A 72,089-nucleotide genomic window follows, 5' to 3' on the forward strand; every position below is an offset into this window, starting at 1 on the left:
CGGAGCATTTCTTACTCCCTATTTCCTTCGGGGTTTGGTTATATATTTAGCCAATTTTTCACTCAATCATACCTTTGGGTGTATTGCGAAGAATCTGGAAGCTCCAAGTATAGGTTTTTCTGTTTCTGGTTGAAGATCTTGTTGAGTTTTGGGGGAGATTTATCGGTATCGCTTCCTACTCCGCCATTACTCTGACCCATACTTGTTTTGATATTGAATATACACTGCTTTTTTCTGTGTAAAGTGAGATTGATGGCTCTTCTGCAGCAAGATATTTATCTGCATTTTAAAAACATTTAAAAAAGTCAGTTTCTTGGAAATCAAATTAATTATTTTATTTTAATTTCTAAGATGGAAATAATCTATTAGCATTCAACCAATTGAGTAAATTCAATACATTCATGAAGTAAGTGGAACAAACTCAATAATGGCTAGAGAGGGTCCTGGCTGGTAGCTCAGTCAGTTAGAGTGTTTTCTCAAGATGACAAGGTTGCAGGTTTGATCCCCAGTCCTGGAACATATGGAAAGCAACCAATGAATGCACAACTAAATGAAACCACAAATGCTCCTCTCTTTCACTTTCTCTTTCTGTGTCTCTAAAATCAATCAATAAATAATAAAGAAAAATAATGGCTGAAGGGAAGATGTCTGCTATTATTAAGAATCTTTCAGTTTAGGTAAAACATATCCAGAAAAAACATTTTATTAGTTTATGTTTTTTAAAATTTTTTTATTAAGTGAGAGGCACAGAGGCAGAAAGACAGACTCCTACATATGCCCCAAACAGGATCCACAACGCAAGCCCCATCTGGGGCTAATGCTTTGCCCATCTGGGGCCGCTGCTCCATTGCTTGGCAATCAAGCTATTTTAGTGCTTGAGGCAAGGCCACAAAGCCATCCTCAGTGCTCGGGCCAACTCACCCAAACCATTTGAACCATGGCTGTGGAAGGGGAAGAGAGAGAGAGAGAGAGAGAGAGAGAGAGAGAGAGAGAGAGAGAGAGAGAGGAATGGGGTGAAGAAGTGTACGGTCACTTCTGCTATGTGCCCTGACTGGGAATTGAATCTGGGACTTTAACACACTGGGCTGACACTCTACCACCGAGCCAACTGTTCAAGGCCTAGTTTATCATTTTTAGAAGCAATATTTGTTTCATAAAACAAAGAGTGACCATAACAATCAAAGTGAAAGTCAATTTGTAAAAATTGAATAACTTACATTTTGATTTTCTTTTGTAAGTAAATTCATACAAAAACTATAGTTTTTGTTTGCCTGATTTTTATGTAAACATGAATTAGCTGAGAAATAAGTAGTCATAAAAGTATTCAGATTTAGGTAAGCAGAGATCTTTTTCAAGAGAATTATTATAAAAGGTATGAAAGAAACTATTTCAATAGCAGGAGAGGACTTTTGCAATAAGAAACACTCTGATTATGAGATCTGTGAGTCTCAAGGACTAGGTTTTCTTTAATTAGGAGGACTAAGGAAAGCTAGACTCAACTTGTTGGTGGAAGTGGGATGGAGAAGATGGAAAGGTACAGCTGGCTTGATAGGACAGTAGACTAGAGTTCGTTTTACTCTGTATCAGTCTCCTCTAAGTGTGGGTGTTACATGCTGTTGAGTCATCTCTGACTCCTGAGGACCTTATGAATGAGTGATGTCCACAATGTCCTGTCTTTAACAACTCTGCTTAGCTCCTGTAGACTTATGAGTATGGCTTCATTTCAGAGTCAGTAGGGAGTTATTAAGGAGGTATTGTATGCTGGCTCAGGTTGTAGGTTTGATGAAAGTTCAGGAATCAGGGCAAAAGTGAAAATCAACCAAAATTTTGTTAAAAAGCATTTTGTTGTAATTGATCAGTAGGAACAAAATGGGTCAACTAATAGGTTTTTTTTAGTGAGAGGAGGGGAGGCAGAGAAAGACTCCTGTATGCACCCGGACTGGGATTCACCAGGCAAGGCCACTAAGGGGTGATGCTCTGCCCATCTGAGGTTATGCTTTGTTGCAACCAGAGCTATTTAAAAAAAATTTTTTTTTAGCACCTGAGGCAGAGGCCTTGGAGCCATCCTCAGTTCCCAGGGCCAACTCTCTGTAATCGAGCCTTGGCTGAGGAGAAGAAAAAGAAAGAGATTAGGGAGAAAGAAGTGAGAGAGGGGAGGGGTAGAGTTCTCTTGTGTGCCCTGATTGAGAATCAAACCTGGGATTTCCACACGCTAGACCCATGCTCTACTACTCTGGCCAGGGCTTAACTGGCCAGGGCTCAACAAATAGTTTTTGAGGGAAAGAATGAGAATGAGCATCTATGTCTGACCTTGTTAAAAGTAAATGAGAGGCATTATCTAAGTCATATGGGAAGGGTGGTTCTTTGCAGCAAGCCATTTCTTAGAACACAAAATAATACGGGCATCTTTTAACCATTGCTTTTCTTTATAGAAGCTCAGGTAACATTAATATTGTCAAAGTCAATGGCCAAATATAAATGGAATTGAGACAATGAAGTTTGAGAATTTGTGATATCCTGAATTAGCAATTAACTACACTATCTTATGAATAAGACAGTATTGCAAGTTTTTTCTTTTCCATCTGGAACCTTCTACTAAATGATTTATATGTGTTGGAAAAATAAAATTCAAAAAAAAAATTCCTGCTAACTCAGAAAAACCTATAAGTGCAAGAAAATATTTATTATTGAAGAAACATTTTACCAAAATGTGGTGCGCATGATAGGCAATCCACTAAGAGATTGCAAAGGTAGAAAGAAATCTCACTCTTTTCTATAACCAAGCAGGTATATAGCCCATTACTTGAGGAGTTTTCAAGTCCTCAGATCAGAAGACTTGACAGTACTATTTATCACACTCATAATTCATCCTAACTGGTAATTGGGGTGGCTATCTATATTTTAGCTTTATCCAAAAGAAAATAAAGTTCTCATATCTATGTGACATGAGGTAGTTTTACAATATGGAGCAGGATATCCTGGAGTTTGCCTCCTACTCTCTCAAAGAAACTGTGACACAGAGGCTCCGTCTCCTTGATGTTTAGATTTCAAATAGATGGTGCCCATAAACAAGGTGCCTGAGTCCTCAAGCTGTCAAGAAGCCTATTGAGCTTTTAAAAGATTTGCATATATTTCAAAAAGACAAAGGAAGGGTTTACAATTAGAAAATTTCTAAAGTAAATGTTCTAGGCAAAAGGAGTGTTGTCTCTTCTGTTTTCTTTCAACAGGGAGAATTAAATCTCTTATTTTTAACTGGTATTTGTCCTTACACCTGCAAATATTGATATATCTATGGTCATTTAAAAAAATCTTATATTTTGAACATTATTTAGTACATTGTAAAGAAGTTTTGTTAGGGCTATAAATTTAAAGTATATTATTTTAAAATGCATCCTTGATATTCTTAATAAATTAAAATAATCTATAGTCTTGTTTATCTCTGAAGTAACTATAACAATAATAATGATGATGATGATAGTGCTAATCATTGCCATGATTTTTTATCACTTTGCTAGGTGCTAGACACTGCACAGTGCTTTACCTACATTCTCTCTCTGATGTAAGAACCACTACAAAGATGTCTAATATGGATAAAAGGTCACAGAAAGATGTAAGTTACTTTCCCAAGGTCAATAGATAAGTAGCTGGTAAGTATAATACTGAGATTGAGAAAAAGGCAGTCTGAACCCTAGTGTCCATGCTTTTAACCATAATCTCTATCAACTGTCATAGATAATATGAATCTCATGGTAAAAGATATAGTGGAGTTTATTGATTTTTGATAAGAGCTATTGAGAACCTGTTCTGATAACCCAGAGACAACAGCAGAGTAGAAACCCAAAGACCTGGTCTAGCCCATGCCCCTAACCTTCATTTAAGAAACACTAACCATGGCAGCAGCTAAGGAAAGAGGGAGTTTGAAAATTGTTGTTTTTTTTCCTCAATTTTAAGAACTATGAATTCATGCTTTGTAAATGGAATCTAAGCAACTTATTTTGTACAACTACTTTACCATTAATGATGCAGACTTGCCCTGGCTGGGTTGCTCGGTAGGTTAGAGCATTGTCCTGAAGCACAGAAGGTTGCTGGTTCAATCCCTGGTCAGGACACATACAGGAACACATATCATTCCTGTTTCTCTCTCTCTCTCTCTCTCACTAAAATCAATCAATAAAATTTTTTAAAAAAATGATACAGAATTTACTTTAGAAAATCTGTGTTAGTAAATGGAGTAAAGGGTAGAAATTCCGGGATTTATTTATTTATTTGTTTGTTTATTTGTTTATATAATTTTTTTAAGTGAGAGGTGGGGAGGCAGAGAGACAGACTCCCACATGTGCCCTAACTGGGATTTACCTGACAAGCCCACTAGGGAGTGATGCTCTGTCCATCTGAGGCCATTGCTCTGTTGTTTGGCAACTGAACTATTTTAGCACCTGAAGTGAGACCATGGTGCCATCTACAGCGCCTGAGGCCAACTTGCTCGAATGAGCCATGGCTGCAGTGGGAAGAGAGGTGGATAGAGAAAGAGAGAGAGAGACAGAGAGAGTGAAAGAGGAGGAGTGGAGAAGTAGATGGTCACTTCTCCTGTGTGTCCTGACTGGGAATTGAATTTGTGACTTCCACACACTGGGCAGATGCTCTACCGCTGAGCCAACCAGCCAGGGCCAATCCTGGGATTTATTAATGAGATTGTTGTGCTTGCCTCACACTCCCTGGATAGAAATGAGCACTTGAATTGTATTAGCATGAAACAGAGAAAGCAGAAGTAAAGCTCCTTAGGGCCCCTAGCCCAGTGCCTCCTGACAATGACAAACTACTGGGAGAGTGTCTTGCAGCTTCTTCCCCCTGCTCCTAGTGAACAATATTAAGGGCAGAAGTCTACCTCCAGGATTTCTCTAGGAGAGCGGTTCATGTCTTTGTGTTCCTTTGCTCCTTTGGTGCCATTGAGTAGACAGAACTAGAGACTAAAGAAATTCGGTAGGATTTCCCCCACCACTCTCCTGAATACTGACAAAAGAAATAATATTTAAGAGGCTGACATTCTTATAGCCTTGTCTCTGAAATATTTCAATGTGAATGTCAAAGATTTTTGGATAAGGGAAGAGTCTTCACTCTTTCAGGAAATCACTTGGCTACTCAAATCTACTATAAATTGGGAAGCAGTCCCATAGACTCTCAACTGAATTCTGATAGTCATTCCAAGTAGCTATCAATCATTTTTTGGACTCCAAGTCCTTCTGTTACATTCTTGGCTCTTAAAGAGTCTTGTGATATTCATTTCAATGTGAACTGACTTGTAGAAAGCTCCACATATATAATTGTTCTTGCTACAACATCCCTTACTGTGCCACAGCCTGCGTAGAGTGAAGAATGGGGCACCGGATTTCTAGGCTTCAGGGTATCGTATATCCATACTGTAGAAGAAAGCATCTTTCCTCCTCACTTTGGGCTCAGAACTCTTAGTGGGACTCTGACTTGGATACATAATAGCATACTCACAGGAAAATAGCACATATATACATATAGCAAACTCATTGCTTAATGTTAGGTCTATAATAAATCAGAACTACAGCAACATCATTGTTATCTCTCTTTGATAGACTAGAAAATTGAGGTTTATAGGATTAAGGTGACTCCATGAAACATGGAAAAGTTAGTAAGTGGCAGAGTTAGTGAAGGTATGCTATTCTATGGACTTCTCTGCCTGCACTTTCTGACTCACTGCCCCAAAGTGGCTTAGACAGACACTAGAATTGTTGATGCATTCCCATGGCTGCAGACTTCAGACTTCCCCTGGGGTAGGAAACGTGGGCTACTTTTGTATTTCTTTCAATCAGGGGAATGCATGCACCAGATTCCGACCCAAATCCGAGCCACAGAATGGCAATTCTCAACCTTGTCCACCATCCTCCCACTCTCTGTCTCTTCCTTCATTTCCAGGCCTGCTTCAGAATTTCTTCCCTCCTGCACTCAATTCCTGTGTACTCAAGGCATTGAGTACAATTCCTGTGTAACCAAGGCATTTTCTTGGTTTCCACATTATGATGATCATTTTCTTTCATTGTTTTCTCTGACAGCTATTAAGGTGATCACTGAGGTCTACTAAACCACCCCTGCTGGTGGAGATGCCACAGTGTGGTTTGTGCAGACTGCTAGTACTGGGTGATAGGTGCTGATGTCCAGACCCATGTGTACTCTTTAGGCTGCTGAAGCCACGAGTATTGATTCTACCTGCTATGGAAGCTACCTGCTCATGGTCCTTAAATCCATATTAAGGCCTCGAATCACACAGAGAATGAACTACACCAGAAAAGTAGGAGGCTGATCCTATCTTATGACTTAGCACACAGGCTTATTACAGTATTAAACACAATATACATGTATAAGAAGAATTATGTTTTTTATATCTAATTTTAAGACCCAGAGAGGCAGTGAATTTTACCATAGTACTAGCACACTAGCATGTGCTACTGTGTTTCCTTGATGTGACTGAGTAGCAGCAAATACTTTTACTAAAAGGGAAATCTCTGTATTACTGTGAAAGTGTCACTGGTATGAATAATCTTATAAACTCAAGTATATAAGAATCGCAACTTTTCTTTAAATCAAATAAGTATAATTCTGAAACTCAGTATTTTAGGAGCCCCTTTTATTGCCTAGGACCAACCCAGATTTTTATGTAGAAATCAGAAAAAATATGCTAGTCTTCAACTCTTCAAGGCTTATACTGTTATTTTTGTCCAAGACCATATAGTCAATGGTAAGCAGATAACTAATATTTTGCTACCAAAATGGGGGACATAAAGTTTTCTTAGATGAGTCTGGGAGCTATGGTATCTTGAGGCTAATTTCTATAGATGTATTTACAACCTTTCCCTCTAAAGGTTTGGTAATTCCCTAGACATCAACAGGGCCAGAGGATTTTGGTCTTGACTACTTTGAGGACCTTCAGAAATTTATATTCTTCCAAATCTGGTTAGATATCCTGTTTCTCTTTCTGTTTCCATTTTTTTGAACCTATCTAAGCTACTCTTCTCCTGGCCTCTTTCTTTCTCCATCCCATCAGTGAGCTCAGGTCTACACAGGGGAGAACCTGAAATTGAAGGAGTCCTCACATCACTAAGATAAGAGAAAGACACACATACCCTCTTGAAGTATGGAGAAAATAAATGTATCTAAAACTTAGCTTATTCATTCTATTCTTTAGCTTTATAAACATTTCTGCCACTGAAGTCATATATGTGGAACAGGATATAAAATATAATTTTTTTCTGTTGACTTCAGTTGACTTTTTTTCCTTTTTGTTGCATTTGTTGAGGTGACACTGGTTAACAAAATTATATAGGTTTAGGTACACAATTTCACAACACATCATCTGTACACTGTAGTGTGTGTTTATCACCTCAAGTCAAGTCTCCTTCCAAGTGCCCATCAGTAGATGAGTAGATAAAAAAGTTATGGTACATGTATACAGTGGAATATTACTCTCCTGTAAAACAGAAGGAAATCTTCCCTTTTGTGACAGCATGGATGGACCTGGAGAGCGTTATGCTAAGTGAAATAAGCCAGGCAGAGAAAGAGAAATATGTACCGTATTTTTCACTCATATGTGGAATCTTATGAAAAAATAAACTAACAAGCAAAGTAGAGACAGACTCATAGATAGACAGCAGGTTGACAGCTGTTGGAGGTGGGGTGTTGGGGGGCGGGGTTGGGCAGATAAAGAGTTTGAGCAAAAAAAAAAAGAGAAAAACCTCATGTACATGGGCAACAGGACAACGGTGTAATGATTGTCAGGGGAGAGGGGTGAGGGGAGATGGAGGAAGGTGTAGGGGGAGAGATGGTGATGAATGATTGAATTTTTATCACAGCTAAAGAAATTAGATGTATCTATATAGGCTTTGCTAATATACAGGACACCTCATCTCCAGGAGCCTATTCAAAGAAGGATTTGGAATTTATTCTGGGGGTATTTTTCAATAGTCGAGAATATAGTAGCACTCAACTATTCACACCCTCCAACCTTCACTGCCAACTAAGCAAACCCATGGGAAAGACAGGGCTTACCAAAAGGGGAGTCTGGCTTTGGATTCTTCAGATGGCTTCTCGGTGGGCTGCAAAAACTTCTAGGCCCTGCCTGTGCTGCTGGCTAAGTGAGAACTTGAGAAAGATTGATATGTGTCCTCTAGCTCTTGATTGGCAAAGTCAAAAAGCAGCTGTTGATGGCAGAGTGAAATGAGAGCAACTGTTGCGACAGGCGGCGCACCTGGGTGAGTTTCCAAGGGGCCAGGCCGGCGCTGCAGAAGACAGGCGTGAGTAGGGTAGGCGTCAAATGTTGTTGAAGGTTTATTTTTAGAAATAATTTAATATTTGACAAAAATTTGCAGTCTAGCATAAAGAACTCTTTTCTTCCTTTCACAGAAATAAAAAAATTATTAACAATTTGCTACATTTGTTTTATCATTTTTGTTTTATCGTTTTTTTACTTTACTTTTTCTCTTCCTTTCTCTTTGTCTGTATGTAAATTTTACTTACCAAACTATTTGAAAGTTGAAAGCATAATATCCCTTACCCCTTATTGTTTATTCAGTGTTCATTTTTATGAACAAGGACATTTACGTGCATAACCACAAACCGATGATCAAAATCAGACATTTACAACTGGGTACGGAAAGAGAAGTGGGACAAGGGGAACACAAGGGCAGACTAGGCCCCTTCTTTGTTGCTCCTATTCCCCAAACCAGGCATCAGAATTGTGCCAGGGAGGGGAGAAGCTTTATTAGTATGAGAGATTAAAATTTGGAATTAGATTAATTATTCAAATAAAATTGAAGGAAAGACAGTGGGATCTGCCCTAAATATCATTAAAGATGTGGGAGGAAAATCCCACAGGTCATGTGTGAAAGCAGTAAGGAGTGAAAGATGACATTGTTTTTTTATTATAATTTATCAGTTCCTGCATGAACAATAAACTGGCTACACATACTTAAAAGAAATCAAACACTGCTTAAGTAAAGTAGAACTAAAAGTTCCCAATTCCTACTTTTTTCCTGCCCAGCCCTCTGGAAGGCTATGCTTTGCATGTTTGTGTTACTCTTCTGTTCTTATTTTTATCTTTCTCAGTATAAGACTTTATGCATGCATATAGACATGTATGTGTATACACACACGCATACACATCCTGTTCTGAAAGCTACTTTGTTCACTTAGCAATATACTTTGGACATCTTGCAACATGTCATAGGTTTTTCACATTATGAAGTACAAGGATCTGCCTCAATGCATAAACATACCACTCACTGTGTGGATGACTTATTTAACCAGTGGGCTATTAGTGCCAATTTGATTTTCATTATTAGCTATAATAAATAATCTACTTGATTATCTAAGATATATTTCTAGAAATGGACTTGTATCCAAAGTGTAGGCGTAAAGATTTTGTGACATACACCACCTCATTACCTTTACCAAAGTTTGTGTTAATGTACAGTCACACTAGCAATGAACAGAGAGTGCCTCCTGCCTCATACTGTTATCAACAATGTAGTGATTATTATGTGCCTGCCAAATACTTAGCCTTTTGCAAAGGGGCACACTTTGGCTTCGTTCAGTTATCATAATGAGAAATAATATGGTATCATAGTACACAATAGAATCTTCATCATCATTATTTTATTTTGCCAAGAGCTCTTCAAATGTAAAACCCAAGAATTAATTCTGAAGCAAACAAAATTATTCTAAAGCACTGCCAATGTTGAATATATTCACAGCTTTCCCAAATGCGATAGCTGGATCTGAAATTGTTTTCTGCATTAGTACAGTTTTGTTTCTGACTAAACATATGGATCACCGCAGAGCCCACTTCGACTGGGACTGGTTACTTTCGGTGTCATCTGTGTGAGTGGGATGTTAGCACATTATGCAAAACTGCATTAGGACAGCACTTCGTCTGATGCTGTGACAGTGCTCTGCTTTTCTTTTCCCTGTACATTGCCTCTCTAAAACCTAAAATTTAATAACAATACTGTTGGAGCAGCAAAACAGTGGCCTTTCATGGGGCTGAGCACTTAAGAGCATCTCAACTATGCTTTTGCACTCCATCTGCTTTGCTTCTAATGGCAAAAAATCATGTAATTTCTTTGCCTTATGAAGCTCTATTGTCTACAAATGGCATGTTTCTTGCTTATTTGAGCCAAAGTCATGTTTAAGTTTCCAAGGAGAGTGTGTTTTATAGAGAAGAAAAGTGAATCCGTGTGGGGCTGAGAAAGACCAGGCTTGCTTCTGCCATGAATAGCTCCCAGTAGCCCTCCTCTGTGGCGCTAAGAGAAGCAAGTGCCTCCGCTTTGGCAGTTAATTTAACCCTTTGTGCCTACCCAAGTCCATTTAGGCCATTTGCGATAGTGTACTTATATTTTTAAGGAAATATTACACCATTAGAGATTGAAAACTTCTCTAAAAGAGAGTAAAAATTCTTTCCCTTCAGGCTATGTGTTTCTAAAGCTGCAATTATAGAACATATATGGGCTGACTGTCTAAAGTTCCCACCAATATCGAAAAGATGAGTAATCTTTTTAAATAGCTCAGGAGTTTTGTGACAAAAACAGCTTATAAAATAAAGTGCATGAGTTCTTACCCACGTATCACCTTAGGGTGCTATTATCTAAAGTGAAAACTAGAAGTTGCAAACCAGTGACCAGTGGGTGATCTGGCCTAAGGGTGTTTCATTTGTCCAGCACAAGGCTAAAAAATATTAAGTGGTAGCCAGCATTAAAAAATATGGATTTTGGCCCTGGCAAGTTGACTCAGCAGTTGAGTGTCTGCCTGGTGCGTGGAAGTCCCAGGTTCAATTCTCAGTCAGTGCACATAGCAGAAGTGACCACCCGCTTTTCCACCTCTCATGCTCCTCTTTCTTTTTCTCCTTCTCTATCTCTCTTCCCCTCCTGCAGCCATGGCTTGAATGATTAGAGCAAGTTGGCCCAGGGTGCTGAGATGGCTCCATGGCTTTGCCTCAGGTGCTGAAATAGCTCAGTTGCCTAGCAACAAAGCAGTGGCTCCAGATTGGCAGAGCATCACCCTGTAGAGGGCTTGCCGTTTGGGTCCTGGTCAGGCTGATGCTAGAGACCGTCTCTCTGCCTCCTCACCTCTCACATAATTTAAAAAAATCTGAATTTTAAGTTTCTTTTGGAAAATGAATAGATCTAGTATTTATAGAGTGGTGTTACTACATAGTAGCAGTTCATTGGAATTTGAATAGCACTGCTCTTTCAGGACAGAGTACAGATTTGATTTATTTATATTATTGGCTTACTTCCTGTAGGCCCTTGAATTTACAACCTCTGGTAAAGTTCTGGGAATGTAGAATAAACAAACAAACAAACAAATACTTTTTTGAGAGGAAATAAAGCATGAGGGGTTTCTTTAAGACACCTCAATTTGTTGTACCCTCTCTGAAGTTTCCAGTGAGTAAATGAGTTGGTGCTCCAACACTTTGTACACACAAAATGAAGCACTTTTTATAATATGGTCCCTCACCTGCCTTCTGTCTGATTTCTCCCATAGACCTGAGGGACAGATACTAAATCCTGATTGTGATTGTATTGTCCCAGTGCCTAAGCATGGGACAAGCATGTAGGTGCTTGGAGAGCTGCTTTCTGAATGAATAAATGCTTAGATGGATGAATGAACAAGTGATCATTGAGGTATTCATGATAACTTGGGTTTTCTAACTGAGGGGCATAGAAGTAATTTAAGATGGATTTTTCTCAGCACTTGGCACTTTTGGGGCAGTGTGAATATAACTTTAATCAGTGCCGTTTGAAGCCTGAGCTGTATTAGAGCGATACTATTGACATGGAGCAGCTTTATGTTTCTCTGAATACTAGGAGTAACAATTCTTATTTGATTATCCTATTAGAGTTGACACAAAACACAACAAACATTCATTTCTGCCAAGTTTTTAATCATTACCTGACAAAAAAAGGTGAAATCATCAAAATATATTATTTCTGTCTTCCCTTTGGAAGAATAGCATGTTCGTTTTCTCTTATTGTAATTCCCTTTGACTACACAGTTCTGGTTTTAGTTAACACTTTATAAAAGACTATACAGCCTGACCTGTGGTGGCACAGTGGATAAGACAACGACCTGGAATGCTGAAGTCGCTGGTTCAAGACCCCTGGCTTGTCTGGTCAAGGCACGTATGGGAAACAACTGCTGGTTGCTGCTTCCCATCCCTCCCGTTCCCTGTCTTTCTCTCTCTCTTTAAAATCAATAAATTAAAATATATATATATATAAGTAAAAAAAAAAGACTATACAATCTTTCCAATATCACTTTGTCAAACTATATACACAAAATATTCACCATTTTGAAACAATTTTGATATATTTCTTCTTTAAACTAGAATTGTAACAGCTAGAAGATACCCTAGCCATTTAATCAGAGGGTAGGTATTTAAGTGACTGCAGTGAAAGGGAAGCTATTGAACATATGGTATCTGAGGGTGGTTATTCTAAGTGGAATTGCTGCATAAGAAAAGCAAAAGCAGTTCCCTGTATAAAAGAAACAAAGCAGACCTAATTCAGTCATATTAAGAACAGTTCTATTGTGAATGAGCTTCTAATCGTTTTATTACAGATCAGAAGTTACTTATAGATTTGTTTCTCATGCAGGGACTTTAATATTTCTGTCAATATTGTCTCATGCAGTTATCAATCACAATGACATATATTTTTTAGAAATTAAATCAAAATGTAGAAAATATATTGAATTCTATTTTTCATAAGCTTATATTATATATAGGAAATAGGCTTATTTCTGTGGGGGAAAATCATCAGAGAACTGATTAAAACATTATTTATAAGGAAAGGGTTAAATAAAGTATGGCTCTGAGAAATTCTGGTAGATTCTAGCTCCTTGAAGTAGTACCCACTACAAAAATACCAAAAGCTCCCTAAAACAAAATTTTGTCCGGAGAAGTAATGAATGTCCATTGTTCAATTTTTAATTACTTATCTCTGAAAGCATATTTTCAAATAGTATACTTAATCATGAAAAGACTACATATTTTATATATTAATTATTTAGATAGCTATTTTAACTAGATATTGTATTAGAAAAGAAACTTGGTCAAACAGAATTTATTTAGTGTTTCTTAACTATGAAAACCATGTTCTCCTCTGTGTGTGGAATCTTTAGGAAAGTTTTGTCTCCTTTTAAGAGATTTGATTTGCATTTCTCTAATAGCTAAAGAAGATGAGCATCTTTTCTTATATCTGTTGGCCATTTGTATTTCTTCCTGGGAGAAGTGTCTGTTCATGTCCTCTTCCCATTTTTTTATTGGATTGTTTGATTGTTGTTGAGTTTTATGAGTTCTTTGTATATTTTGGATATTAGGCCCTTATCTGAGCTGTTGTTTGAAAATATCATTTCCCATTTAGTTGGCTTTCTGTTTATTTTGTTATCAGTTTCTCTTGCTGAGCAAAAACTTCTTAGTCTGATGTAGTCCCATTCATTAATTTTTGCCTTCACTTCTCTTGCCATTGGAGTCAAATTCATAAAATGCTCTTTAAAACCCAGGTCCATGAGTTGAGTACCTATGTCTTCTTCTATTACTTAATTGTTTCAGGTCTTTTGTTTAGATCTTTGATCCATTTTGAGTTAATTTTAGTACAGGGGGACAAACTGTAGTCCAGTTTCATTCTTTTGCATGTGGCTTTCCAGTTTTCCCAGCACCATTTGTTGAAGAGGCTTTCTTTTCTCCATTGTGTGTTGTTGGCCCCTTTATCAAAAATTATTTGACTATATATATGTGGTTTTATTTCTGGGTTTTCTATTCTGTTCCATTGGTCTGAGTGTCTATTTTTCTGCCAATACCATGCTGTTTTGATTATCATGGCCCTATAATATAGTTTGAAGTCAGGTATTGTATTGCCCCCAGCTTCATTCTTTTTCTTTAGGATTGCTTTGGCTATTTGGGGTTTTTTATAGTTCCATATAAGTCTGATGATTTTTTGCTCCATTTCTTTAAAAAATGTCATAGGAATTTTGATGGGAATTGCATTAAATTTGTATATTGCTTTGGGTAATATGGCCATCTTGATTATATTTATTCTTCCTAACCTCACACCTGTTAGATTAGTTATTATTAAAAAGACAGGTAATAGCAAATGTTGGAGAGGCTGTGGAGAAAAAGGAACCCTCATACACTGTTGGTGGGAATGTAAAGTAGTACAACCATTATGGAAGAAAGTATGGTGGTTCCTCAAAAAATTGAAAATAGAACTACCTTATGACCCAGCAATCCCTCTACTGGGTATATACCCCCAAAACTCAGAAACATTGATACGTAAAGACACATGCAGCCCCATGTTCATTGCAGCATTGTTCACAGTGGCCAGGACATGGAAACAACCAAAAATCCCATCAACAGATGACTGGATAAAGAAGATGTAGCACATATACACCATGGAATACTACTCAGCCATAAGAAATGATGACATCAGATCATTTACAGCAAAATGGTGGGATCTTGAGAACATTATATGAAGTGAAATAAGTAAATCAGAAAAAACCAGGAACTGCATTATTCCATACGTAGGTGGGACATAAAAGTGAGACTAAGAAACATTGATAAGAGTGTGGTGGTTATGCGGGGAGGGGGTAGAGGGAGAGGGAAAGGGGGAGGGGGAGGGGCACAAAGAAAACTAGATAGAAGGTGACAGAGGACAATCTGACTTTGGGTGATGGGTATGCAACATAATTGAATGACAAGATAACCTGGAGTTGTTATCTTTGAATATATGTATCCTGATTTATTGATGTCACCCCATTAAAAAAATAAAATTATTAAAAAAACAAAAACAAAAACAAAAACAAAAAAACATTAAAAAAAGAGATTTGAAACTTCTTTCCCATTTTAGAATGAGAGCCTACCAACTTATACCTAAAGTATTGTTTTAATGTTTATTGTTTGACTATTTAGTGAAGGATTACAAAGGATATTCATCTAACTCTCCATTGGAAATGAATTTCCCATCATTTTTATGGTGACTTCTTATGGTATTAAAACATTATAAATGTATTGCTGAATCTGTGGAGTAGCAATTTCCCCATATAAATAAAATTTTGTGTTTCTTTAAAGAAGATTTTACAAATATATAACAAAGAGAAAGTCTGCCAAGGTAATCTTCTTAGACAAATCCTTGCTTGATATGGACCAGTGGAAAGGACAGTGGAGCAGCAGGCCACATGCAGCCTGCCAGGGTGTCTGTCCAGCCTGGGACTTCTCCTCAAAGAGTTGTTGTCAAGTCTGAGTCCCCACACTCTCAGATGTCACTGTAAAGTTATGTCCTGGCTCTCAGGAAGCCACTGCTTGTGGGAAAGAAAGGGTGTGACGCTGTCTTAGAAAGGTAGGGATATGTCTTCCTTTAGCCCATGTTTAGGGAGCAAAGCCCTGTGTTCTCTGAGGCTTCTGAATGACTCAGGGAAGCCCACATTTCTAAAATTGGAACTCAAAAGGACAATTTATTTACCTCGAGTTTCAAATGTATTGCTTGGCTCTGGCAGTGGGAACACTGGCGCAATTCAATGTTAAGTGGAGATTTTCTAAAGGCTGGTTGTGCGGACAAGACGGCAGTTCTTTAGTAGGCTCCGAGGCACTTGCCACTTGCCCCAAGTCCCCCTTCATTAAGCTGTTCTTACCTATAGAGCAACTTCACTGTCTTTTTGCTATTGAGTTATGGACTCAATTTTTCTGACATAAAAGAGATTGTCTGCATCTACAAAAACCCAATTTCTCCCACAACTCACCATAGATATCCCACACCCAAACGATATCAGTGTGTTCATTTTGAAAGAAAAATTAAGATACCAAATTGTTTTTATACTCTTAGGCTTGCAGTGACACAGTGATGCAGTTGTAAGAAATATGTATGTTTAGTTTAAATACATTACAGTAATCTTTCTTAGTTATGAGGATTACATTTTGGCATGTTGATTCTAAGACACTCTGCCAAACAGTTATATGAGCTTCTGAAGAAATAAATATAAAGAAACTGACTCTAAAATTTTCATTTCATATTCTTTAAAATTTTTTTCTCTCTCACTACTCAACTTCTATCATTTATCACCTCTCTTCTAGACTATCAGAATCACTTGACTGATTCTTTTGTTTGTGGATCCTTCTCTATCTGAAGCTCCAAATCATTTTGATAATGTTGTCAGATTAATTTTCAACACGTTATTTGTGTGCTGAAAACCCTTCAGTAGTTCCCAAATGTTTAGCAATAAAGTAGAAACTTTTATACCTATTAAAATACAAAGTTTTAAAAATTCATTCTTCTGCTAACAATCTTTGCTGGCTCTCTATTGCCCTTAGTATAAAGTACACATTTCGTAAAAATAGCTCTTCTAGCTTCTTATGCCTTGTCGCTGACTGCCACTATCCTCACCTCATGTTTCTCCATTCTCTTTACTATTGTACATCCAAGATGCCCTAGGTTCTGTTATACTTCTCTGACCTCCACAATTACCTATGGTTTACTTTAGGGTCTCGAGGAAATATAGAGAAGGCAATGTCAGTTCAGTCAAAGAGTTTTAATGTCAAAACTACCCCTAATCTGACTGCTTCTCTTCACCAATACCCTACTCTGAATCCTCATTATTTCTTATCCTCAATATGTACCTTCTATCTGATTTACTCATATTTGTTCCTTTACTTTTATTTATGTTTTTCAATCCCAAGCACTTGTCAAAGAACCTGTGTACTTGTCCATCACCGTGTTTCAAATGCTGCTGCTTCTATTTTATGTCTATCTATATGATTATTGTTTATATTTAAATTCAGTTATGCCTTTTTCAAGAAAACGTTCTTAATCTCCCTGAGTACATCAAGTGCCCTTTTTTATATTCTCTTCTAGCTCCATGTGCTTCTTCACAGCACTTTTCACAGTAACAGTTTGACGTATCTTTTTCTGAGTGTTTGGTTAATATCTATCTCCTCCATGATACTTTAAGCTCCATTAGATTAAGGGCTATGTCTATTTTTTCCCCTTAAAAAACCCAAGGAAACAAACAAACAAACAAAAACTACTCTGTCTCTAGTGTCGGTGTAGTGCTTGGTCAAAAATAGGTATACTCAGTAAATATTTTTATAATAAATATTGAGTGACAGATTAAAGTCATGCCTCAAGCTTACATAAAGGTATACATTTTGATCCAGACTTAAAACTCTTTCCCCCTATAATGAACATCAGAATAGATTTTACTGATGTTCAATTTCTCTAGAATATTTACTTCTTTCTGTTTTCTGAAAAAATACCAGAGCTAAGCTTCATTCTTTTATGCCCCACTGTCTTAACCTTTTTAGAGACAAGCTAGGTTTCTTGTGTGTTTGATTGCTTTTTAAAAAAATCAGGTTTCAAGTTACCAACTTTTATATGACAAGAATTTCATGTCAGCATTCCTAAAAAGTTATAAGCAATATGAGCATTGCTAAACAGTTCACTAGGAATAGAAGAAGAAAGGATATAACTACATTGCAGGTATCTGGGTATTCAAGTTATTCTGTCATAAATGGGTTAATGAAGAATGATGATTTAAATGTGTTTCTGCTTACTAGCTAGTCTATTCACTCTATTTTAATGTTGAGTCTATGATTTTAAATCTTATTTTAGGTCCCGAATTATATTTAAGCTCTGGGTCCTGTCACAGCCAATTTTCTTGGACTAATGTGTTCTACTCTGTCCTTTTCTCCTTCCTTATTTTGCTCTACATTCTTTAGCTCAAGATGAAAGTAGTACTAAGGGTACCTTTTCTGACAAAGTTGTTCTTTTACACTATAATCCTTGTTCAATATATAATGTTTTTTCCTTCAAACTTTCAGCCCTTTGTGGGTGAAACCATGATTTTTTTTTTCTGTATCCACAAATAATGCCTGGCGTATAAGAACTGCTAATTAGTATTTATTAAATGCAACAAAGTCCAAATAAGATATCAAAGAGATTGCACACCTAGACATGTCATAATCAAGCTATTAAAAGGAAAAGAGAAAAATTTAAAAGCAGCAACAGAAAAAATGGCTCATCAGTTATAAGGTATATTTAATAAGATAAACAGTTGACTCATCATCAGAATGATGGAGGCCAGAGGCAGTGGGATAACATACACAAAGTCCCAAGAGAAAAAGACTACCAACCAAAAATTCAATGGTAACAAAACTAACCATCAAAAATGAAAAAGAAATAAAAAATTCCCACAAAAAGAGAAAGAGAGAATTCATCACTAGATGACCTGCTCTATGAGCAATACTAAATGTAGTCAGTCCTTAAGATTTAAATGGAAGAACACTACACAATAACTTGAATCTAATTGTTATAAACTGAATGTTTGTGGCCTTCTAAAATTTATATGTTGAATTAGTACCCCCAACGTGATTGTGTAAGGAGGTTGGGCATGTGAGAAATAATTAGGTCATGAGGGTGTAGCCCACATAAATGGTATTTGTAACCTTATAAAAGAGACTCAAGAAAGCTTACTCACCTCTTTCTGCCATGTGAGGATACGAGAAGTATGAAATCTGCAACCGGGAAGAGGTTTCCTACCAAAGCCTGATCACAGTGGCACCCTGATCTTAAACTGCCAACCTCCAGAGTGATGAAAAATGAATTTCTGTTTATAAAGCACTCAGTCTATGGCATTTTGTTTTAACAATTTAAAGAGAATAAGACACTGATAATGGTAACCACATAGATGGATATAAAAGACAAAGCAAACATTTTGTTTTTGTTTCATAGATATGTTACCAAAAGAAACAAGTAACATAAAAAGAAATAGATAAATTGGGCTTCAGAAAATTTAAACACCTTTTTGCCGAAAATAATACCTTCAATAAAGTGAAAAGATATCACACAAAATGGGAGAAAATATTTAAAATATCATATCTCTGATAAGAGACTTAGAATAAAAATAATACCTAGAATGAAAATAAATGCTTACTCAACAATTAAAAATCAACCCAATTAATAAAGAAACAAATAATTTGGATAGATATTTCTCCAAAATAAATATGCAAATGTCTAATAATCACATAAGAAGATGCTTAACATCAAAACCCAAATGTAAGTCAAATTCACAATCGATATAACATTTAATTCACATAAGGATGGCTGAAATAAAAAGACAATATAATTTCAAGAAATTAACCCATAGGTCTATAGGCTCATTGCAGTTGTTATTATGATATTTACAACTCAAGATTTTTACTCTAATCTTATCCTCTACTCACAGTCTTCCCAATTATATTCCCCAACTTGTCAAACTAAGTAATAACCAATGTAGTTTGGAAGTCATCTCCATGCAGGTTTCTGGTCCTCAGTCCAGAACCAGGTCTTTTAATGGTGGTTCATCATCCTCTGGTGATATTAAGGATAATAACCTCAGTTTAGTTTCTGGTCAAGAGAATATGTCCTTATTCATTCACTGCTCTAGGCTCCCAGTCTCTCAAATCTTAGCTTAGGCAGTTTTCCCATATTCTCTTGGGAAAAGGCAAGTGGCCCCAATCTCACACTATTGGTTTCAAGAGTGAGCCTGACCCTGGTTCCTCATCTCATTTAGAACTCTTCTGTCTCTTAGTTATAGAATTCATTACTTTCTTAAGCTTCTTCTACTCCTTCTTTGCCCTCCCTGACCTCCAATGAATCTAGTAGGTTATTATACATATCTCTACTATATTAAATATGTTATAAATTAGGGGTAGAGAACCTCACCAGGAATCTCTAAAATGGTTGTCAATTTTTCTGTCAGTCCCTCTATATCACATTTCTCAGAGTTATTTTACCAAGAGCCCTTCATTTTCCTTATCCACATCCCTATGCTTATCTTCAAAGACTGAGCTCAAATGATACGAAGACTTTTCTCCTTTTCCTGTCTCTTTAAAGGCAGTTACTGTTCATTTTCTCTTTGAAACTGGTGGTATTGAAAGAATGAACAGAAATCTGAATGTATTATGGGATCTTATACTAACATACTAGCTTTGTTGTAACATTATTAGTGACTATTGCATTCAGACTGACATTATCAGATATCTTTTCTGCCAGAGCCATGTTAACTAAGTGATTCAAGAGCCTAGTCTGTCGATTACATATATTTTTAAGAGAGTTAGATGGTAGAAACCTCTAATATTAATGAAATTTTTATCACAATAAAATGAACTAGGAAGAAAAAAAAAGTCTTGGGTGGGTTTGTTTATATTTAGAAATTACAAGCTTACCATAATGTAAGCTTTTGGTTTAATGTTAACGGATTAGTCTTGAATATTTGTGTGTGTGTGTGTGTGTGTGTGTGTGTGTGTCAAACACAGAGAGAGGAACAGAGGAACAGATAGGGGGGAAGACAGACAGGAAGAGAAAGAGATGAGAAGCATCAGTTCTTTTTGTAACATCTTAGTTTTTCATTGATTGCTTTTGAAGTTCTTCAGTAATGAAGTGGTGAAGTGGTAGCCCTTTAAGTGGTACAGTGTTTGTTTTTTTGTGGTTAAATAATATGTATATTTAACAAAGTAAATTTTTATTGGATGTGTTTAGGTATTATGTGTTTAGAAATATACATAAGATTTATATGATGCATAAAAATGTCATACGTCCAGTGCATGCCTTCTAGGAGCTCTCTTGTAGAAAGCTCTCTCAGAAGAAAGATTTTGTCTGATCATTCATTCTTGTGAAATACCTACTAATATCATGGGTGGAAACAGCTGAAACCTTAAAAAGTATTTTCATTATATTTAAAATTTAAATTTATGGATAGATAAGACCATACTTCTTTCACTCAAAGAGTGACAATGGCATGCTTTCTATGTCACTGGTGGGTTTCTATTTTGAATAGAGATATTTTAATGAGATTTTTTTTAATCCTTAGAAAGAAAGCTAGTCTGCTTCTACTACTAGCACTACTACTGTATCAGTTAGGACCACGTGAAAGATAAAAACTAAACAATAATTCGAACAAGGGATATTTAATAAGAATCCTTAAATTTTTCTTTATCTATGTATCTATCTACCACTTATAACTAAACAGAATAAAAGAAGATTCTACAGAACACTGTTTCTTAGAAAGAACACCTAAAGAAGAAACTAACTTGGAAAAAGAAGGATTTCCATCCTCCATTGCTGGAATACAGGCTTTGCGGGAGAAGATGTACTTGCAGCCCACTGGAGAGTGGAGAACTTCCTTGGATTGCTGAGTTGTCAGGATGGGAACTGATCCAAAGTTCATGGGCCTGGGTTTGCTAGGTACTGTTGTGAAGCCATCTTGGAATATTATGGAATTTGCTTGAAAACTGACTGTGAGGGTGCCAGTGAACTCCTTGGGGGTAAGTGGCACTGGGTGTTTGTACCCCAGCTCATTATGACAAGATCAGTAAAAAACAAAATGCACTAGGAACAGAAACAGAACCGCCTTACTCTACTAACCCTCCAGCACCTACTAGTGACAAAGATGAATATTGTGCCAGCTGGCAAGAAAGAAACATTCCAGCATCAAAAGATGATAATGAAGGGTAACCTTGAAGCTGAGAGACAATAGGTTGAAAACTGGCTAATTATGTATATACTAAGCTAAACATCAGTCCAAAGAGAAAAGAAATTAAGTTGGTGGTTTTAAAGAGCTATATTTGAAATACAGAAAAGCAGAGTGCAAATATTCTCCGCATTTCAGACTGTGATTTACCTCAGTTTTTAATCTAATCATCACCTAGATACATGAACCAACCTTTTGATTCAAGAATAGAGGATATGAGGCCCTGGATGGTTGGCTCAGCTGCAGAGCATTGGCCTGGTGTGTGGAAGTCTCAGGTTCGATTCCCAGCCAGGGCACACAGGAGAAGCGCTCATCTGCTTCTCCACCCCTCCCCCTCTCCTTTCTCTCTATCTCTCTTTTCCCCTCCTGCAGCCAAGGCTCCATTGGAGCAAAAGTTGGCCCTGGCACTGAGGATGGATCCATGGCCTCTGCCACAGGGGCTAGAATGGTTCCGGTTGTAATGGAGTAACACCCTAGTAGGGCAGAGCATCGCCCTCTAGTGGGCATGCCAGGTGGAACCTAGCGGGGCTTATGAGGGAGTTTGTCTCTCTGCCTCCCCACTTCTCACTTCAGAAAAATACAAAAAAAAAAAAAAGAGTAGAGGGTATGGGAAGAACAGTAGATGGCTACACAGGAGCAATAATAACAAGATTTTGTGAACACAGAATAATTATCAAGAACTTTATGTCCAGCCTATGATGTAGTACAGTCTGTAAGCAGTTCATCTCTATGGATTATTGGGAGAGAGAAATATACCTGAGACAGTAAATAGTGAATGCTGAAGTTACCACTCAAACATAGTTGAAAATTTATTCACAAAGATTCTAAATCATCACTGGCATATAGTAGATGCTTAGCAAATATTTAAATTAATAATAGAATAGGTGCCCACCATGTGCTAGGTATTGTGCAGCATGCTAGAAATACTATAATGTTCATGACAGTGTCTCTGCCTAAAGAAATATACAGTCCATTTTAAAGGCAGTAAGGCTTCAAGTATTTGGAGTCTCTACTGAGTAGAAAGAGATGGTTGAAGTTCTGATGGGAAGATAGTTTCAGTCCTTAAATCAGGCCCTGAGTGTATCTCTTTGTTCTCAGAGAAGCTCAAGTTCATAAGATGAGTGTTTTTAAAATATTTTCTTTCTTGTCTCATCATTATGATCCTCCTACTTTTCCTTTTTCCCAATTTGCCCCTATCGACATTAAAAATAATCAAACATATTTTTAAAATATTAAAAAACATATTAAAATATTGCATCATACACTATAGTTCATTTTATATGTAACAGTAAAAGGAATGAATATTTAAACACTCTCTATACTTCTAATCATTTGCCTTTGCTTTTCCCCTTCCACCCACTTTGGATCTCTTCACTGTATTCAATAATGCTGCCCCTGCTTCATTTGGATTCACTAAGTATTAAAGAAAATGTTATTACTGTTTATTTCACTAATATTATCTCATAGATTAGGCCAAGCATTTCTCATGGTAATCTGATTTTCTCTTAATTTCATAAAATACGTGTGTGTTCATGATGTGTATATATTGTTATAAGAAATTTTGCTCTACTATAAATGTCATGGGTTTTATATTTACCCATATATCTTGATATATCAAAACACACAAACACTCTCTGGAATATGATATACATAAACAAGGAGTCAAACTATAATCATCTGCCTTTCTTTCATTTCTTGAGTCATAACCATCTATATAATTTTATCTTAAATATTACAACTCCAATTTAGTAGTCTCTAGAAATATAGAATCTATAGAAGCATTAGCTGATTCTCACTTTGATAGTTTTACTTTATCAATTATTAAATTGTCATCCAGTCCGCTATTTATATTCAAGAGACATTGTGACATGACTAACACAAGCTACACAAATGGTGACAATAATTTTTTTTTTATCATTTTCTGCCAAAATTACTCTGCCAATGGCTGGACCATTTCAAAATTGAATATTTAGAGTTATTTGATAAATATTTAAATACAGTTTCATTCTACATGTTTTCATTCATCTATTACTCAGTTATGTTTTGGAGATAAGATATTGGAATCCACTCTGAAAAGTGAGGTGTAAAGTGGGTGCTTAAATGTTTTCCAGTTACCTGTTGGGCATACAATGAGGTAGGATTCCATCCTCTTTTTTTAAGAAGAGCTTTTATGTTGGGACTGACTCAGAAATCTGGCTTATAAGGATTGGTTCTATGTATGAATAACCACATTATCATTTTCCCACACTCAGAGGCTCTGTCACAGGCATGTGGATGAATCCTGGAGTGAGTGACAAGCTAGAGAGCCATCAGCCCTATCTCCATGCCTCTCCTATTGGGCACAGTGAGATAATAACTTTCATTGCTGTTTTAGAGGTGAAACTTCAGATTAGCACACAGAAGCCAAATACGTTTTTGATTTCAAAGATGCATAATAGTGGTTGGATGAGTTATTTAGTTTTTATTGATGTGTTAAACAGGGAAATAAAAAATTTTGCAAACACAGACTAAGCTGCTTGGAGTCAGCATGGGAGAGTATGTGCTCTGCAATATTTGCCTCATTCTTTTTCTGGTTAAAGATTTTATGCAATGTCTGTTTGTTGTTGGTTTGCAATAATTTTTATATCAGATGTTAAAATTATTTAATTAAAGAGATGTGAGTCTGAGCATGCTAGCCAAGATTGCAGAAAATAGCAAGCCATATAGAATAGATTGTATTTTTAGTGGAACATAAAAAAAGTAGAAATGTAATCCTGGAAGCAGTTGCCCAGAAGTATGCCACAGCCGGAGGATTTTTGGTCAAACTATTTTCCTTTTGCACACCATAGCAAAGAGCATCAGCTCCTATATGTGCTTTGTTTACAAGTCATAATAATTCTTTAGGGTCTGTTCAGGTTAGGATACAGATCTTCCCTTGGCAAACTCTTCTAGGCCTCCTTTTTAAATACAGTGTGTCCATAAAGTCATGGTGCACTTTTGACCGGTCACAGGAAAGCAACAAAAGACAATAGAAATGTGAAATCTGCACCAAATAAAAGGAAAACCCTCCCAGTTTCTGTAGGATGATGTGACAGCATGTGCGCATGCACAGATGATGATGTAACACCGTGTATACAGCGGAGCAGCCCACGGTCATGCCAGTTGAGATGTGGATGATAAAGAGGAAAGTTCAGTGTGTTCTGTGGCTCGCTAAATTTGAATCCATGACCAAAGTGCAACGTGAATATCGGCGCGTTTATAACAAAGCGCCACCACATAAGAATAACATTATTCGGTGGGATAAGTAGTTGAAGGAAACCGACAGTTTGGTGGAGAAACCCCGTTCTGGTAAGCCATCAGTCAGTGGCGAGTCTGTAGAGGCTATACGGGATAGCTACCTAAGGAGCCCTAAAAAATCTGTGCGTGAGCCCACATCGAACTGCACTTAATAGGTATGAAACTGGGAGAGTTTTCCTTTTATTTGATGCAGATTTCACATTTCTATCATCTTTTGTTGCTTTCCTGTGACTGGTCAAAAGTGCACCATGACTTTACGGACACACTGTAGCAGTTTTCCCTATTTTAGAAACTTTTTAATGAGAGGTTATTCTGTGAGTGCCCCTCATCTATAAGCTTTATTTTCTTTCCCCAAATGTGTGCTCACAATCTCTACTCAGACATTTTGTTTCAGGAGGTCTGTGGTGTCTCCTAGGAATCTTCATTTTGAATGCAAACAATGAAATAATCGTGTAAAATTAAAATGATAGCAAGGCAGTGAGCTCTCCTTAGTAAGTACAAGTTTAGATAGCCTCAATGCTGTGCACCTACTTTCAGTCTCTTCTCAGAAGAATTCAGACTAGAGTGGTCCTTGATGTGACATGCATCTGGGCAACATTTCTTGAGCAGGGTCAGGCTCTCTCGTGATGAAATCTTGGAAGGCAGATGTTTTTGGTGAAAAGGTCTGTTCCTATTGAGCAGAATGAGATAACCATGGACAGAAATCATGGAAGATATCTAACATGATTTTTGTGCTTAATGGTTAATTGTACCTAAAAGAGACAAATAAGAAAAGATGGGGGAAAAGTCAAATAAATAGCTAAATATTAGTAGTGAGTTTTGCCAGTGAGGATAAAAGTACTTAATAGTATTTAAAAGTCTCTGAATAATTTATTTTTGTAGTAATGGCCTTAGTCATTAGTGTCTTGTTTTAAATGTCTCCTAGTTTTACTTTGATTCAGTTGAGTGACACTGGATTAAGTCCCTGATATGTATGTGTATTGGTGTAATGAGAGTATAAAAAAAAAGTGCAAGTTTGTTCACAAAAAAAGATAAAACATACTGAAAGAAGCTATGTATTGGCTGTTTGCAGCCCACCCCACCATTCTTTTAACATTGTTTCTGTAAATGATGACTTGTAAATTTACACATGGCTACTATGGATAAACAGCCTGTTTGCTTAAAGGACTCAAGGAACTAACCTAAGAGAAAGCAGGCTCCAGCCTTCAGGCTTTTTGGCGCCAGGAGTTTGTTCACTTTCCACTGAGAAAACCAGATCATCACAGGTTCAGCTCCTGGGTGGCTTTCAGAGCAGACTGTGCTGACTCACACATAGTGCCCTGGGGGAGAGCCTACAACCCCCTCTGGTTTCCTTTGCTCTGCCTTCCCCTTCCCTCTCCTAGAAAAGCCCTGTCTACACTGAGATGTTAAGGTGGTCATTTAACAAGAGTCCCTCCTCTTCACAAGCTGCCATCTCTTAAATAATCAACCATCTTTCCTTGCACCAACACTTGCCTCTCCACTCTTGGCTTTCTGAGTGGCAGGCAGCCAAACCTGGGTTTGGTATTGTTAATATAAGAAACGTCCAAACCAGAGAGAATTTTTATGAGTTTATTTAAACCAAACTGTTGACAACTGGAGAGAAGCCAAATCTCAATGGATTGGGAAAATGCTCCAGAAAATGTCAGTTTCACCACTTATTTTATACATCAGAATCAAGGGGGCAGACATAAGGAGGTTACATGAAACTCACTGATGATAGATTAGGGGGGTGAGAGAAAGCAAAGTGAGAGTGTTGTGGTAAACTATTAAATTGGTTATAATTAAGTCATCGCTGGGTTTGTTAGGTAGTTCATGATGTAAAATGAGAGTAATTGGGAGGCAATTGAATAGGGAAAGACACTCATAGCAAGCTGAATGACATAGACTTTAATTCATTCATGGTTAAGACAAGTGGCCAGCTAAGTCTAGGCCAGCGGTTCTCAACCTGTGGGTCACGACCCCGGCGGGTGTCGAACCGACCCACAGGTTGAGAACTGCTGGTCTAGGTCATCATTTTGGTGGGGCCCCCAAACAAACTTGCTTGGACAGGCAGAGGGCTTCCCGGCAACTGCCTGATAGTTATGATAGGTGACGTGCAGTCTCAGGAAACTGACTTGATCTTCACTCCAGCTACTTATATCTGGTTTGGCCATTCTTCACATCATAGGGTTACATTATTACACCTCAAACATAAGTCACACATTGGCTTAATAAGGTTGACAGATAGTGTTATCAGAAAAGGGAGTAAACCCATTACACTTTGGTAATCTGGCCTTGCATAGTGGGCTTTTGCATAAGATACAGTTAATCACATTAATTCACATATGGTATTGGCACGCAGTTAAAACATATGAAGTTATCTCAAAGGGGCATAAACTGGTTACACCTAAATCACTCTTATTTTCTTTTTTACGTCTTATAGTAATTAGATTTTATGTTTACTACAATGGGGAAATCTTTGGGATTGGATAAAATGCAAAATGTGTAGACACATACTTTTTTTACATAGACAAGTACAAGATAGTTAACAGTTAACAATGAACCTGATAATAACAGTAAGGGATTTGTGATTTCTGCTCTGGTAGGGTGATTGTGCCCAGAGGGGACAGGAAAAGATTACTCTTACATGTCAAAGACATATTATCAGGTACATTATTGTAGATGCAAAAATCAACAGACAGCCTCCTTTAAGGTAAGCATGAACCTTTGTTAGAGAAAAATGCCTCCCTAGGACATGACTCCCCACCATGAACTGTTTTAGTTAGAAAGTGTTAAATTCAGACCATCCTGTGTGGTTACTTTAGGTCTCTGAGTCTACAAGGCCACTGTGCAGGCCTCTCCTGAGCTTGTCAGTTTGGGCATGTGGCCCTTTCTCATCTATAGTATCATCTTGTGTATTGCCTTATAATATACGATGTTTTTCCTCTAATTTTTTAACATATTCTCATAATTTGGTGATTATTCATATTAACCTTAGGATTTTTGGTGTATGTTAGTTTGAACATTCAAAATATATATAGACATTTGAGTGTTCATTAGCTGAGTGAGGAAATTTTAATAAGTTAAAGGATAATTAGTTTCTAAATGTAGTTCAGAATAAATCTCTTAAAATTCACTTGGCTATTAAACTTAAAATTTATTTTTAAAACCTGAAATCATTTTGTGAATTTGAGTAGACTTCTAAATTTTGAGTAGGTTTCTAAAAGAAAATCTCATACCCCAGGAGGTAGTGTAAAATGGTTTTGTTTTCAGTTTTGTCACACACAAAACACTGATTAGTGTATATAAAGAAACATGGACTTCGGCTTTGAGTCTCACTTGATTCAAATGTTTCTTGATTGATATCTTTGAATTGTTGGGGGTTGGGGAACATCACCAGTTATCTGGTTTCTATTTTACCAATTGCTTAGATTTGTTCCCTGTTGTCAAAGCCAGCCGAATATATGTTTGACATATGGATGAAATGTTAAAATAAGTCCATGGTTATACTTGTATTTCTGTTTTCAACACTGTCAATGTGCCATTGAAAATTAAAGTAACTCAAAACTAAAAAAATATATATAGACTAACTAAAAACAAAAAAAAATCTTTTGCTGGTATGTGTATTGAGGCAAGATTTTAGCAATCAAGGGGAGAAACTGAGAGACCTGTCAGGAGGCTATATCTTTCTATTCTTTCCATAATAACAACACAATCAGAACATTTTCATAGCACATATAGCATACAGTAATGAGCATTCATGTCTCATGCATCTGTGGGTTGGCTGGGTGTTTCTGTGGATCTTGACTGAGCTCATGCACTCATTATTCATCTTCAGTTTGACTAAGGATCTGTCAATTTAAGTTGAACTTGGATGGGGTCAATTCCTTCTTTTTGGACCAGCAAATTGGCTAGGTACATTTTCTTGGTTATATTAGAGCAGTGGTTCTCAAAGTGTGCACCAGGGCGCACTGGTGCACCCTAGAAGATTTCCAGGTGCGCCTTATGGTATTCCAGAGAAATATGTGCCTGTTGGGGACCAAAAAGCCAACAAGGTTTGTGGAGTATAGATTTTAGGGGGACAGAGGTGTGGGGAATTGGCTGCCCAACCCCCCACCTCACTTGCTTGATTAGGTTGCAAAAGGCTGTTAAGCTGTGGTGCTGGATTGTTTATACTACCTCCCATATTCCCCAGAAAGACTGGAAGCAAGTTTCTTCTATCCTTCGTTTGGTGTAAAGTTAAGATGATATGTATGGTGGGGGTTTTCTGCACTCAACACAATTAAGAGTAAAAAGAGAAGAATTCTTCAATGTATTGATGAAGAAATGAGAGCTTGCCTTTCAATGAGATATATGCCCAAACATTGAAGAAATTGCTAGGATACATCAGGCTCATGTTTCTCATGAACGCAAGAATGAAAAAACTTAACACATTCATGCTAGGACCTGCCGAATTTACTAACTCTTACTAGAATGTATCTCTCTATATATTATATAAAGATAACTTTTTTGTCATTTTTTAAAATTTTTTAACCCCTCTTTTTTACAAACTCTGAAAATCATAACTCAAAAAATGTAACATAAAAATGTTTTTTAATGTCAGAATAAATTTAATTTTGTCATATTTATTTCATGTAATTAACATAAAAGCACACTTGAACTTTCTATTTTTTTCTTTAATATTTGACTTAATTATTATAACATATTTCTCAGAAATCTGTATATAGTGCACCTACAATTATTTGTAGGATTTTAAATGTTCCCCAACTGTAAAAAGTTTGAGAACCACTGTATTAGAGACACAAGAGAGAAATCTCTATTTTACAAGTACTGTGTGAGACTCTTCTGTTACTTTTCCTAAAATTCTGTTAGCAACAGCAAGTCATGTGACCATGCCACATCAAGATGTGGAGAAATCAATTTTGATTCTATTTTTTTTAAGACTCTGCAATGTTACATGGTGGCAAAGGCATGACTAAAGGAATAATGAATTGGGACTCATGATGCAGTTCACTACAAAGTCCCTTGCAGTATCTAAACAAGAGATTTGGAGTTAAGACTTGTCATGTAGCTACATCACTGATAAAAAATGTAGGATTCTGGATATATTTTCAAGGTAGAGCTAGTAAGATTTACTAAGCTGAGGAGAGATGGTAAGGATGATTCAAGGTTTCTTGTACGAACAACTGGAAAGAGACAGGGTTGTCATTCACTGAGATATCAACAGGTGTAGTTGAAAGAAATAGGGGGAGAGGAGATTAAAAAATTTAACTGAGGTCCTTGGCTGGATAGCTAAGTTGGTTAGAGAGTAGTCTCAATGTGCCAAGTTTGCAGGTTCCATGCTGGTCAGTGCACATACAAGAGTCAATCAATTAATTCACAAATAAGTGAAACAAGTAATCTATCTCTCTATCTCTGTCTCTCTAAAAATTTATGATATTGTAGTGCAGACATGTGGAGAATCAAGGGACATGGTGTACTGAATTTCTAAAAGGTATTCCAGAAGCAACAAAGAAAGATAATTCAGGGGACAAAGAAAGTCAATATTTTAAAAGATAATAACTTTCAAATTCTTCAAGGTTTTTTAAAGAATCCAACTCTCAGATTTAGGGAGCCTATCAAATCCTAAATATAATTTCTCATCTGTATTCATTTGGATAGCCCTTTCTAAAGTTATCAGTAACCTTCATGTTGTTATGTTGTTAAATTTTAAAGGTAGGTTTTAGTTTTCATTTTTTATTAATTAAAATTTTTTTTATCTACATGCCGCCTTTTATTTAATCAGTATGTTTTTATCCCTGATATGTTTTATTTACATGGCAAACCATACTCATTTGATTTTTTGCATGGATCTATTCTTCTCAGTCTCCTTTATTGATTTCTCACATTTGTTAAAACCTATCATAATATTCTTGGCCTTCCTCTTTTTTCTATCTATGCTTTCAATTATTTGTATCATCCAAACACATGGCTTTTAATATTATATAAATGGGAGCTATTCCCATAGTTGTATCTCTAGTCCAGACCATTCTTCCATAAATTCAGACTCATATATAAAATGACCAACCCATTATCTCCAAATGGGTGTCTTTTAACATCCAAAACTCAAAATGTCTTAAGCTATATTTTTTAATTGATTTATTTGTTGGGGTCCTTAAATCTGAGGACTGGATTCTTTAATAAACCCTGAAAATTTGCAAGCTATTATCTTTTAAAATATTGATTTTACCTGTCCCCTGAATTATCTTTCTTTGTTTCTTCTGAACTGCTTTAGAAATTCAATACACCATGTCCCTTGATTTTCTACATGTCTTTACTATGTTATCATAATTTTTAACTATCACTTGATTTTTCATTTTAGGAAAATTCTTTAGCTCTTTCTTTAATTTCTCCAGTTTAATCTAATCTGCTATTCAACTAATCCACTGCATTTTTAATTTCAATCATCATTAATTTTCCTCAAATCTCTCAAATTTGTGTTTTTTGTTTTCTCATGCTTCTGATTCAGTTTTTATATATCTAATTATTCCAAATATATATCTACATTTTATCACCTGATACTCTTAGAAGTCAAATTCTATTGTTTATTTTAATGTTGACTCAAGTCATGCCAGCTTGTTTTCCTGTGTATTTGCTAATTTTGTATTGGGATCTCATGATTGATGCGTCCTAATCTTGATAATTCTGTGCAGCCTAAAATGGAATTTGGAATGTGTTTTTCTAGCAAAGTCTCATGTGTAGCTCTGCCAGTCTCTTCAGGATTATTGTAGATCCTCTTGGTGCCCTGCCAACGGTCTATCTGCCTTACCACTTCTGCGCATGCAGGACCAAACTTCATCTGCCAGCATCTGTATCTGTTTGCATGAAAGTTTTCTCTGACAACCCACTCTTACCATATGCATAGCAAGCCAGAAGTGTAGGCAAATTAATGCTCCCTTCCTCAACAAATGACTGACAGGAGTTTGTGTATAAATATCAAAGTTCCCTTGAGATACGGTTGAGGGGTTTTATATTAGTCTCCAGATTTGCCCAGTGGGAATATGATCTACTCAACCTCAGGAGAAATTCACTTGATAATGCAGCCTTTAATGGCTGCCTTCCTTTTCTTGCCATACCTACACACTCCCCTATTCACTCAAATATGTATCTTGGTCTATTTCAGGCATACCCAAACTGAGACAGCGGTGTTATGAACCCAGGCTACCTTTTTTCTAAGAATTTATTTTTATTTTTATTTATTTATTTTTTTGCTCTCTCTTGTTTGTTCGTATATGCCTGAAGTGATATGAACTTCCCTCTTATCACTGCTTTTGCTGCATCCCATAGATTCTGATATGTCGTATTGTCATTTTCATTAGTCTGTATATATCTTTTGATCTCTGCACTTATTTCTAATTTGACCCATTCATTTTTTAAAAGTATGTTGTTTAGTTTCCACATTTTTGTGGGATTTTTTTCCTCTTTTTTGCAGTTGAATTCTAGTTTCAAGGCTTTATGATCAGAAAATATGCTTGGTACAACTTCAATTTTTCTGAATTTGCTGATGTTGTTTTTGTGGCCCAACATATGGTCAATTCTTGAGAATGATCCATGTACACTGGAGAAAAATGTATACTCAGTCACTTTGGGATGAAATGTCCTGTAGATGTCTATCATATCCAGGTGCTCTAGTGTTTTGTTTAAGGCCACTATGTCTTTGTTGATTCTCTGTTTGGATGACCGATCTAGAGCCGTCAGCGGTGTATTGAGGTCTCCAAGTATGATTGTATTTTTGTCAGTTTTTGTTTTAAGATCAATAAGTAGCTGTCTTATATATTTTGGTGCTCTTTGGTTTGGTGCATATATATTAAGAATTGTTATGTCTTCTTGATTCAGTGTCCCCTTAGCCATTATGAAATGGCCATTTTTATCTCTGAGTACTTTTCCTGTCTTGTAGTCAGCATTATCCGATATGAGTATTGCTACACCTGCTTTTTTTTGGATGTTATTTGCTTGGAGTATTGTTTTCCAGCCTTTCACTTTAAATGTGTTTTTATCCTTGTTACTTAGATGAGTTTCCTGTAGGCAGCATACAGTTGGATTTTCTTTTTTAATCCATTCTGCTACTCTGTGCCTTTTTATTGGTGAGTTTAATCCATTTACATTTAGTGTAATTATTGATACTTGTGAGTTCCCTATTGCCATTTTATATCTTGCTTTCTGTTAGTTTTGTGTCTTGTTTGATCCTTCTCTTTCATTTTTCTATCTTTTTTTTTTTTTTTTTTTTCTGAAGCTGGAAACAGGGAGAGACAGTCAGACAGACTCCCGCATGCGCCCGACTGGGATCCACCCGGCAAGCCCACCATGGGACGACTGCTCTGCCCACCAGGGGGTGATGCTCTGCCCATCCTGGGCGTCGCCATGTTGCGACCAGAGCCACTCTAGCGCCTGAGGCAGAGGCCACAGAGCCATCCCCAGCGCCCGGGCCATCTTTGCTCCAATGGAGCCTCGGCTGCGGGAGGGGAAGAGAGAGACAGAGAGGAAAGCGCGGCGGAGGGGTGGAGAAGCAAATGGGCGCTTCTCCTGTGTGCCCTGGCCGGGAATCGAATCATTTTTCTATCTTTTGTTTTTATTTGGTTGTATTCCATACATCTTTCCTCTGTTGCTATCTTTTTTATCTCATGTGCTTCTGTGGTGGTTTTTTCAATGGTGATTACCTTTGAGTAATGAAAAGGGTCCCTACCCTGTTCATTGTAGCGAACTATTTTGTGAGTACTTTTGCACTCCATCGTCCTTTGCTACTGTTAATCTCCATCTTCTCCCCCTCTTTCTTTTTGTTGTTGTCACAGTTTAAATTTGGTTTTATTGTGTTCTTCTTGGAGCTTTTACTTGTGGCTCTGTTTTTTTTTGTTCTTTGTATCTGATTGGAGAACCCCCTTTAGTAATTCCTGGAGTGGGTGTTTTCTGATGATAAATTCCCTCATCTTTTCTGTATCTGTGAATGTTTTTATTTCTCCTTCATATTTGAAGGATAGCTTTGATGGGTATAGTATTCGTGGCTGAAAGTTCCTCTCTTTCAGGACTTTAAATGTTGGGGTCTACTCTCTTCTAGCTTGTAGAGTTTCTGCTGAGAAATCTGATGATAATCTAATGGGCCTTCCTTTATATGTTGTATTCTTCTTTTCCCTGGCTGCCTTGAGAATTTTTTCTTTGCTGTTGGTTTGTGTCAATTTCATTATGATATGCCTTGGAGTAGGTTTGTTGGGGTTAAGAAAACTCGGTGTTCTGTTTGCTTCTTGAATTTGGGGCTTTAGTTCTTTCCACAGGCTTGGGAAGTTTTCATCTATTATTTGTTTGAGTATGTTCTCCATTCCATTTTCTCTCTCTTCTCCCTCTGATATACCTATTATTCTTATGTTATTTTTTTTGATGGAGTCAAATAATTCTTGTAGGGCTATCTCATTTTTTTTAATTTTGAGTCTCTTTCTTCTTCTCTCTGTTGTGCCTCAAGTTGCTTGTCTTCTATTTCACTAATCCTCTCTTCTATCTGACCTGTTCTATTAGCTAAGCTTGTTACTTCGTTTCTCAGCTCGTGAATTGAGTTTTTCATCTCTGTTTGATTTGTTTTTATAGTTTCAATTTCTTTGGACATATATTCTTTGTGTTCTTTGAGTTGTTTTCTGAGCTCCCTAAATTGCCTTTCTGTGTTTTCTTGTATATCTCGGAGGATTTTTAGGATTTCTATCTTGAATTCTCTGTCATTTAGCTCCAAGGTTTCCAATATATTAAATTTTTTCTCCATAGATTTTTCCTCATCTAGCTGTGTTACCTCTCTTTCTTTTGTATCCATGATATTCGATTTTCTCTTCCTTAATGGCATCTGAGGGTGGTTTTGTTGATAGTATTAATGAGATTTAATAAAGAATAAAAAGTTAAAAAAAATCAAAAATCAAAAATCAAAATGTTTTTTTTTTAAAATTAATAATGAAATAAAAATAAAATAAAATAAAAATTAAAAAAAAGGAAATTATTCCCCCCCTCCTTTTTTCCTCTCCTCTCCCCTTTTTCTTGAGAAAATCTTGTGGTGAACTGTGAATTATAACAAACAATGCCTGTGATGGAGGACCTGAATTGGGGAAAAGTAATAAAGGGGCAAAAAAAAAAGGGGGGGTATGGACCCACAAAAAGCAAATAAGGAAAAAATTTGGGTCAAGAATAAAATGATTTACTTTTAGGTGTTGGTTGTCTAAGAGTTATGATGAGAGGAATAAGAGGAAAACAGAAAAATGGGGGGACAAATTAAAAAAATACTATTGTATTTAGTGGAACAAGAACTAGATAAAATGGAGAGCCAGGGATGGGAGCACTGCTAGTGAGTTAAAAAGGTGAAGTAAAAACCCCCTAAAATGCCACAAACATAAGTTTGAGTCCCAGATAAGATAATTTGTTTGTTATTGAGGTTTGAATGAGAGGAGATGTAAAGGAGAAAGGAAGAAACTAATATAGAGGGAGAAAAGAGAGAGAGAGAAAAAAAGAAGGAACCACTAAAAGAAGAAAAAAGAAAGGAGAGAGAGAGAGAGTTAAGGGTTTTGGAGTGCAACCCTCATAGAAAGGAAGAGGAGAAAAAAGATAATGGGAGATGTAACACTTATGGGTAGTGTAGTTCAAGAAGAGGAGAGAGTAAGACCAGCAGAGAGTTAATCAGCCAAATTGGAGGAGGAAAAAAAGTATCAAGAATGAAGATAAGAGAAACAAACGAACAAATATAATAAAATGGGATAGGTTATAAAGTCAGCAGATTATTCTTGATTTTGAGAGGTTATCTTCTTGCTTTTTCTTTTCTCTCCCTCTTCCTGGTCGGTGACTCTGTACCCCAGGTTCTGCCCCTTTGGCACGCTCAGGTAGAGGTTTGCAGTTGATAAGTCTCTATGGCAATGTCATGTATTGTGCTTTAGTCTCGTTGGAAGTCGAGGCTCATTAGCATTTATAGGCTCCGACAGTGAGAGAGTCCGTGTTCCTGGAGCCTTTCTCCTAGTCTTTCCTTCCTCAATTAGTAGCCTGATAATCCAGCTATGGGGTTGCTGCTGCCTCTGCCTTCGGGTGTATTGCGAAGCATCTGGAGGCTCCAAGTATAGGTTTTTCTGTTTCTGGTTGAAGATCTTGTTGAGTTTTGGGGGAGATTTATTGGTATCGCTTCCTACTCCGCCATTACTCTGACGTCATCTCCAGAATTTATTTTTAAAAGTTACTTTTTAATGTTAAGAGTCAGCTTTCAGTTCTCTGACATGTGAAGATGGTGTGGGATTAAATCCTGACTAATTCAGAGTAACACCCTGCTTCTCAGTCCTCAGGGAGGACTCTCCCCCAACCCAGTGACTGAGCAGAGGCAGAGAAACTATCCTGATCCCAACCTACACCACTGGAAAGATTCTTTTCTTGCTTATATTTATAGCCTTTGAGTTGAGGCAAGAGTATCATTCATATTCTATACCTTGCTCTGGGCCCAAAACGAGACTCCTAGACATAGAAGTACCTTTCTCCCCCAATTATTTAGGATTAGTGATGACCAAGGTCATAATAAAAACATGACTTCTTGGAGTAGGAAACTTAGGATTTCAATCAAAGTAGTATTAGTAGTTGATGGCTCAAAATGCTCTGTGACATATTCGAATGACACAAAAAATTAACAACCCTATTTACTAATAAGGATTTGTAGCCTAATTTTATTGAAAATATAAGATTATTCATAGTTACTCGAAGATATTAGATGTATATTATTTTCAGCCTATGTGGTGATGGTTAAAAATTTGGGCATCCAGCTATTGAACAAATTATAAAACCTTTTCCTTGATCTTCTAACATGTGCATGAGGGCTTTTTGAGTTTCCAAGCTCCTTGTCATTCTTTAAATCTCTAATAGCAGTTCTCAAACTTCAGTTTTCATGGGCATCATCTTCAGTTTGGGGGATATTAGTAAAAATACAGATTCCTGGCATCCACCCTTAGAGATTCTGATTTGGGACTCATCCCAGGACTGAATTTTTAACAAGTTTCCCCAAGTAATTCTGATACCAGCAGTCCATCCATATTCACACTTTGAGAAATGCTGACCTATGTCACAGTCATTAACAAGGAATGGAAAATCTCTGGCTTTACTGACAGCCTGTGACTTAAAGGTAACATTCACATTTCTTAAATTTTATTTTGTAAGACTTATTTTTTAAAAAAAATTTCCCCTAAATTTTGAACCCATGTTTTTCTAAAGCCTTACAGAACATGCTTGTCATGTAGCTAGCATTCTTGAGCCCTAAGAGAAAAAGCATTTAATAGGTAGTTATTTCAGTCATAGCTTCCTGCTCTTGGGAACACAATTTCTTATTTTGCATCTGACCTTCTACATATCATTATGCAGCCCTTCAACCTCACTTGATGTGATTTGTCATTAGCCTAAGAAAGGCTCTCAGATCAGCTGTGTCCCGAGCATAATTGCTGGGGCTCCCACATTTATTTTCCCCTTAGCTTTTGTTCTTCCTCATTTCCAGACCTGTCTACATATTTCATTGAGACATAACAGAGAAAAATAACTCCTGGAATAATGAGCCTGAAAATTAATAATCTCCTTTTTAATAAGCTTTCTTTCTTGTTGGTGCTCTTTAATGAATATATCTAAGCTGTGGCAAAGGGAACCAATATAAGGGCCATAAAGTGTTGTCTCATTACTCAGATTCCGAATGGAAGATGAGAATCTGTTATCTCTGATAACTACACCCATAACTTTTACCAGTAAAATAACAGTAATAAACTTATTAAGCTTTTGTCTTGGTTCTACCTACACAGAAAATTGATACGCCACCATAAACCAAACACACTAGTTTGTAGTGTTTTGCCATTTAGATTCTTTCTTAGACAGAGGATAACTAGTGTGTCAGATGAAGGTGAGAAAGATCAATGGTGTAGAAATAGCAAGATGTCTATAATAGTTTAAGACTTGTGATAGTTAGACTATAAATACTATTCATTTAAACCTATGCTGACCAGCGTGGTAGCTGCCAGCCACATATGGCTATATATTAATTAATTAATTAATTAACTAACTTTATTTTTTCATTACAATTGATACTCAATATTATTTTATATTGGTTTCAAGTTTACAGCATAGTGGTTAGGCAATTATATAATTTCCAAAGTAATTTCCCAGATAATTCAAGTACCTAACTGGCATTATACATAGTTATTACAATATTATTGACTACATTCTCTGTCCTGTACTTTACATTCCATGACTATGTTTATAATTGACAATTTGTCCTTTTTAATCCCCTCACCTTTTCCACCCAGTACTTCACCCCCTTCCTATCTGTCAATCATCAGTTCATTTTCTACATCTATGAGTCTGTTTCTGTTTTGCTTGTTCATTTGTTTTTTATAGTCCACATATAAGTGAAGTCATAGTCTGTTTGTCTTTCTCTTTCTGAGTTATTTCACTTAACATAATACCCTCTAGATCCATCCATATTGTCACAAATGGAAAGATTTCATTCCTTTTTATGGCCATCATCTATACACATATACAGTGTGTCCGTAAAGTCATGATGCACTTTTGACCGGTCACAGGAAAGCAACAAAAGACAATAGAAATGTGAAATCTGCACCAAATAAAAGGAAAACCCTCCCAGTTTCTGTAGGATGATGTGGCAGCATGTGCGCATGCACAGATGATGACGTAACACCGTGTATACAGTGGAGCAGCCCACGGCCATGCTAGTCGAGATGTGGACGGTACAGAGGAAAGTTCAGTGTGTTCTGTGGCTCGCTAAATTTGAATCCGTGACCAAAGTGCAACGTGAATATCGGCGAGTTTCTAACAAAGCACCACCACATAGGAATAACATTACTCAGTGAGATAAGTAGTTGAAGGAAACCAGCAGTTTGGTGGAGAAACCCCGTTCTGGTAAGCCATCAGTCAGTGGCGAGTCTGTAGAGGCTATACGGGATAGCTACCTAAGGAGCCCTAAAAAATCTGTGCGTGAGCCCACATCGAACTGCACTGAATAGGTATGAAACTGGGAAAGTTTTCCTTTTATTTGGTGCAGATTTCCCATTTCTATCATCTTTTGTTGCTTTCCTGTGACCGGTCAAAAGTGCACCATGACTTTACGGACACACTGCATGTACCACATCTTCTTTATCCACTCATCTGCTGATTGGCTCTTGGGTTGCTTTCATATCTTGGCTATTGTAAATAATACTACAGTGAGTATAGGGGTGCATATATCTTTCTGAATTAAAATTTTGGATTTGTTCAGATATAAACACAGAAGTGAAATTGCTGGGTCATAACGTAGTTTATTTTTATTTTTTTTTGAGGAATTTCCATACTGCTTTCCACAGTGGTTGCATCAATCTGCATCCCCACCAACAGTGCATGAGGCTTTCTTTTTCTCCACATCCTCATCAACATGTTATTTGTTGATTTATTGATGATAGCTATTCTGATAGATTAAGTTAAATAAAATGAAAAAGTAATTTTTTCTAACCACATTTCAAGAACTCAGTAGGTACATATGGTTATTTGCTGCCATATTAGATGAAGCAATATAGAATGTTTTTATCAGAAAGCTGTATTAGCCAGTGATACATTAGATTTTTCCAATTTAGCTGATTATACCTCAGAAGAAACAAAGAAGGTAAACACTTTCTCTGAAAATGCTGACATTATTGTTTACTTTAATTAATCTCAGGTTAAGGTAATCTTGAGAAAAATAGTATTCTAGAAATTTTTACTTAAAACTGTGTTTTTTGTTTTTGTTTTGTTTTGTTTTGTTTTGTTTTTGCATTTTTCTGAAGCTGGAAACGGGGAGAGACAGTCAGACAGACTCCTGCATGCGCCCGACCGGGATCCACCCGGCATGCCCACCATGGGGCGACGCTCTGCCCACCAGGGGGTGATGCTCTGCCCATCCTGGGCGTAGCCAAGTTGCGACCAGAGCCACTCTAGCGCCTGGGGCAGAGGCCACAGAACCATACCCAGCGCCCGGGCCATCTTTGCTCCAATGGAGCCTTGGCTGCGGGAGGGGAAGAGAGAGAGACAGAGAGGAAGGCGCGGCAGAGGGGTGGAGAAGCAAATGGGCGCTTCTCCTGTGTGCCCTGGCAGGGAATCGAACCCGGGTCCTCCGCACGCTAGGCCAACGCTCTACCGCTGAGCCAACCGGCCAGGGCCAAAACTGTGTTTTGAGGGGCCCTAGGCTTATGCTGAGTGTGACACATTTCTGAAGTGTGAATATGTTTTTACCAACAGATGAGCTTGCAATTGTTCTTATAGATTTCCTGAACTTTTAAGTAGTAGCTAACTACTCAACAATGATTAATGCCCTGCAAACTTGCCTTACTTTTTGTTTGTAATAGGAGTCCAAAAATGGCTATTTTAAACTATATTTATAAATTATTGCATGGGAATTTTCTGTTTAAGAAACATATGGAAATAAGTCTTCACAATGAAAAATAATTGTTTGCTCTATATTAAACAAAGTCATTTATTTTTTATTTTCTCTGTGTTAAAAAAGAATTCCTGAAATAGTAATATACCATCATGCAATTAAAATCCAAATTGATGAATATTTGTTTGGGCTCTTAAATACTATCCAAGAATATTAATTTTCTGACTGTACTGCTTCCAAACATATGAATCTACCCTTCACTGACATCTCCAAATATAATATTGCATATTATTTAGTTACATTATAGTACATTTTTATTGCAATGAGAAGGAAAGAATACCTCATAACTATATATTAGAATACAATGTACAAACATTACTAATGAGCTAAGAGATAAATAATTAGGTAATCTGCATTTAAACTTTTTTCATATTATATATACATCTTTGGTATAAATAACCACATAGTGTTTCAGAGTGATTTAGTGATATTTGGGGAAATTGGAGATTTCGTATGGATTCTGAACACATTGTTATTTTTTTCCTGTTTAGAATAATGAAATATAGGTTCCTGGTGTCTGAATATTTATTTTTCTCTAAATTTTTCAAGAATGGACTTGATTTAGATAATGAGGATTACCTATATAAGTATTTTTCCAATATAATGAGTGAAAATGGCTCTGGTTTTAATATGTTACTTGTGAGATAATATTCTTTATATATATGTTGATCACTATTTGCATTTTTCTCGTGTTTACTTCTTGTTTTTAGATTTTCTCATTTTTGTTTTAGGGTAAGTGTCTTAAAAATCAACCTGTAATTGAAAAAACAGTTTCATTCTGAGACTTTTTTTTGACATATATAGAGCCATGTGAAACCATCACCACAATCACAAGAATAAATATGTCCACAACCCTCCAAAGATTCCTGCGCAGTTTGTAATTTCTCCTTTTTAAGGGGTCAACCTTTTTCAGCCTTGTTGTTGGGAAACTTGCCATTTTCTAGGCAGCTGAATCCTAGAAGCCCTTACCTATTATTTAGTATGACATATCCCTGGAGTTCTTTTATATGTCATGTCTGTAGAATCCCTTTTGAGAAAGATTCAGTCATTTCTGCTCATTCCAGTAAAGAAACCAAAGCTAGATATATGTAAAGAGATATAGATAGATTTTATATATATATAAATGTTAGTGCAAAATCTGGAAACAACACACTGCATAGATGATGATGCATCCGGAGTCCACCCAGAAAGTAAGAATAACTCCCTCCACTCTCTCCCTTTCCCCATCCCATCCATTTGTTTTTACTTCCATTTTCTTGAATTTTTAATGTTATTTTTTTCTGACAGGCTTTGTGCACTCTCTTCCTCTGTATTCAATGTTCATTCTTCCCTTATTCACCTTGTTAGCTCCCAACATTTATATCTGAGTGCAAATGTCACTTTCTCAGGAAAGTCTTCCCCACTTTTTTGTTTTACTTCTTGTATCATTTCACTATTATTAATAGCTCTTATCACCTTGGTATTTTAAAAATTTATATTATTTGTGAGTGTTTTTATTTGCCATTAGAGTACAAGCCTTCTACAGTCAGAATGTGTTTCTGCACATCGTTTTATCCTCAGCAGACAGTTTAGCATTCAGCATGAAGGTGATCCTTCGGTTTACAACTTGCTTTGCTTTAATAACAACTTTGACAGGGTTCTATCAGTTCTATCTGTATATGTTACTAAGCTTATTTGAGAGCCACTATAATGCTTCATCTGTTTATTTCTTCCACTGTCATTGGGGTTTGTTGTTTTTAGTAGTTGTTATACTGATTTAACTTCACATTTTAGTAAGATAAAAATGAAAGCATTTCTAATGACTGATTTATAGTGGTTTCTCCAAGGTGTGCTGTAGATACAATCTAAGGTCACTACAGTGATTTATTCATGGGCCTCTTTGGAGGAAGGAACACAAGTTTGTCTGGGATTTGCCACCTGTGACAATTTCCTGGATTGTTTATCTCCAAGATCTACCACAAGCATCTCTAGATGGAGCTATTTAACCTTTTCTCTTACAGACTAAAGCCATAAGAAGTAAAATTAATTGAACACGCCTAGATTTTTTGTTTCTAGAATTCTTGGCCACAACTTTTGGAGATTACTTAATGCTGGGGATTCTTGATCATATACACTGACTTCTTTGTTCTTTTTCTCTTTTTCCTTACCATTAACACATGCTACACCAGTAAATGCTAGGTGTGAATAAAATAATTCTTCCTTTGGTTGGATATAACTGGGACCATTTACAATGACATTTTTACTTAAATAATTAATTTTCCTGAAGGCTCCAAGGTATTTCTCTGACCAAAGCAAAAAGTACTGTTATATGGAATGGCAGACTTACTGAAATGGGTACTAATATATTGTACCAATAAAAACAACAACGACAATAACAAAAATATGCCAGAAAATGCATGTAAGGCAGTGAAAAAGAAATCATGCTTAATTATTTTTAATTTTAATAACATGGACTTCAGTGGTAAGACAATATTTATTTTTTAAATAATAATGATTGTAGCCTATCTATAATAGCTCTTACTATATTCTAAGTGCTCTTTAAATATTGTCTTTTAATCCTCAAAACAAGTCTGTTTCTTACATAGTCACATATGAGTTATTAAAAGGTGAATAGAAAACACTGTCTTTAGCCTTTGGACATACCATTTAGTGTCTGTCTTAGGTGCTATATTGAATCCTCACAATAGATTAAATTTTATATTTTATCCTGCATAACTAGCTCAAATGCCTCCTCTGTTATGAAGACTTGAAATGAATTTTGAACTTGTTTGTCTAGACAGTGAGCTCCTTGAAGGCAGAAACTGTGTCCTGATCATGATTATATCCCTAGTACTTAAAATTGCCTTATATAATATGGTAATTATTAGCCACATGTGGCTAATTAAAGTTAATTAAAATGAGATAAAATTGAAAATTCACTAGGCATATTTTAACTGTTCAATAGCCACTATATGTGGCTAGCAGTTACCCTGTTGGAAAAGCATTGCCTGAACATTTCCACGATCACAGAACATTCTATTTACAACCCTGTCTGGAACAATGATTTGTCCATGTATTCATTAATTGAGCTGACCAGGACTTATTGAGTGTCTTTTTTAATATAGGCATTGTGTAGACATAAGAGATAGAGTGAAAATCATGTTATAACAAAATGACATGGCATCTCTCCTATTAAATCCTTACATTTTGTGGAGAAGAAAGAAATTAAGTAAGCAGGAGTTGATGGGTACATGTTTAACAATCAACTGTTTCAGATTCAGTGTAGAAGGTTCCATTTTGGAGTAATGTGAGTAGGGCTTATTGTCCATCAGAAGCATATATCATAGTGGAACCATTTCACCTGCCCTTTTTTCCTGTGACATAAGGCAGGAGGGTTTCTAAGCAAAATTGGCATCACAAGTAGAAATCTGTGGCCTTCTTCCTGGACACATTAAAGAAATAAGAACTTAGCAGATTTTATAACTTTTAAAAAATGTGCACAATTTTCTAGCTCAGATGCGTAAGGATCTAAGTCATATTTTCCATTAGAAGTTGGAGGAGAGAGAAGGCTTTACTACAGCAGCAGGACTAGTAGTGAGCTGCAGTTGGACCAAGTGTAAGCAAAATTTCTGCTGGTTTCCTGTGCCATAGTCATGGGGGCTTTTATTTCATTTGTTTTTATTATTTTCCTCTTGTTCTTTGAGAGAACCAGTTTAACTTATGATCTGACATCACAGTCAGACAGGGAATAATAAGAACACTTCATGAAGGATTCTAGACCATTATGTGATGATAACAGACTAATTATCTGAGAATCAGCCACAGTTAGCTTGGTAAACACTGAGGACTCACTTCTGCTGTTGGCTGCAACATAAAATAATACAGCTGTAAATTTTCTGGTAATTGGTGTGATCATTTGTTTAAGTCATCCCAATTGGCTAAATTGTACTCCTTGAGCAAGTGTGGAGGGGTCTTGATACATGATTGCTGTCTGTGGAAAAGCTACCCCTTAAATGGTCTTCCTTTATAGCCTGAGGAGTGGGACTGCAATTGTTGACAAAAGAATGGAGGTAAAACAGTGACACTCTGTTTATAGAGTAGCCACAGAGGTTACATGCAACTGCACATTGAAGGGACGTTTTACTTGAAACAAGTGATGCATTTTATTTTAGGAATTTCTGGATTCTAAGAAACAAAAAAATAATTCTATACTTGACGATAAAGTGGTTGAGGGTTAATTTCAGGCCAGGCTTTGATTTTGTGCTTTTCCACAACTGTATGTAGAACCTAGAGAAGGAAAATAATATTATTTCAAATGAGACTAGAATGTCTTCTCTGCTTCCAGACAAGGTTTTATTGATTTAAGTAGTTGAAAGTAGCATTTGTTTGGAAATAACTTGTACATGAATTAATGGCTTCCACATTTAGTGTAACAGAGTGAGTGGCATTTTATCCTTCAAGCTCATGTACAGTTCTAATTATTTCTAATTTGTATACATATACTTTAAATTTCATTTTCTACCTATAGGACATTGTTTAAAGACAACAAAAAGAACACTAATGCAAAATACACATTAATAGAGATCATAAAGTAATTTCTTTCATTAGATACAAAAATTTCATCTGATTTTAATTTCTATGTATGTTCCACTGATATCTTTAGTAACATAAAATTCGGTATTTAAAAGAAAAGCTGTATTTATCCATATTTTATTCTTTTATTTCTTAGCTAATAACTCTTTTTATATCTTCAATTGGTTATTTGATGTCCAGTCTTGGAAATAGTAGTCTGAACCTTTTCTCATACTGTATTTTGGTAGCTAAGCATGGAAATTATATGAAGGAGTTTATAAAGCAAGAACTCAAAATATTATGTAATAAAACACTATCATTTCTTGATGCTAAAACTGTAGATAATGTTTAATCTATATTTAGATATACATTTGGCCCCTATAAACAACATCTTTATTATATGTGGCTTAAGTGTCTGTTTGTCGCCTATAGCTTATTGGTTGCTTGCGTAACTGTACTAGCCAGTGGGGTGAAGTTGCCACGGCATTCAAATAGTCCTGCCTTCTGGCATGCCACCTCACAAATTGAGGTTAAAGATTGGAGCAATTATTATGCTGTTAAGAAATCTTAACACCATAAGGGGTCTTTGCAATGGTACAAGATGAGAGGTTCTCCAATTGAAAAATAATGTCATAATAGCTAAGTCTTTGACTGGCTCCTCTGAAGGTGAAATACATGTCATTCCAAGAATTGATTTGGCTCCATCTCAAACAGGGTTGCCATTTCAATTGAGATGTAGACAATTTCCTGTAAAACTTGCCTTTGCTATGACCATCAATAAGTCTCAGGACCAAACGCTTAAGCATGTTGGCATTTTTTTACATGAGCCTGCATTTGGACACGGTCAACTTTATGTTGCCTGTTCAAGAGTTCATGAAAAAATGGACATAAAATTAAAAATAATTGATGGTCCTCTGCAAGGCGAGCTTAAAAATGATGGAAAGATCTACATAAGAAATGTTGTGTACAAAGAGATCTTTGACATGTGAATTAACATTTTATTATTTAAATCACCTTTATTTATTGAGCTAGCGGTGGCTCTTAAGAAATGTACCACCAGTGGTTTCCTTCATTGCACTCTACTTTAAGCAATTAAGCAAGTAGAAGGGGGAAACCCCGTGGGGCAGTAAGCAAAGGGGCATCCTCGCCGCCTGCCCTGGGTAATTCAGTTTGAATTAGCAGACACCTTTGCACAAATCCTTTTAATTACAATTTATAATATCTAGAACAGCGGTCATTTCATATGACTGCCGGGCTTTCTAGTGATAAAATATGGGAGTTTAAAATTTATTTAAATCGTAGAAAAGTAGATTATCTTTTTATTCCATTTAAAGAGTAAAAGTAAAAATGAGTTATGCTATAAATATTATTTTTAAAAATATGAGTATAATCTTTAATGATTTATTGATTTAAAAGTTTTTAGATCTTTATTACAGCACACAAATTTATGAAATGGTTTTAGTTAATTCCTAATAGGATGGCGTATTTACATCATAATTACTCTGAAATGGTTTGTATGTCAAACAAGGTTGGGAAACTATTTAAAAAACTCTTAGAAATTTTTGTTTCCAGTTTCCGTTTATAGCTTTTTAAATCTTTCTTTCTCTCTTTACTTTCTGCTTTAAAAAAGACATTATTTACTTTTTCAAAAAAGTCCCAAGTTGTTTTTTGGAGTTGAACTTGATGCTTGAACATTAAAGTCTAATGTTCTCAAAATTGAAGCCATTGCTATTTTGGCGTCCCTATCTGATGGACATTCCTACCTCTTTCTGAAACTGTACCTGGAAATACATCTCACTTGAAGAAATGAAAGGTTATATTAATTTTACTACTTCTTTTATGGCCAAAACATGGCAGAATGGAAATCGAGACCTTGTTGGGGACATTTATTGCTGATGCTAATTGACTCCAAAGTATCCACACTCTGTATTGTGTAAGACAATTTTCTGATTGTAGTTGGCAGAGTCTTAGACCTCTAGGATGAAGACACATGCTCTATGCTTTATTAGTTGGGTATTCCTACTCAAAACTTAGAAACAATGCAAAATTAAAGGAGTGATTTAAAATTCATGCACAGTAAGTGCTGAATAATTGGGTGGTGCCATATGCATATAGAATATATTCTAGCTGCTGAAGCAGCCCTTTCTGATTCTACACTAGTGGGACAATTGTGAAGAGTTATGAATTAGTGTTAAATATTTTCCTGACATTTTCATCTTTAAATAATCTCATCTTTTGATGATTTTAAGAGCTTATTAAACAACTCTTTTTTTCAGGATCTCCAAACTTTTTATTAAAGTCAAGTTGTAGTTTTGTTTCAAAAAAAGTATTTACAGTTTGTAATCAATTCTATTTTTGTTTTGTTTTTATTATGTATAGAGATTCTCATGTGGCATTACTAACATCAATTTCAGTACGGTTATGTTCATATTCTATTTGTTCATAAATCTTTGAACTGGAATAAGAATTAATTATTCTTGCAATACAAGCTTTTCTCTTTATATTGCATTCAACCCTCCCTCTACCCTGCTGAAGATTAGAGAGGTTATAGGAGACTTTAAAAAACATAATTATTCAATTTGAATTTTAGTGAAGCACATAACTTTCTGGATAAATCTCAGGATGTAAATGATTTCTTCAGGTTGTTTAAAAGGACAAAATAATGGCATCACACCAAGAGAAGTATGATACTTAGGAGATAAAAATAGCATGGTATACCAGACTAACAAAAATTTGCATGATGACCATGAAGCATCACCAGCTGGGCATCTCATCAGACCATGGATAGAGAGGTGCCACAGAAAGTCATAGAATCGCCTGACCAGGCGATGGTGCAGTGGATAGAGCATCTGACTGGGATGCGGAAGGACCCAGGTTCAAGACCCTGAGGTCACCAGCTTGAGTGCGGGCTCATCTGGCTTGAGCAAAAAGCTCACCAGCTTGGACCCAAGGTCGCTGGCTCAAGCAAGGGGTTACTTGGTCTGCTGAACGCCCATAGTCAAGGCACATATGAGAAAGCAATCAATGAATAACTAAGGTGTCAAAACGAAAAACTGATAACTGATGTTTCTCATCTCTCTCAGTTCCTGTCGATCTGTCCCTATCTATCCCTCTCTCTGTGTCCCTGTAAAAAAAAAAAAAAAAAAAAAGTCATAGAATCATGTCCCCATCAGAGACTTCATATCTACTCAAATAGTCTCAGGACACTAGGACTAACTTATAGAATGATTCAAACCACCTACCTTGATCGTGCATAAAAAGTTGGAAGTGGGAAGGTGTTTGAAGTTGGTAGCACATCATAAAGGTTTATATTTCAAAACTCAGTGGAGTAGCATTTATGCTGAGGATATAGCATTTATGACTAAAGATCAACCAGCATTTCCAAAAGCCTCCTTGTTAGTCAAGTTTTTCACAATTGTGTGTGTATGTATATATTGTCTTATATATACACAAAAATATATTACAATACATATTATATATTATATAAATGTATTTTATTATATATTATGTATTATATTATATATTATATAAGTACACACATATTATATATTTTATATCTATATACATATAAAACAATAGCTAAGATAATAGTTTTTAATTTAAAAAAGGATTTATTAAGATGCCTTGAACCTCATATGTGGAATTAGAACTAGACTCTCGCTATGTGTGCTGGGAGGATAAGAATGAGTTATATTCTGGAAATTGAAGAACTAATTAAATCAGTGTTATTCAGAGTTGTATTTTTCCAGTTCTTATGTAAATGTATTTCTAAAATCATAGCATATTCTTCCATTCTTTTTAAATCTTTTGAAATACATGTATGTATTTATAGTTTATTCCCATTTTTATTTATACAATAGTATTTGTCAACTTCCAAGACTGCAATGATGTTTATATTACCCTTCATCATGTCAAATCCCTTTTATCAGTCCACAGTTGTCTGATAATTGTAACCCTTTCTTCCTTGACTATTGTTTAGAAGTGAGTGGTGCTGCCATTAAATTTGGATTTTATTATCCAAGGTGTTAATAAACTTTGAAACTCTTGCAGTCCCTCAAGCACTTTCTTGTCTTTGTCACGCATTGTGGATTAACTGTTGATTAGAAAACAAAATAGTGACAGGAAGTGAGGCCACTATAGGGTAAGCAAGTGCATGAGTAAGCATCAGTTCCGCTGAGAGAGGCAGAATGTGATGCTCAGTGTTGAATGGGAGAGAGCATCTGCCTGTTTGCTCTGCTCTACTGCTTCAGTGATCATGGAACTTTCTATATGCGCTCATAGCTAATCTTGCAATGGATTTGCATACTTATACATAAAAATATTTGAGACAAAGCACATTTTAATAAATCAGCACTGTATAGAGAACTGCTCCAAGAGGAACATGTGCACGTAAGGCGTGCCAAACATGACTTGTAAATGCCACCCAATGGAGTGCTCAGATAAATTTTTAATTTCTCTTCACAAGAAACTTTGAAACCCAAGATTTTATGTTATAGGAGTATTATTTTTGTTCTGGTTCTAATCTGGATTTTCCTTTTTCTGCCCTGCTCAAAAGCTAATAAATAGTTAATGGCTCGCTCCCCACCCTTTTTTTTTTTATCAAGGCTATAATCAAGGCAGGAATGTGCTCCTTGATAAATAGTGTCAGGTAGTTTTCTGCATTTAAATTACTATTGCCTCTGAAAGAAGGGATAATTTGCAGGTGAAGTCCACTTGTGAACAGGTTTCTCTGTTTGGAAGAGACTGGGGAGCCATTTTGCTTCCTGGACAGCACATTCTCCCTGAGAAAGCTGAGGATTTAACTGTGTTTTTGTTTTGTTTTTAATGTATTTTCTAAATTAAATTTATTGGGTGACATTGGTTAATACGATTATATAGGTTTCAAGGATTTGACTGTTTAACCCCTCTCCAGTGGAATTGACTTTCTTCACACCATTGGTACACAGATCAAAGAGAGCAGATCTTTTTAAAGCTGTTATATTCTCCACTTTGAATGGAGTAAATGAACCCATGTAGTTTTAAAATGTCCCCCAAAATGCCTAAAATCTGACAAACAAAAGAACACTTGTTATTCCTTAACCGTCTGTTAACACATAAAAAAGAGGCTTGCAAATGAAAAGCAGCATATGTGCCCTTAACTCATCAAAATTGTTAGAAACCTATGCTTTCCTCAGCTCAGTCTGGTGCTTGTGTTGTTTTGTTTTTGGCTTCTCTAAGTGCTACAGATGGGAAACCTTCAAATAGCAAGACCTTTTAAAGAACATTATCAACTTTTCCAGGTCATGGGGTAATTAATACAATGTTTTGAAATGGCACCTTTTAAAAAAAGTATTAAGGCCCTGGCTGGTTGGCTCAGTGGTAGAGCATCAGCCTGGTGTGCAGGAGTCCCGGGTTCGACTGCCAGCCAGGGCACACAGGAGAAGCGCCCATCTGCTTCTCCACCCCTCCCCCTCTCCTTCCTCTCTGTCTCTCTCTTCCCCTCCTGCAGCCAAGGCTCCATTGGAGCAAAGTTGGCCCGGGCGCTGAGGATGGCTCCATGGCCTCTGCCTCAGGCTCTAGAATGGCTCTGGTTGCGACAGAGCAACACCCCAGATGGGCAGAGCATCGCCTCCTGGTGGGCGTGCCAAGTGGATCCCGGTCAGCTCATGCAGGAGTCTGTCTGACTGCCTCCCTGTTTTCAACTTCAGAAAAAAAAAAAAGTATTAAGTCTTTACGTCTTACATTAATCTTTTAAAGGAATACTATGTTCTTAATAGTAGTACAATATCAAGTGAAAAGTCCGTTTCAGAGACAGGTGTTATAAGGTATTGCCAGAAGCAGTTTAACAGTGGGTACACTGGGAGTGTGCCCTGGGCCCCGACTTCTGAAGGGCCCTGCAAAACCCCAACTTTATACTTTTTTCAAATGACACCAAGTTTGGTTTCATATGTGCAATTTTAACATTAATAGTACATAATGCTTTTTATTTATCTAAAAATATGATTAACATATTTTTTATTTTCTCTGTCTCTTTTTTTTAATGGGCCTGATATTTTCTTCTGTATCCGGGGCCTCAACTGATCTTAATCCACCTCTGGGTATTATATGAGCCTCCCAAAATGGCTCTTTAAATTATTCTATTTAAATTTGCCTGTGAATACTCTATTTGATTATATTGCTTGTAGAGAGGGGATGTTTAGAAGAAATGTAAATTAAAATTATCTGACCAAAAATGTGTGTGTTTGTTTTTTTTATTTTTCAGAATAAGAGAGAACTCAAACATGTTTTGTTAAGGGATACTGTATTTGTATATTTAAACTTGTTGTTTGTCCAATTTTAACGCTTTCCTCACTAGGTTACTTTTCCTCATCATGAAGCCCTAATTTCTTTCCTTCAAAATAATAACTGTAAATTATTCATGTCATAAATGGCAGTGTTTTGTCTTTTCTAATGCTGAGTAGTATTGCATTTTATATATGTACCACATCTTTTTTATTGAATCCTTTATTGAGGAACATTTTGGTTGTTTCCATGTCTGGCCACAGATGGACCTTGAGAATATTATGCTAAGCAAAATAAGTCAATCAGAAAAAGCTAAGAGATATATGATTTCACTCATATGTAGGATATAAAACTGACACTCATAGACATAGACAAAAGTGAGGTGGTTACCAGAGGGAGGGAGGGAGGGGAATAGCGGGTGGTAAAGGGGGCTATATATACGTTTGACTTTGGCTGATGGGCATACAACATCACATGCCATGGAGATGTTCACCGGAAACCTGTGTGTACTTAGGGACCAATGTCACTCCCTTAAATTTAATTTCTAAATAAAAAATAATAATACAGTAATTGTAAATTATGTTATCAGTTTATTCAGTATCTCTTCATTCAATTTCTGAATTATCAGCACATTGTTGTTTGCCTTTTGGCATCTTCGCTGCTCATTAATTCACACCTCTCTCCAGGTAGTGGTGAGAAAGTATAAAGTTAAGAACAATATTTATTTCTTAGTCTCTCTCTTTTTTTGTTGTTTATAACAATGACACACACTTTCCCTTTTTGTGTGGATAGCATTGTCAAGAGATTTGGCGAATGTTGTAACTGGACTCGGATCACCATCTTTTTCCCTAAGAACAGAAGTCAGAACCTCTTTGAAAATGGGACCGATGCAGAAAAAGAAAGAACAGAAAGAAGGAAAACAGGTGCGTACTGTCTGTCATCAGCACCGGGTTTACTTGTTGGGTGTGTGGTTTGATTGTGCAAAGTATGAATATGAAGGCATTCTTCAACATCTCCTTCTATACAAAAAAAATATGCATTTACTAGTTAATGCTTGAAAAGAAATTTAAAGACATTTCACAACCAAAAATAAGGCTAAAATTTCTTGGGAATAGTAACAATGACATACATGCAGTCAAAATTATACTGTAGAGGCCTGACCTGTGGTGGCGCAGTGGATAAAGTGTCGACCTGGAAATGCTAAGGTCGCTGGTTAGAAACCCTGGGCTTGCCTGGTCAAGGCACATATGGGAGTTGATGCTTCCAGCTCCTCGCCCCTTCTCTCTCTCTGTCTCTCCCTGCTTGCTCTCTCTCTCTCTGTCTCTCTCTCCTCTCTAAAAAAATGAATAAATAAATAAATAAATAAATAAAATTATACTGTAGATTGTTACTCTATCAGGATTCTTTCCTTAGAATTGATTTTAGGAAAAAAGGTTTGTTTTAGGAATGAAAGGAGAAAAACAAAAGGCTATGGGTATCTTAAGGAATGGGGAAGTAATAGTGTGCTAATCTGGAAGGTGAAGGGGGATAGAAAAGAGAAACAGGGTAAAGAAGTATTTCACAGTCTATTCAGGGCCCGTTCCACCCATCAACTTAATTGATTTAGAAAAAGAAAGTTTTCCCTAGAGTTCTGATTGTCATAATGTTTGCAACATATTTTCAGCATAAATTCTAAGCATACATTTAATGTGTAGATTCTATGAAGTTTATTTACTTTCCAACTTGAAAAGAAGTGAAGTTATCAAAAAATGTCATTCCTTTAAGAAGTTCTATACCAAGCAGAAGGGTTTGGTTCTCTCATTATATTCTTCTCACAGATTTTTTGCATATGCATCTTATCTAGAATTGTAGAGACTGGAAGTAGACTTGTTGGATCTTGATGGGTAAGAACATAAACTTTACAAATAGAATTAGTTAGTTTTTTCTTGAGAGAGAAGCATCGACTCATTTTTCCACTTAGTTGAGCCATTGATTGCTTCTCATATGTGCCCTGAGTGGGCTCGAAACAACAACCTTGGGGTTGAACTGGCACCCTCAACCATTCTTATCAGGTTGCCTGTCTGGAAAAGAGATTAAAAATAACAGCTTGCTTTCTATCAATTCCTGAGAGTACTAGGAAGTTCATTGTTTTTATTTATTGATATTTCTGTTAATGTTCAAATGTAGTTTGTAAATTGAAGGGATGGTACTATGTTGAAATTAATAAATGCAGACTACTAAGGCAAAAGTAGAAATCAGAATTGAATCCATAGTTCAGTAGAAGATACAAAAAAAATTGGTAGTGTGTTTTACTGTTTTGGAAAATAATGACAATTGTTTCTGTAGGATCCAGCCTACAAAATTACCTTATATCTCCTCTACTCCTCAGTGTGTTGGAATGGTCATATTACCCTTTTCTTTGACTTTTTAAAAGTGAACCCAACTAAATTTTTGTATGTAGGTTCAAACTATTTTATCTGTGGGAGGGAGAAATGAATTAACTAACTTGTTTTTAATTTCCACTTTGCTATGGATTTGCTGCATCAATTTTCTAGCCGAAGATTTTATAACAACCAAAAGGAAAGTACATTGTTGAAAAGCTTTTACTACTTAACGTACTGAAGAGTTAATTATAATATAAATTTTCTAGAAAGGTTAATTAGCTTTTTTCCCCCACAATATGGTAAAATGTGAATATAAAAATGAAAAAAATAAAAATAAATACTGTTGGCACTCAACTATAGACTATGAGGGCTTCAGTTTTTAAGATCAGAGCTTACACATGTAAAGTTGTGATTTCAGGGAAATTATTTTCTTCTTGATGAAAACATTGATGTGTCGTTATGCTAGAGAAAGGCTTTTGAGAGTTTTGAGGAAACTAGGCAAGAAAAAGGAAACATCCTAGTATGAACGGAAAACAGTGAGATTGGATTCTTGGAGAGGTATCTCCTGCTTGGCAGACTCCTGCTTTGGAGTCTGTTTGAAGGGTATTTATTTTATGTTATACCTGATCCTCAATAAATGAATTGTTACTGCATTGGAAATCTTATAGGTATTTAAAAGAGTGTGCAGCTTGCTGTGGAAATTTTAAAACTTATGAGGTCTTGATTGAAACTTTAAGAGCAAATGAACAACTCATACCTGGTCTTGGGTCTGACGATGGGCTTGAGGAATAACACACTTCCTATCTTTACTTTGATAGGGTAAGCTATTTAAAAACAGGAGACACACATATCTTCTAAGAACTCAGGAGGAGTATGGCCAGGTCAGGGATAACTACAATAAAGTATCTAAGTGATACCACAAGGATAGCAGTAAGAGAACAGCATCTGTATGTAGATTGTGTTCTACTCCAAACCTTCAAGACTGCAAGACCTTGGGCATTTTACTTCCATTTCTCATCTGTAAAATGGTGATATAAAGTAACTATATTTTGGCATTGATGTAAGAATCAAAAGATATAACACATACATATGTCCTCTCAGTAGATAATAGACATGCAATAAATTTTTACTCCAACTTGATTGAAGTAATTAAGAGAATTAGAAATACTTAGGTAATAATGAAGAGGATATTTGACAAGAAACTTTTAATATTTATGCTTGGTCATTGTTTTGTTAATATTGAATGTAACTATTATATATAAAATAGCACAAGCTTAAGTTGTAGAACACCTGGGTTCTAGTAACAATGAGTTATAATTAACTGTATAGGTAAGTTAGTTACCATCTTTGTTCAAGGAAGTTTAGATTAGATTTAAGATCCCTTCTAGAGCTTTTTTAAATTTTTAAATTATTTTCAAATGACCCTTTAAATATGAAATGTTATTTTTCAGACCTACAAAGACTATATATGTATATATATATATATATATATATATATATATTTTTTTTTTTTTTTTTTTTTTTTTTTTTTTTTTGTATTTTTCTGAAGCTGGAAACAGGGAGAGACAGTCAGACAGACTCCCGCATGCGCCCGACGGTGATCCACCCGGCACACCCACCAGGGGGCGTGGCTCTGTCGCGACCAGAGCCACTCTAGCGCCTGGGGCAGAGGCCAAGGAGCCATCTCCAGCGCCCGGGCCATCTTCGCTCCAATGGAGCCTCTGCTGTGGGAAGGGAAGAGAGAGACAGAGAGGAAGGAGAGGGGGAGGGGTGGAGAAGCAGATGGGCGCTTCTCCTGTGTGCCCTGGCCAGGAATCGAACCCGGGACTTCTGTATGCCAGGCCGATGCTCTACCACTGAGCCAACCGGCCAGGGCCGGGACAATATATATTTTACTCATTCATATTTATTTCAAAATATTTGATGTGTACCTTTGTGTAAGACACTGCCCTAGCATCAGGACATTTAGAGGTAACAGTCCTTGTGCTCAAGGATTTCACAAAGGAGATAGGTAAGTATAATCCCTAAAACAGTAAACAATGACAATATGGGATTTTGGAGAAGAGGCATCACTTATCTGTATAAGAGAAAAAGTAAAACATGAACACATTTACTTATTTACTCTTTTTATACATTTTTTAAAATTTCTATTGAGTGTTAGGTATTATTTCAAGTGCTAAGAACAAAAGAGTGAGCAAGCTGCTATTTCTGAAGTCTAAGAACTTACAGTCTAGATACAGAAAGACTCTACAAAGGTGAGTAAAGGGTTCTCCAGGGAAGAAAGGTGGGAAGTGATTCCTAAAATAGAAGAAGGAGCAAGTTGGCATGAAAAGAAATAAAGTAATATGGCACTTTGGGGTAATTTCAAGTTGTTTGGTTTGACAGGTGCATGGTGCAAGTGAGGGAGAGGCAAAAACTGAGGCCAGAGGACGAGACTATGAAGGGCCTTTGGAGGAGTACGGGTTTATCCTGAAATGAGGGAAACTCCTATTGTATTTATGCAGGGGACTGAAGTGATCTACAAAATTTCAGGAACATTTATAGGGATAAATGATAGAAAGCTGTGGTGGAAAGTAAATAGACAAGTCACAAGGCAGTCACAGGAACTTGGGTGTGATATGCTGAGGCCTGAACTGAGGCAGAGGGGCTGGAATGAAGAGGGACTGAACAAGCAGCTCTGTTAGGAGTGCCGGTAAGATGGGCTATCAGATGAGGGAAAAATGGGATTTAACATCTTCCAATCTTTTTGACCTGGATGACTGACAATGCAGAGTGGGATAGAGAAAATAAGTAAGGATGAGTTAGCTCTTAGAATTGATTCATAAGATACTCTGAATTATTCAGAGGAATTGGATTCACTTGCTGAAGCCAGAAATCTGGGGTGAAAAAAAATACTTTAAAATTTGAAGCCATGCAGCTAATGAGCTTTAGGGGAACTCCAACATTTACAAAGTGGGGGGAAAAACCTTCTCCCAAAGAATTCTGAGGAAGGGTTCCTGGGGAAGTGGGGGAAATTCAGGAGGGATTTGGCTCATGCAAGCTATAATAGGAGTGAGTTTCTAGAAGAGATAATGGGCTAAGAGTGGTGAGAAATAATGTGAGACATAAATGAAACAATTTAGGGAGTATTTTGACAGGGATAGGAAGGGCAGAAGGGCAGTCTTACTAGAGATGTCAGGATGGAAAGAATAAGAAAGCAGATTGTAGAATGGATGGCTCATGAAAAAAATCAATCCAGAGTAAATTACTGCTGTAAAAAGTTTGATTGTGAGGGCAGGAAGAAATTGTGCAATATCCTGATAGAGATCACTGGATAAAATGGAAAGAGGATCACAGACATTGATATTAGGTTCCACACTTTTAGAGTATTTGTATAGTTCTCCCAGTTCTTTATCACTTTAAGATGGAAATATTTAAATTTTTATTTTAGTTTCTGTGGTTAATGCTATTCAATCCTCTCAACTAATGCTTATCAAGTAACATTTTAAGGGCTTCTGCAGGTGTTTAGTAGTGCTTTTGAATTTGCCAATGGATTAGGAAGATTTATGTCAAACAACAATGTAAGCAGGTATTGAAATATATGACCTGAGTGATGTTTTGTGTATTGGTAGAATCTGCTCTAGAAATATGCACTTTTTTGTGTGTAAGAGTAACAAAGCAACTTTATTTTATGGGGATTTAACAGGGTTCATTTCATAGTGCAGACTAAGAATTTAGAAGACTGTCTATAGTGAACTCTGACCTAGTTCACATTTATTGATTACTATATCTTGAACTTTTTCTGTTCTTTTTCTATGGAGTGAATTGCATGCATAAGCGAATGGGCTGTAACATCTCCCTCTGAGTTTGACTAACTTAATATGTTGATTTCCAACTCAGAAGAACAAGTGATTTGGGTGCAATACATTCTTAATAGTTTTTGAAAACAGGATGAGGGATGTCTATGGCCTTTTGATCGAGGAGCTCCAAGCAGCAGGAAGGATGTTAACATGACCACCACACTGGGGTGCCAGCTCACTTGACTTGCCAGGAGTTTTATTCCACCTGTTCTCAGGGACAACACCACACTGGCCTCTGGCTTGTGTATATTTGTTTTCCCTGAACTATTGTTTTCTATTTCAATAGTTTCAACAATGTCAAATGACAAAAGTATCACTGCTCTTGAGGAAGCACAGTTCCTGTCCCCCAGAAGGGAATACTATCATGGCATACTTGCTTTATATCCATTTATCTTTTTGGAATCTGACATCTCACACATCAGGACATTCCACAAGTCTGCCAGTCCTCACACTGGGAAGCAGTATTATTACTCTCTGAGTCTTGAGACACCTAGATAAGAAGGCAACTCTTCTTGGATACCTTTTTAAAGAGAGAACCTGTTCACGTTGGAATTTTACAACAATTCATACATTTATAAGGAAGAAACTCAAGTAGAAAAGAGCTTTAATTTATATTCAGCTTGTCACAGTCATCAGATTGCTGAAGCTGATTCTAAAGGTACCAGTTAAAGGACCTATGTGAAGGCTGTGAAAATAACATGCATCTTTTTAAATGTTGTGTCCTTTTGAAATTTGATTATAAGTCAGCAAAGGCAGACTTGGAGACACTTAGCATATGCATTTGCAGCCAAATCTGACAGGCTTAGAACAAATTCATATATTTGCTTTGCTCTGACCAATTCAGTCAGTGAAATTTCTCCTTTTAACTTGTGGAATAATTGTCAACTTTGCTACATATAAAACATCATGGAGGGCTACAAAAACAAAGGAGGCATTGGCCTCATCTTTAAGACTCTCATGTAACATTGCCCTGGCCAGATAGCTTGGTGATTGGAGCTTCATCCTGGAGTGTGGAGGTTGCCTGTTTGATTCCTTAGTCAGGGAACATAAAGGAGCAGCTCAGTGTTCCTGTCTCTCTCTCTCTCTCTCTCTCCCTGCCTCTCTCTCAAACGGCTTTCATGTAATACTGAAGGAATCTTCAAAAATATGCAGGAAAACAAATTGTGAGGAAGGAAAGGTGATCATGGTGTTTAGGGGTCGTCAAAATATGCATTATTAATGGTAGGTGGCTTAGGTGGAATTTATCATTAGCAAGGTGGGATACTCCCATTTTGACAAACACAAACTGACAAGAAGCTTGGTTTCTTTCTCAGATTTAAAGAAACTATGATCACTCCTTTACATCAGAAATTACTTCCCTCCCTCCTTCCTTCCTTCCTTCCTTCCTTCCTTCCTTCCTTCCTTCCTTCCTTCCTTCCTTCCTTATTTCTTTTTAAAAACATGTTGAGGTTGGAATAAGTACAATGCATTGCCTACTTGTTTATCTCAGTATTGAGAAAGAGAAACTTTTCTACTGAAACTATAGTCTTAGCTCATTAGAAAGTATGGCAAAATTAATCTATATGAAATATTTTATTGGAATTTTAGCCATGTTGTATTTTCTATTAACCCAGTTTTACTGCAAGTGTTAGTGAGGATGTAGAGAAAATGAACCTTTGTGCACTGTTGGTGGGATTGTAAATTGGTGTAGTCACTGTGGAAATCAGAATGAAGATTCCTCAAAAAAATTGAAAAAAGAAATGCATATGACCCAGTGATTCCTTTGCTGGGTACTTATCTGAAAAAAAAAAATCTAAAACACTAAGCAAAAAAGGTACATGCATCCTTGTGCTCATTGAAGCATTATTTATATTAGCCAAAATATGGAAGGAATCTAGGTGTCTATTAAAAAACAAATGGATATAGAAATGTGTGTATATATACACATACCATGAAATATTACCCAGGCATAAAAAAGAATGAAATCTTACTATCTGTGACAACATGGATGGACTTAGAAGGTATTATGTAAGTGAAATAAGACAGGGAAAAACAAATATCATATGATTTCACTTATATGTGGAATATAAAAAATAGATATATGAACAAACAAAATAGAGATGAATTCATAGATACTAAGAATAAATTGATGGTTGGTAGATGGGAAGGGGTCAGAGGGTTTGGGTGTATGGGTGAAAAAGGTGGAGGGATGAAGAAGTAAAAATTACCAGTTATGAAATTAGTCATGTTGTTGCAGGAATGCAGGAAATGACTCTAGGAGGATAAAAGACTTTCAGACAACTTGCTGAAGGAAAGAAGATTTATTTAGCCGGCAGAGCAATGTGGCCTAATAAGCTCCAAAACACGAGCTCCCCAAAGTCAGATTTCTTACATCTTATATACCTCTCAGTGTTCATGCACAGGGTGTGGGTTTCCTTTGTAAGCATACGTAACCTCCATGTCTTGGGAGGGGAGAGGGCATGAGGGGAGTTTTGGACCATTTGTCTTAACTATTTACAAATCCGGTTTTTCTTGCTTTGTGCTGCAAGTTGTTCCAGGAAGCCAAGCTGACAAGGAGGTTGTAATTAAACTGGCTGACTCAGTCATTTCTGCAAGCTCTCTCCCTCCTCAATGTGGATGTAAGGCACAGCAGAGGGAACGTCAATAATAATATAACTATATATGGTGTCAGATGGGTACTTGACTTATTGGAGTGATCCTTCATAAGGTTTATAAATGTGTAACAACTATTTTGTATATATGTAACTAATATATTATTGCATTTCAACTATACATTTATTTATTGAAAAATAAAAAATTAAGTGAACAGTTTCAAATTATACAAATAATTCATGCTTATAAACTATTTTTGAAATATAAGATGCAGAATGAAAACTATCTCTTTACATTTGTCGCCCAGAGAAAACCATTTTCTACATTTTGTTCCTGCCCTACCCCTTTCTCTGGGCATATGTATGCATGGGGGAAATCCAACTTTTAGTACAAGTTGGTGTCTGTCCTTTTGACTTTTTTCTGTAGTAGGGGAGTAAAAAAGTTTTTTCCTATGTAAACTCTTCATAAATAAATCTTTCAATAACAGTGTAGTGTTGTACCTTAAGTAAGATGATTATTTATCATTCTCCTATTACTGGAAAGTAACAATATTGATTATTTTTCTTTGATGGATAAGCTACAGTATACATCTTCTTACATATCTTTTATTTTTCTATTCCAAATTATTGTTAGACGAGAGCTAAAGAAGTTGATTTATTAGGTTTTTAGGTAAGAACATTTTGCCACTTTGCTTTTCAGATAGAGTGTTAATTTATTTTTATAGTTATAGTGCATGACAGGGTTCATTTTGCTGCATCTCACCAGTAGGATTTAATTTTAAAAACTGCCTATAGGACCAATCAAGTAATAATCAGTAATAATATGTGATAGTTGTCCTCAGGGGGCCTAGAGCATGATGAGAAAACAAACAAACAAAAAAACATAGGAGGGAGTAAGATAGTTTGTTATGAATGAGCTTATAAAGATAAAATGAGAACACAGGGGAGGAGCACCCTTTTGAGGGTGGACGGGGAGTAGTTCTGTGCAGAGTGCTTCTCAGAAGAGTGCCAACTTTAATCTTAAAGTATTAATACGGATTAGATAAATGATGGTGAGAGACCTGAGGAAAAAGGTATATATCATAATTTGGTTTGAGTTAACATGATTTTTATTTCTTTCTTGAACATCAAAATAAGCTATTAACTAGCCTAGATATTGTAACTTCCCACAAATGGAAGCTGAAGTTTATCTATTTCCATATACTTTTTACCAAGACTTCTTGGTAAAGTACAGAATATAAAGAAGCAAAGAAATGAGCAAAAATCAAAAGTGTTAAGTAAGACGGCCTGACCTGTGGTGGTGCAGTGGATAAAGCGTCAACCTGGAAATGCTGAGGTTGCCGGTTCAAAACCCTGGGCTTGCCTGGTCAAGGCACATATGGGAGTTGATGCTTCCTGCTTCCCCCTTTCTCTCTCTCTCTCTCTCTTTCTCTCTCTCTCTCTCCTCTCTATAATGAATAAATAAAATCTAAAAAAAAAAAGTGTTAAGTAAAACGAAAGATATCCCACTAAGTCAGTGGTTCTTAAGGGGAAAGGGAAGGATTTTTCAAACAAGAGACATTTGGCAGTGTCAGGGGACAATTTTTTATTGTCACAACTTGGGGGCATCTAGTAGGTAGAAGACAAGGATGCTGCTAAACACTGCGGGGTACAGGATCCCCCCCCCCCACAGCGAACACCTTGTCCCAAATATTGGTAGTGTGGAGGCTGCAAAACTCTCTACTAAAATAATATATAGTTGAGAATATCAGCATCTTGCTAATGTATTTACCTTATAAATAACTGTAAAACCAATGAGTGGCCTGTTCTTTGTGTTTCTAGTAGCTGTTGCTTGTTCTTTTTTTCTCTTGAATGCCCCCTTCTATTGCATTTGTTTGGTCATTTTTGTTAGCAATTTTGATATTCTACTCTTGTCATTCATATTTGCTCTTCATCATCTCTAACTGCCTGGTTCCCATTCTTTAGGTCTCTAGATACTCTTCCAACATTTTTCCAGAGCGGAAAACTGTTGAGAACCTGAAGGTCCTTCTGACATTTTTGCATTGGTTGTACACATGCAGCTTTTCGGTGGTATACTTTCCTGTTGAACTGGAAGTTGGCTATCTTCTTTGTGATTGCTTTCTGGCTTCTAGCATGATTTTTTCTGAGGCAGTTCACTATATTAAGTTAAGAAATGCTTGATCTTATCCTCTTAATTTTCATTCAGGGGCTGGAGATAGTAAGGGCTGCCAGAATAATATTTTGCCAGGCCCTAGACTTTAAATTTGTACATTGAGTAAATATCAATAAGTTTGGATGTTTAGGGACACAGACTGTATGATAGCCCTTGTGAAGAGACACTTACAATATTTCCCCATGTATAAGATGATTCCATGTATAAGATGCACCTTAATTTTGGGGCCCAAAGTTTGAAAAAAAATGTATTACATAAAGTTATTGAACTCAAGTTTTATTCATCCTAAAATTCATACAACTCCTCATCACTATCAAAACTCCCATCCATTAGCTTGTCCTCATCTGTGTCTGATGAAGAATCACTGTCTTCAACAATGAGCTCAAAAACAAGTGCGAAAAAGTAGGAAATGCAAGTAAAAAAATCTCCAACCACTGTATACGATGCACCTAGTTTATAGACACCAAATTTTTTTTTTTTTTAAAGTTCATCTTATACATGGGTGAATACAGTATGTTGTATAATGAAGCTGGGGCTTGTGAACCCCACATGTCGGAGAGCTGATTGGGGGCTGTGGGTAGGCTGCTCACTCAGTTCCTTGTCCACTCTCATGCTCTTTTAGTCTTTGCATTTACATATGATTCATCCACTTATTCATGGGATCTGTATCTCCTCATGTCCCTTTCTTGAACGTATGTTGAACCAGCTACTTGTTGGTCTCTGCCTGGAAAGCTCTTCCTTTGGACATAGTCAAGATTTATGGTACTTCTTCATCTTATTTAGGTTTCTGTCCAGCCATCATCTCACCTGAAGTATCTTCCTTGGCCACCCTATCTACTATAGCAGCTTCCCATCACTCTTCACCCCCTTACTCTTATTGCATATTCACTTGTGCATTTGTTCATTGTTAGAATGCAAGCTCTAGGCGACCTCAAACCTTGTAATTTTCCCTGTTGTATACCCAGAGCCTGGAACAATGTCTGACTCAGAGTAATATCAAATAGATAACAGAAAAATGAATGAGACTCATTTCATGCCCTTAAGAGACTTACAAAATAACAAGAAACAAAAACATTGAACAATTACAGAGTAATAAGAGCAATTATAGATGCAGCTAGAAAATACTTTTAAAGTCAGCGAAAAAGGCACATCTCACTATCTGGGAGGAACCAGAGCAAGATGAGGCTTGAAAGGTGAGCCAGGCTGCCTGCTCTTATTCAGCTGATTTCTACATATTGTCTGTTTAGAATCTAAACTCCAGCTGTCAGAGGCTGTGTGTGCTTTTCATTCAGCATTGTCCTGTGTACTGTTTGGAGAGAGAGAAAAAATGAGTATGTTTGGATGATCATAATTCCAGGAAGTGTACATAGTAGCATCTCAGTCTTATCGAAGATACCAAGCTTGAAAACTAGAACATTTCAAGATGCTCCCTCAGCGTCACCCTGAGAGTGTTGGGAACCAAGCAGTCTCTGTGGCAGCAGGTATGCACTCAATCTGGGTTTTGGAAGACAAGCGTGGGCATCTCCCTAGGGTCAAGGCTTTCCTCTGAGCATCCACAGTGCCACCAGGAAAGAGACTGGGTGTGGATGTAAATATTTCTCTTGGACTTGTTCTGCTAGTTATTGCTAGCCTTGGGAAGCGCTAGAAGAGTGGTATTTTGTGGCAGAGATAAGTACATTGGCTGTAGCTGGAAGTGTCTCTGCCCTTCTGCAGGCACTGGCAGGAACCCAGACTCTAACCTTGTGCTGATGATGACCAGGCGTCCTTCCCTGACCTTTGGCTTTGTGCATGAGTTGGCCCCTTCCTGTGACTGGCTAAATAAAAACTTTTAAGATTATCTCTTCAATATTCCATGCAGCAAATCATTTGAAGACCAAAGTCAGAAGAACACTTGTTATAGCCTTGCTCTGCTAATAAGTGTCTTTGTAGCCATAAAGCTTTTCACTGAAGCTTCCCAGTTCTTCTAAATAATGCAATAAACCAGGGACTTTAAAATAAAATTTTTTTTGACAAATTGGGGAAAATGAGCCAAAACAAACATAACATATACTACTATAAGTTGTAAGACAATAAGTTGTGATAGATAGAACAATTAAAAGGGATCCAGGAAATGAGATAACTAGTTTTTAATTGGACAATAACTACTTCTGTGACCTTGATAAGTCCATTAACCTCCAGGGTGCTTGGTTTCCATATTACTAAAAGGAGAGGTTTTGTTTAGGCCATCACTGACCAGCAGGAGTTTCTATGATGATGGAAACATTCTATATCTACACTGTCCAATACAGAAGACTTTTATCCTTATGTGTCTCTTGAACACTGAAAATGTGGTTAGTACAACAGAAGGACTAAGGTTTTAATCTATTCAGGAATTACATTGGATATTTTCATTGTTTGGTTGCACATAATCTGAAACCTTCCTGATTATCTATATCCATGTGGGAAGGCAGATCTCATCTCTCCCTGTGAATTTTAAAAGCCCCAGATACTTGCTTTCTAATTTACCTTGCAGTTAGAGGGTGGGTGCATGACTTAGGCTCAGCTGCTAAGATGCAGCCACTCTAGTCTTTGACATAGAAGCTTATTATGAAAAGAAGCAGAGGCAAAGGAGAGTGTTCTGGAATAGTGGCAGCCACATCGAAGTTCCAGGGAAATGAGAGCAATGTCCCCGGAGGGTCTATTGTTCAGAATTGGTAATGGAGAGGACTGTGGTGTCCTTGTTCATTATTGCTCAACTGTAGGCTTACTACTTAATTCCTCCAGTCCTCAAGGTAAAAGCTATAAAAATAGTTAAAGTAACATCTACTCTCTGTGTAAATGTAAGTCAATAAGTTTGGTAAAGAGAAGGCTTTAAAGACATAAAATAATCTCAAGTTTGATTTATTTCTTTTTCATTTGTATATTGTTGGGAGGGGCCAATAAATATGCATTTCCCTGGACACAGAGTTCTTAAGCATCAATTAAATAGAGATGCTAGCCAGCATTTAAACTAAGAGGTTTTTTTCAGAAAAAAAATATATTGATGGTAAGTTGTTATTTTAGTGTCCTTCTGCTTCTTTTATTCCTCCCTTTTTTTGTTCAGTAGCTCTGGCCACAACCCAGGGCACTGCCGACCACCCAGACTGCCCCACAGAGCACCAGGAGCTCCCAGTTTCCCTTTCCCTCTGCCCCACTAATAGGCTGCTTGCAAAACCCCTGGGCCATGTTATCAGTAGGAAATCGATACACCCATTCAACCCAAGAAATTAATGGCACATCCAAGCTTAATTAGCCACTCTTCCTACACAGAAGATTCATTTGAGCTAAAGCCCCCATATTATGGGTTGAGGAAGATAATTAATAACACACTATACCCAATGAAAAATACACATAAGGGAAGGTAGGAACGGCCTATTCACTTTAATGCAGATAAGGCAAACCTAGAGAATTTGGCATGAACTTAGTGGTAAAATGGGTTTCCTATGCTTCCTCCACCCCTTCCCCATCACTACACCAAGTTCAGACCTTAAGATCCTTCAAAGACGGGTGTCAGTGTATAGAGAAGCCTAACAGCTGTTTGTCTCTTACCTGCTAAGGGTCGGGACAGGGAGTTGGAGGTTATGCATACATAAAGACCTTTACTATATACCCCCACCAGACAGAGAATAGGAATGAACAGAAATTATCCTCTTACTGTCCCATCGACCAGATAAACTACTCACATAAGAAGAGTACATGAGGCCCTGGCCAGTTGGCTCAGCGGTAAAGCGTTGGCCTGGCGTGCGGGGGACCCGGGTTTGATTCCCGGCCAGGGCACATAGGAGAAGCGCCCATTTGCTTCTCCACACCCCCCCTCCTTCCTCTCTGTCTCTCTCTTCCCCTCCCGCAGCCAAGACTCCGTTAGAGCAGAGATGGCCCGGGCGCTGGGGATGGCTCCTTGGCCTCTGCCCCAGGCGCTAGAATGGCTCTGGTCACGGCAGAGCGACACCACGGAGGGGCAGAGCATCGCCCCCCTGGTGGGCAGAGCGTCGCCCCTGGTGGGCGTGCGGGGTGGATCCCGGTGGAGCGCATGCGGGAGTCTGTCTGTCTCTCCCTGTTTCCAGCTTCAGAAAAATACAAAAAGAAAAAAAGAAAAAAAAGAGTACATGAGAAATAGAAGAATACTGGGATATTTCTAAACATTACAAGCTGGAAGTCAGAGTTTCTTATTTTAGAGACCAGCAGAAACATGGGACAGGAAAAGGATAGTTCCTCCTACTTTCCTGAGTCATAAGAATTTGAGTAGAAGCACAAGAAATTGAGGCACTTTTCAGGGCAGATGTGGCAGAATGAAGGTTTTTCTGGGGTGTATCTCTCATGTAGAAGTTTGCTATGTTTTTGTGATTATTTGTTATTTTAAGCAGCCTCGGTGTCTTGAATTTCAGAAATAATCTAGTCATTCACCTGTTTTCCCGCAATGTAAAGGGCCAGTGGAATAAAAGATAATGCGTCTAACTTTAATTAGAATACTTCAAATTCACTGCTGATTAGAACTAATATATATAAAAGATTAAAAATTTTTTTGAGGTCTCTAATAATGTTTTCCTTTTTCTTATAGAAAAGTCTTAGCACAATGTGTAGCCCAAAGTATAGAGTGGATGCTCAATAAACGAATGAGATCATTCACCATATTCCTTTACATCTTGAAAGATCCTTTGAACTTTGTTTTAGTTTATTGTGATCTTTGCAACTACCTTCATTTTCTTTTCCCTCACTCAACTTCCTTTCTCTTAGGCAACTGTTCTGTTCCTGAATCATTTTATTTGTCTGTCTTCCTTCCTCTTTTATTTTCTCCTAGCTTTCAATCACCCTTTCCTTTCTTTCCTTGTCTCCATAATTATCTTAACATCACCTTTGCAGTTGTGACTGGGAAAACTAGAGAGGAACATCCTAAATTAAGAGATATTAATACTTATATATTACTAACTGGTTGTTGCGGAAGAGCCAGAAGTCTGGGCTGCTCTGAGACATAGCTGTACCAGCATTTAGTTTGAGCTCACAAGCATCTTAAATGGATTGCCGGTCTTCCTTGATGGGAAATTGACTTGAATCTAAAACTCTTTTTCAAAAGGTTAATCCATACTTGCCTAGTATGCATTTTTATACAATCACACCTATAAAATAATACCTATTTATATAATCTTTATCTAAATACCTAAATTAAGAAAATTTAAATTAGAGAAAGGGACAATATCTTTCCTTCTTTAAATTAAGTACCTACAACAAACCCACCTTAGGATCTTGTGTAATGTAATACATATTAATTTGAAATAAGTAGGTCAAATTATCACTATGCAACTCTTCCCTCCCCCTCCAATTGACAATATTTTGAATTTTCCATAGACCTGAAAATATATGGAATATTTTCTGAACACAAAATGATTGAATTAGGTTACAACCTAACTAAAGACAAAACAATTAAAAAGGAATAATAGTTACCTGGGGAGATTTAAGATTTTCATGAGAATTGTGTGCTAACAAATTGAAGTGAAGCTTAATATTGACAGATGTAAATTAAATTAAAGAACAACAAACTAATAAGCCTGTGCACATTAAGTAGGGGAAATTATTCCAGGGTTGTTGATTTCATGTACTTGGTCTAAGAAATGAATAAGGAGAAAGAAAGATTTTAAGAGATATTGACACATATTCAAGATCTGATCATGTGGTGATGAGAATGGTTTTGGGGGTTAGAGTAACTTTGTGGAGCAGAACACATGGTTGTTTCAAAGAGTAGACAACAGGAAAAATCCAGGTAGGTGCGAAGTTGACATAGGAAGGACAGAAATGTTTATAGGAGACCATTTACTGGGTTTCAGGAGGAAAACTGTTGCTATTTTAGTCTCATAAAGAGTGGAGAACCATCTGAAAAAAAAATAAAGCAAACAAACAAACAAACAAAAAAACAAAGAAATGACTTATACAATAGGAAGAATAAGACAACCAAGAACAATCAAAGTTTGGATCCTGGAAACAAGAGGAGAGGCAATTCCTGGAGCTCAAAACCAAGATCAGGGCAGAAGCAGAAATCAGGCTGCCTGTATACCAATTCTAAGCTATGGTCTTAAGGATTCTGAAATTTTCTGTAACCAGGGACAAAATTAGTTTCAAGGATGGGGGCTGAGCCAAATTTACAAGAAGGAATGAAGTGTCACCAGCTTTGCAATTTAGAGAAGAGATAAGCATCATTATGTGAATTACTACATAAGTAGAAAAATATTGTATTCTAAGAGTTTTGTGCCGTAAGAAAAAGAAAAATCTGAAATTAGTGATGGAAACTCCCTTACATTGGCTGGGATGATTCAATGTATGAACATATGAAAAGTGCTAAGAACACATAGTAGTCATTCAATAATTGTTAGCTTACTATTGTTAGTAGTATCAATCTATGGCTATTTTGAAGTTCTTTAGGGAAATTCTGTGTCTGCTCAGACATAGAAGAAGCCACATAGGGGACTAATGGGCATGAGTTTCCTTAGGAACTCCATGACTTGCAAGGTTTTATGTGAGAACATTTTGGAAGCAGAGATGCCTAGCCAGCATGGGTTAGAGGAGATGTTCTCAATCAAAGTCTGTGAAAGTAAATGATCTGGAAGACCCTGAGGACTTCCTCTGTCTTGAAAGACCTGGAATCCACAGCCCCAGATTTAGTTTCCAGATGTCTTTTGCAGGTTGAGTAGAGAGGCTCGTAATCAGATAAGTTTAATTAGTATAGAGAAAATGAAACTACAGTCTTTGGTAAAAAAAAAAAAAAAAAAAAAGGTGGACATAAAAATTGTCTTTAGGTCTTTCTCACTACATCCCATTCTAAAGGGGTTCTGACACATAGTTTTCCTCTGTCTGCCCAGGACTGACCCATTCTTAACTCCTACAACTCCCTCCTGCCACTTTGCTCTTTTCCCCACTGATTGATGGCTTTATTCATTTATTCAGAATTTTTAATACTAGCTAATCACTGGTGGACTTACAGATCTTATGAACCAATAATAATTTTTTTTAAGATTTTATTTATTGATTTTACAGATAGAGGAGAGAAGGGAACAAAGGGGCCAGAAGTATCCATTTACAGCTGCTTGACTTTTTAGTTGTTTATGGATTGTTTGTTGTATGTGCCTTGACCAGGCAAACCCAGGGCTTTGAACTGGCAACCTCAGCATTCCAGGTCGATGCTTTATCCACTGGGCCACCAAAGGCCAGGCTGGACCAATAATAACATTTTAAGACTAAAAGCATAAAAGGCTGCTACACTATTGTGGGTAGCTGTGTTAGGCTTGCTCACCAGTTTACCGGCTGCAAGACCTTTGCCTGATTAGTGCTTGAGCACATGGCAGCATCATGTGTGTGTGGCCTGTATAAGGCTGTGGGTGCTTCCACTCAGGGGGACTGAGGATGCATGGATTGCCTGCCCGCCACTGAGAGGGGCCATTTTGTTGTTTGTTTTCCTGAGAGGCAGTTTCCCTTGCCTGTGTGCTTGTCTGCCATTGTGAGACTCTATTAAACGGAATGGCCCAACCCTTTCTGGCTCCACAGTTTCTCTACCATCTGCTTGAATCCAATGTGAACTTGCCTGGCCTTGGCCACTGCCATTACAACTATACTGTACTTGAATCTACACAAGAGAAACATGTAAAAGTCATACAAGTAAAATTATTATATACTGTAGGATAGATTAAACTCTTAACAAATAAGAGCTAAAGTCATATTAAAGGACTTTAAAAATAATTTTAAGATAAAAATGTTTAAAAATAATGGAAGAGATATTTTGTCTTTAAAAAACAAAACAAACAAAAACCAAACCTAATTTCCTTGCCTTTTTGCTTCTCATTTAGTCCCGGTCCAGGGAAAACTTGGTCTTAGATTGGTAGTGGCAAAATTTTAACCACTACAGAAAGCCACAATCTCCTAGCCTTCTTTCTTTACCTCCTTTACAATTCACCCACGATGCCCTTAGTTTCTGCTAGATGCCAGCTGAAACACAGCCTGATAAATGGTCTGGTCTTTGGACATTAATCCTAGGCTTAGTCACATTTGAACAAGATGGCTGGAAGGCTGCAATTGTTCAAGTTGACATTCGAGGTACCCTAAAGACAAAGGGGAGATATATAAAATATATCCCTTTTGGTACTCCTTTTTAAAAATCATGAATTATGGCAACCTCCTTATTAAACTAACTCTTAGAATAGGACTTTTTTCATATTTCAAAGTGCCCAAGAGTCTCTATATCAGCGGTTCTCAACCTGTGGGTCGCGACCCCGGCGGGGGTCAAATGATCAAAACACAGGGGTCACCTAAAGCCATCGGAAAATACAAATTTATTATACGATACATTTTTAAATAAAATATGTATTTCCGATGGCTTTAGGTGACCCCTGTGTTTTGGTCATTTGACCCCCGCCGGGGTCGCGACCCACAGGTTGAGAACCGCTGCTCTATATCAAGGCTTTTACCTACCTAGACCTGCCAGACAAATCTAATGATGCTAGACCTACTGATGTTTTCTCTCCTTTATATCCTAAAATGTGTTACTTTTTGTTTCATCTGATAATGACTAAGCGTGGATTGTATCCTCTCCCTAACCCCAAATGTCTCATTTCTTAAGTGTTTCAGAAAAGACTTATGACATGTGTGTATCTTTTAAAATAGTTTAGACATTACCCAGATTTGGCATCAAAAGACTAATATTTAAAACTTTGATAATCATCAGGCCACTTATCTAAAACAAGTTATGGTTGTAATATTTTTTATGGGCTTTTAATTTATTTGAATTCTATGTTTGTGTTATTTTTAATTAAAGATTAAAAAAAATTTTCAGTTAGAGTTGACATTCGATATTACATTAGCTTCAGGTGTACAGCATAGTGGTAAGACATTTGTATACCTTATGAAGTGCTCACCACGTAAGTCTTGCACCCTCCTGACACCATATGTAGTTATTACAATGTTACTCATTATATTCCGTATGCTGTCTTTTACATTTCTGTGACTATTCTGCAACTACCAATATGTACATAATCTCTTCATAGTTTTCACCCGCCCCCCATACCTCTCTGCCATCTGGCAACCATCAGTTATTCTCTGTATCTCTGAGTTTGTTTCCGTCTTGTTTATTTTGTATTTTTAGTTCCTCATAAAAGGGAAATCATATGGTATTTTTCCTTCTCTGTCTGACTTATTCACTTAGCTTAGGTCTATCTATGTTGTCTCACAAGTAAGATTTCATTCTTTTTATATGGTCAAGTAATAGTACATTACATATATGCACCACTTCTTCATCTATTTGTCTTTTATTGTAGCATTTAATCTATTTACATTTAAAGTGATTATCTTTAGGTATGTAGTTATTGTCATTTTGTTAATTATTTTCTGGTTGTTTTTGTAGTTTTCTGCTTCTTATTCCCTTGTTTCTTCTCTGTTATGTTAATGACTTTCTGTAGTGTTAAGTTTGGATTCCTTTCTCTCTATTTCTTATTTATTTATTTATTTTTCAAATTTTAAAAATTTATTTATTCTCTTTATTTCTTATATCTGTTGTAGATTTTAGGTTTGTGGTTACCAATTGCTATATATATGATATATATATATATGATATATATATGTATATATACCAACCTATGTTTATAGCAGTTTATTTCAAATTGATTGTTGGTTATGTTTAAATACATTCTAAAATCACTACCATTTTTACTTGCCCCCTCCATGTTTATGTTTTTGTCATTATTATTTACTCCTTTTGTGTGTGTGTGTTTGTGCATATTCTTTAATTTACTGTTATAATTACACATGATCTTCCTAATTTTACCTTTTAATCTTTGTACCAGTTTTAGAGTGTTGGTTGATCCATTGTTTCTATTATGTGTTTATCTTGGTCAATGAAAATTTTTTTCATTGTGATATCTTCCTTTCATATTTTTTATTTTTATTCTTATTAAAGAAGTCCTTTCAACATTTCCTTTTTTTATTTTTTAA

This window comes from Saccopteryx bilineata, chromosome 1, assembly GCF_036850765.1.
Source record: "Saccopteryx bilineata isolate mSacBil1 chromosome 1, mSacBil1_pri_phased_curated, whole genome shotgun sequence".
In the NCBI taxonomy this organism is placed as follows: domain Eukaryota; kingdom Metazoa; phylum Chordata; class Mammalia; order Chiroptera; family Emballonuridae; genus Saccopteryx; species Saccopteryx bilineata.